General features: G+C 39.5%; 2 protein-coding genes across 3 annotated transcripts; both read left to right on the forward strand.

Moving 5' to 3' along the window:
- Window positions 1-11,555: 11,555 nt before the first annotated feature.
- EPCIP (exosomal polycystin 1 interacting protein) lies at window positions 11,556-12,233 on the forward strand. The gene has a single exon (XM_013955276.2). It carries the CDS (start codon window positions 11,556-11,558, stop codon window positions 12,231-12,233), a length of 678 nt encoding a protein of 225 aa, XP_013810730.1.
- Window positions 12,234-17,545: 5,312 nt separating this feature from the next.
- Window positions 17,546-45,574, forward strand: PAXBP1 (PAX3 and PAX7 binding protein 1). Of its 2 annotated transcripts, XM_067299200.1 has the most exons (18): window positions 17,546-18,057; window positions 19,256-19,384; window positions 21,205-21,381; window positions 22,782-23,003; window positions 23,690-23,793; window positions 24,351-24,571; window positions 25,529-25,718; window positions 30,628-30,751; window positions 33,080-33,179; window positions 33,640-33,755; window positions 36,146-36,345; window positions 38,284-38,428; window positions 38,587-38,708; window positions 39,488-39,564; window positions 39,841-39,907; window positions 41,469-41,615; window positions 42,034-42,188; window positions 44,078-45,574. In XM_067299200.1, the coding sequence occupies exons 1-18, from the start codon at window positions 17,577-17,579 to the stop codon at window positions 44,193-44,195; spliced, it is 2,895 nt and encodes a 964-aa protein (XP_067155301.1). In that variant the 5' UTR covers window positions 17,546-17,576; the 3' UTR covers window positions 44,196-45,574. The 2 variants fall into 2 exon arrangements, with proteins under 2 accessions (XP_067155301.1, XP_067155308.1); XM_067299207.1 differs by lacking the exons at window positions 39,841-39,907; window positions 42,034-42,188; window positions 44,078-45,574 and having other exon boundaries at window positions 41,469-41,556.
- The last annotated feature ends 6,348 nt before the right edge of the window (window positions 45,575-51,922 follow it).

The following is a 51,922-nucleotide window of genomic DNA, read 5'->3' on the forward strand; positions in this document are numbered from 1 at the left end:
TAACTTGAACTTTTGTCCAGGTCAGGTTACAAAGGGCACTTTGAAATAATAATAAAAAAAAGTTGTCGTCAAGCTCTCTTTCCAAGAGTTCATGCAATATAAGTACCTTTTCTCCTAGGAGTAGTTTATTTGACATAAAAAAACCAGAGAATTTTAAAAAGTGGTTTTAAAACTATTTGTAGTACCTCAATTTTCAAGTGCTCAGTTTGAGTCACCAATGATAACTCCAGTTTTCAGACAGTACTGATCACTCATCCTTGGCATATCCCAGGTGTCCCCTTCTGAGGACATAAGCAACCATACAAGATGAATAAGCAGGAATTTGATTGCTCATATGCTGCAGTTAAAAAATTGTTTTATGAAAATGTGATTCACTTGTGCATTCATGGTCATACAAACATATGCTTTATGCTTGTGCTTGCACTTTTTTGGTGATATTCAGATTTTAAATCAGCGGAAGCACAAAGCACCTAACATTATGGATTACCCATCTTTAGTGCATTCAGAATCAGTGCCAGGACTGAAGGAAACTGTGTTTGTCAAGACTTCTCTTTTACAAAAATAAACAAAATTAGCCCATTGGAAGGAAAAGGCTAGATCATTCAAGAAGTGATCCAGAAAGCTATTGAAAAGAACTAATATATGGTTTAGAGCAGAAGTAAGACCTTTTCATGATATAAAATATATGCGTGTACCCTATGGTTTCTCTTTAACACAAAGCCAGGGGGTTGGTTTTGTATTCCTTACACCTTTTTGGTACAGGGTGGGTCTCTCCTGAATATCAGGAGAAGACGTCAAGCCCCAAGTGCTTCCATTATTTGAAAGCTGTAGAAGGTACTGCAGAGAAATATCAAGTAGTAAACTGACTGGAATAGCTGTGTGCTCAGACAGCAACAGAAGAATTATAAACCTATATAAACTTATATTTCTATAGTACTTTCCCTCTGAGAAGCTCAAAGCATTTCATAAACACTGGGTGGAAAACTGAGGCTTGTTATCATAGCTTGTAATAGCAGGCAGGATGGAGACACACTGCCCTAACGGCACTGCTAGAAATAAAATTCTGATTTTCCCTTTCATTAGACCAGATTTATACCATTGATTTCAATCCAGGTACATGGGCATAATGGACAAATCCTGCCTATGGTGCTTCAGCAGGTGCTGTATGCCGGATCTGCCATTGCTTTGCAGTTTGTAAGAATGTGCAGAACAGGACTCTCCTCCTGAGTTTGTAAAACTTTATATCACTTTCTTCTCACTTTTCATTGATGTAAATGTTTGTCCTGGGGCAGCTCAAAGGTGAATACCGAGATTAGTGTGGGTCATCCTCCCTGGACAGCATGTACTGTGCACACCTCCAAGTTGGAATAGCTCCAGATCTGTTCTGGAGAAGCCAACCCTGCTACTTGTGTTAGTCCCATACCCTTTATTTGGACAGATGCAGACTGCATGTGTGCAAAGGGGCATGAAAGCCAAGGCCTTATGTGTGTACTCTTCCTACTCAGGGTTGGGCATAATCAGGCTGTGACTTGCTGAGGGTCACCTATGCCCGGGGAAAGAAGGGTGGTATCATCACCCCCACTTATTTGGGTGGACAAGACATCCTCCTTTCCCTTGAGTTCTTCCTATTGATCTGCCTCACTGCAGTTATATATCACAACCTCCCCCTTGCAATGTTTGCCTCCCCTCCAGTACGGACAGAAGCTCTGGGTGGCATGGACAGGCGTGACTCCCCCAAATGCACCCGGTCCTGAGGAGGACACGGGGCAAGTAGGCAAAGCCTGCTCTTTCACAGGAGTGCCCACTTGTGCCCTTCAAACCTGCCCTCTAACAGCAACGCTTTTTCTCTGCCATGTGAGCGCTTCATTCTGCAGAGATGTTTGAAGATGAACTGTCTGTGCTGGCGTCTCTGTACAAGTGAATACCAACATACCCTTACGTGAACATTTTCTAGGGGCCCTGTGTGGTTGCAAGTTCACTACAATAGAATTGCCTATTTTATCTAGAATTTTTATCATTGCTAGGAAGGAATTTGTTCTGGTATGCTTGACAGCACTGCCTCTACAAGATGGAGGCTGCTCAGCCTAAGGACAGCAGCCCAGGCTTTTGCAAATGTAGATACAATTTTCAAGTTATTAACAATGGGCCTGGATCGTGCTGTAGTCTGGAAGTCTGTAAAATGTCAGCTTTTACCATTAAATTACTGCAGCACAGGCTCTCAGCCCTGTGTGTTTTCCTACATTTATCTGCAGTGTAACTAAATAAATATAGTAATTGTTTAAACAAAGAGGCGGAAAAAAAAAATCTTGCTCTGCCATCAGACTCCCATGGAGTGAAAAGGTCAAACCCAGGATTTTGTTTCCCTCATGGCCTGAGCCTCCTCAGGGCTTTCTGATCAGTAGTGACTCAGGCTAGGCTTATTAAGAGCCTGACTCTCAGACACCTTTACATTTTTGCTAATGTGTCTCTGTAATGACACCTGCTTAGTTCAGTAGATTTTAAAAGCAGAAATGCCAACCTCACCCTCTCATGTGCATACATCTCTGCAATCCAGATAGATAGGTTATTTTTTTCCAATTACAATTTAACAACTGAACTCTCAATAAAAAGGGGTAAAACTTACTATTTCAAAGGGCAAATAAACTGCATTTCAAAAAATCCCAGTTGGTCACAATTTGAAGACAACACAGCCATCAAATGGAAGCCCTGTGCATTCCTTAAAAACAGTTTTTAGACAAATATATAACAGATTAGCTGAGTATTAAATATCAATGAACCTGTACAAGGATGAATGCAAGCCTGGAGTGCACTTTGCTTGCTACAGTAGTGTTAGGTGTCTGCAGTCCTCTTCCTCTGGGTTCCCTTTTGCGGTTTCAGCGTGGCAGGTGAATAAAGGCATTATTCTTGATGAGATGAGCTGCACATCCAGGGCAGTGATCCATCACTTGCGCCTCATGGGGCTTTTCAGAACACTAGTAGGCAGCATCTCCTGTTGCGGACGTGGCTGGTAATTCTCCAGCTGCTCTGCCAAAACCCTGGGAGAAAGCAAGGAGTCCTGTTGAACAGTCCTCTTGCCAGCCCAATCTGCAAATACTGATCTAGCTGGCACAGAGTAGCCATAGCACTGTCCCCACTGGCTGAAACGAGTTGTGCCTGCCAGGAGGTTGTACGGGCACTTTCTACAGAAGAGACAGAGGTGAAATAGAGAAATGGCAGCCATTGGCAACGTCCATAACAGAACTTTTAAAAGTTTGTACCAATAATTTTGAATCCCGATTCTGATGACTTATTATGGTCCCATCTCTGTGCTTGGGGTTCAGTGTTTATGGCAGGGAGGGACAGTTTTTTTGGAATAACAACAAAACAGAATGCCTAAAAAAAAAGAGCCAGCAAAATCAAAGCAAAATCACCCAGTGAAGGCAATCAGTCCATTGAAGCTGTTGTACCTGCCTCCGTGCTGCCACCTTCACTATGAAATGCAACATATTCTTTATGCATCCCTCGTGTACCTGTATGTATGCAGGAAAAGAAGGAGGCAGTCTTCATAGCCTTCCCCTTATAAATGCTTTTGCCTTTGTCCAGCTCTTCATGTTATTTTGATTTAAGTTGGGTGGTTTTGGTATTCAGCCTGTGTACATTACCCAAGCTGCACAAGATTATATGGATTTAAGCTCCTCTCTGCTTAATACAGCACTTTCACATAGGCACATGTTAACACAAATGATCAATGAGGGGTTTTAATTAGTTTTTTTTTCTGAATAGAGAATGGAAGAAAGCACCCTGTGAAGAAATTAATTGTGTAGGGTTGGGGCTTCCATTGAATAGGATTAACTTTCCTTGAGACAGTAGCATTCTCACATAACGGCCAAAGGCTTTTTATTGTTTTTTTGAAATTTTCTTAATATACAGCAGATCTGCAATTAGCAGAAAAATTGCTGGAATGATCAAAGCAATTCAGACACCTGAAATGACACCATTAATAACTAAGTGTTGAAAATCTCTTTTAGCTACTAAAACCTGGGAAGAAAAAGGACGAGGGTAGAAACTTGTGCTAGAAAACTTTTGGGATAATGTGTGATAAAACAAGGGTTCCAGTGCTGGAGAGAGGACACGCAACTAAAAACATGCATGGCTGAAGCAATCAAACCTGAATCATTTTCTACTGGTATCTATGACTAATGTGATTTTCATTTAAAAGCCCCCTCTGCCCAGGACAAAAGTGAATAAGCCATTCGCTGATTTTAGATCGGGGCAGCTTACTGCTACCTTAAGCAAATGGAATTCCCCTAAAATCATTATGATTTCTGTTTGCTGCTGGAGCAGCAAGTTCTGCAGTAGAAAATGCAGCTTCCCTGCTCCCGTCTGTAATGTAGAGCTCCCAGCTCAGCAGTAGGTGCGGGCTTCCCCCTCCAAGGACTGGCACTGCAGGCTGGGAGAGCTCCAAGGCAACTGCTGGGTTCTAGCTTTCCTCCAGTCTTTGCACTGAAAGGATAACCCATTACTGAACAATAAAGAGTGAACTGGATAGGAATTGCACAAATCGGGGATCAAAGCAGGTGCGGAATGGGTGGCTCTTCTAGAGAAGTATTCTTTCTTGCATCTCTTCTTTTACTTTCTGTCAAGAGCTGTTTTTAAAGTTAACAAACAAACAAACAAAAACCTGCCCCAGAACTGCAGTTTTGCATTTTTTTCCATATGTTCTACTCTGCTTTATTAGTCTCTTGACTTTTTGAGCAAGTCTTCCTGCTGCTTCCTTCTCTTTCATGTCTCCCTCCCAACTCTGGGCTGCAACCTCCTCTCCTCCACTCCAGCCCCTCATCACCATCTTCCCCCTTCCTCTCCCTACAGCTGCCTCCTTTGCCTGCTGCTACCTCCTTGTGCCATCGTCTAGGCTGCTGCAGTTGCCTCCTCATCCGCTTGCATCTTCCCCAGTTTAGCTAGACTCCAGCATGGAGTCCTCACTAATAAATCCAGCATGGCCTCCAGTGATATTATGCCATGGGTGTTTGGTTATAGGAAGTGGAATTTGAAAGGCATTTAATGCAATTTGTGGGATACCCCATATATCACAACTTCTGCTGATATTAGAAATTCCAGCCAAAGAAAATGAGTATTTCCATACACATTTCCAGGCTTCTAGAAATGTTGCCCCTTTAGAATGGTGGCAAGTGAAAAAGCCCATCAGCGTCAAGTCTGCTCAAAAGGTTTGGAGCCAAACTGCTTGCATTATCAAGGCAGGAGACAGAGGCTGGGTCTGTGCTCTGAGGCAGGGGCACCAAGCATTATGTCCCTGGCTATGCTCTGTGGTCAAGACCAGTTTACAAGTGGCCCTAGCCATGCCTAATGCACCTTCTTGGTCAGTGGCAACAGAAGCTGTCTTGGCTGCAAGCAGCTGAGTGCTTCTCAGAGTAAGGCAGAAGTGCACAGTATGATGGAGAATTTACTGTTTAAAGACTCTAAACCACAGTGGCTAATGCACAGAGTTTACAGCTCAGCCTGTAAAAAGGAAGTCAGCAGGCACTTGTTTTACCTCTCATTCCAGTGAGCAAATCCACAGCCATATTTCCTCTCCCATAGACCTTCTAGGCATTCTAAGAGAAAGATAGCATTTTCACAGACAAAATCAAATATCCAAGTTTTCTGAGTCCAGATGGAGCTGTCAGTAATTCTACTGACAGTAACATAGAAAAATCCAGACTAAATCATGTCACTCCAAAATCTGATGCATCCCTCGTGGAGGATGGCCTGGCCTACTTTAGGTACTCCTGGATATGATTTACTATGAAATTATGACCAAAGCCTTCTTGGTGATTACATCTTCAGACTGATTAAGAATCTCTTGATCTTGAGCATACCCTGCTTCTATCGATCCATTTCTTAGGAAGCACTTGAAGTAGCAAAGTTTCTGTCAGTACTCTTTTTTGTAACAGCTGAATCTTTCTTTTCTGTTTTCATGAGGCAGTATCTGTTCAATTCTTAGAAACGGAAATCCACACTTCAAAACCCTTCTGAGACTTTTTAAACCTGCTATTGGCAGGTAACCACAGGTAAACACTGTCAGTGGTTTGGAGAAGAACCTGATCAGTTATCAGTAACTCCCACAGGGGAGTGGTACTCTGCCACTGCCTAGTGAAGTTGGGTGAATGTTTAAGAGAAAAAGCGGGCATAAGAAAAGACCTCTGTGACCAAGCAGTCTAATTACAATTCAAGGCACTGACTCATTCTCATACACTGAGAGATTTTTAATTTTTCACTTCATTCCCAAACGCTAAATGCTTACCTCGTTGTGCTTCTGGATGGTAAGGCAGTGTGGGTGGTATGACTCAGCAGCTATTGATCTACTAGTTTTACTTGACTGTTGTTTTCCCCACTTCTAAATGTATTTTCCAAAAACAGACTGTGTAAAGATGGGAAGGAAATGAGACTTTATTTTATGCAATTTTCCTATTTAGCGGGTGGATTTGATGAAGGTTGCAGCTGTAACAAAAACTGACCAGTGACTGATAAAAGGAAACACTGCAACTACCCTGTGTATTTTTGAAGCACTGAAACTGTTAAATAACTGTGTGAGACTAACTTAGAAAAAGTACCAATGCAGCTGGGTGAAGAGCTTGTTATTATATCCGATCTATGCATCATTTGAAACATGCTTGTTCGAGGGGTTGTTAGTAATAATACCAAGATGGGTTCATCTGTTTGGACAAATTATTTCTTTGCTGCATTGGAGGAGCTGGAGGTCGTCTGCAGTCTGGTACAGCTCTAGGTTCTTTTATTCACAAGCTTAAATTAAACCTTTAGCACTAGCAAAGGCTATAGAACACACCCTGTTTGAGCTACAGAGCCATTCTGTGTTTTCATCAAAATGTATTTATCAATCAATTCACTGGAACGATTAATGAGCAAATTCAGTCATTTCTGGTATTCAAGTATGTTATCATTTTAAATACTTCAGCCGCTTTCAAAGACTGATGAACGTTGGGCATGAAGCTGGACAAGTACGACTGTCTAAAACTACTGAATTGAACAGTTTTTTGGAAGTAAAATCCAGACCATCTCCTTCTAAGCTCCACCTTCTGTAGACAAAGAAGTTATGCTTGGCACCAGACTAGGTGTGTAAAAGCAGGTAGGTTTTGTTTGTGGACCTGTGAAGGAAGAGCATTCAGATCATTTGCCAGGTTCAGATTTGAAATACCAAACATACTAGTTTCTTGGATTCATTAGTCTTCTAGTATAAACTGAAAAGCTGAAAAATGCTTATATGATTTTACTTTTCCAGGACTGCTATACCTGCTATGCTATGCAAGGAGATGTAAGCTTAGATCACCTCAGCCATTTTCCTTCATAATAATAAGGCTTGTTATCCTCCAGGTGCATAAATTCAGGCCCGAGACCTGTTTTTCAGACCATACTTCTCTGACCCTGTTTCTTTTCCCCACATCTCACCCTGGCAAACTCCTGTCCCTCATTTCCAATACCTCTGTTAGAAGTTCATGACTTTTGCTTGACATTCTCTCTTACCTTCTTTACTGAAGCTCCGACTCTTCTGATCCACTCTCTGCAGAAGGCAAGCTAGAGACTTCTCCTCCTGACTTTTAATAAAAAGAACATCTTGCTAAGTTGTGCCCTCCTCCCTCCAAACAGTATCTTGACAGCACTAATAATTCAAAAAGATACATCTCTGAGTAAGAGGCATTAAGGTAGCGTGGTTAAGTTTTATCTGTTTTAACTCACTTGCTACTTCCTTGCAAGACAGCCCTCCCCACAAAAAAATCAAAGCTAACCCTTTTCAAGCCTTAACCAGTGCAGCCAGAAAAATAATTTGAGTAAGAGCCATATAACATACATTTTTCTGAAGATGATTGTAGCTTAAGTAAGGGTGTATTGCAGATGATTTGACACTTCAAGGACAGCCTGCACCATGTATTTCAATACTTGCATATCACTCACCAAAACCACACAGAAACTAAATTGAGTACTGAATTGATAGGAATGTTTCTGGGTTGCAGGGAGCAGAAAAGGATAGCAAGTATTTCTGGAGATAAAATTTCCTGGAATGCCAACATTGAGAATTTTGTTTGGATTTTGGTGGACAGATCCCAACTGTTAAACTTGAAAGAGAATCTTCTTTTGTTAGCTGCAAGACAGCAGAGAACCGAAGGTTCGCCACTCTTCAGTTCCTGAAAAAAAATAGGGAGAGGAATCAATAGTTAGAACTAATGAGGATACATCAAAGTGCTTTATTCCTAATGTTTTATGACTATTAAGTTCTCACATTTTATGTGGAAAAAGCAACGTCACTCCTTTTGCTGTAGGTGGGAGTTTGAAATGCAGGAGAAGTGCTAAGTCTTCAATTAAAATCTCTTTTACTTATTTCAAACTCATACAGTTAACATTGTCTAGGATTTTTTCTTGCAAATATTATCTCCAAAACAGAAAAATCCAAATAATTCCATTGATTTGTGAAACAATGGTGATATTACAGATGTTCTGGTTATTTTATCACAACTGTTAGCAGAAGCTACAGAGCTGAGAAAATAAACACAATGTGAACATTAGTAATAGGATTTTCATTGTGATGCATGATTAGATGCTTAGATACTTGAGACCAAATTCATCTAACAGTAACGATACCAGAACAGTAACAGCTTGTATGAGTCTGACCTTTGATGTTAAATATTAGCTAACAGTTGGGCTGGTATTTCTGGTATGTTCCACAGTAAGTCTGTGGAACATGGATTAAATATTTGATTTTAACATGATAATGTCTGTATCCTCCATTTAAGAAAATGACTTATTTTTCTACCTTGCTAAATTCAGGGAGTATCTACAGAAATAAATCACAGAACTAAATCACATTACAGTCAATTTGCTTACCTTCACCCCATAAAAGTCTTATAGAAGAACAGCCATCATCTGTCAGACCAAAAATCCATCTAGCCAAGTATCCTGTCTCCAACTGCAGCCATAAGAAGTTGCCTACATAAGAGTTAGAACAGGACAAGAATATGCAATACTTACTCCTATAACTTTCTGAGCCTCCAGCTATTTTCAGTGCAGGGCCTTCTGTAGCCAGGTGTGATGTCTGTGTACATAATAACCTAGTGGATTTCTGTTCCATGAACTTATCCAGTCCTGCCTAGAAGCTATGCAAACTTGCAGCACCCCCAGCATCCTTTGCCAAGGATCCATCAAGAGGTCAGCTCTGATCCTACCGGTTTCATTTGGAGTATCTTGTTCTTGTACTTGCAGCAGTGAACAACCGACCTTTACCCATCATCTCCATTACTTGTGCTGTTATAGATCACCACTATATCCTGCCTCAGTCATCTTTTTTCCAGGCTATAGTCCTACCTTACTTAGTCCCACCTTACTTAAAGGGAACCTATTCTATACCTCGTCACTCTTGTTTCTCTCTGAACTTCAGGTCTATTGTATGCTTTCTGAGATGGTGGGACCTGAACTGCACACAGCAGGCAAGTGTGGGCAAATGAAGGATTTATGCAGTAGCACAATGACATTGTCTCTTTTCTCCATTCTTTTCTTATTAATTCTTAACAACTGAATTCCCTTTTTGACTGCTGTTGAACACTGAGCTGATGTTTTCATGAAACTGTCTATCATAAACTAAAGGTCTCACTCCTGAAAAGGACCAGTGGGTAATGCCCAACCCAGAGTCCACCATTTCATATGTGTGGATTTTTTTTCCCCCATGTGCATGGATGTTTCCCTTTTCTGCCCTTTCTCATGGGTGTCAAAGTTCTGGTCACTTACAAACCATCACAATTTCTACAGATGATTCACAGACAGGAGACCAAACTTCAAAGTAAAAAAGGGGACTGAAGGACCAAATTTTCTGTAAGTGACAAATGTGGAAAGTAGTACATGTACTACTCTGTCAAGATGCAATTTTTTATATAAATATATATATACGTAGGTATGTATTAGTTTAATGTTAGGCAAAGAACACTCTCACTTAAATTTTCAGCAGGTACTGATCTTAAAGCATTTAGATGTAAATCACTGACCTGGTAAACAACTATTCATCCTAGGCTCAAACTATCTCATTAGTATATGGTAGTGCTAATGACTATGAGAAACTAGTGTGCTCCTAAAGATTTTTTGCTAAATTGTCCATTAAATGACCAAACAGTTTATAGCAGAAGTTTCCACTGTCAAATGATGGAAGATTAAATAATAAGCTAAACCAGTTAATATTTATTATTATAAAGATTATTATTTTCCTGTTTATTCAGTGTGTTTCTACAAACCTATAGTTGGAATGCCATGTTTTTGAGGTGCTGGACATATATTCTGGACATGGAAAAATCTTTTCACATTCTAAGAGCTAAATTCTTCCCAGTGCATGGTTTATTGCTGCCTTCACTGACACCTGCTACCCCTGGGCAAAATTTGGCTCTAATGTCTCTTGGTGCTTCAAAATAATTACAATCATATCAGACAAATTTTCCAACATCTTATAACTGGTGTTGAGAAATGACACTGTTCATCTTTGCTTGTACTACCACTTAATAATATGCCAGGAGAACCCAAAGGCTTCTGGCAAGATCTAACTCTGCTCTGAAAACCAGAGGGTGGTAGCTGAGAGTCCAAGAGTCCCTGCCAAATCTGCTCCCTACCATTTGACCTAGGTGGAGCATGCATGGGATAGAAATTTGCTCCATTGTCAGAAGCCTGCATGGAGGTGCTACTCTGCTTTGCCAGGGTAATGGAAGCGCCAGAGCAAGCAACCAAAGCCAGCATCTATCCTGTGCTAGTTGCTGTGCAGGGACACAGTAAGAGATGGTCCTGGTGCCCCAAAGCCTACTGGCTAAGGTAGGGTCAGGTGCAGCTTCATATGGATGAAAAGCAGGTTGTAGAGGCAACAGGTTGTTACCATACCACATCGCTCAGGAAGATATGTGCTGTATCAGGTACTGTTTCTGCCCTTGGCCACCCCTTCTTTTCTCCCCCTTGCTCAGGATATCCCACACTCAGTTTAAAGTGAAGGTTATCACAGCCCTTACTTAGCCATACAGGTAAGTAACGAACACCTTCCAGCTTCTGTTGTTAGCCCTTCTCAGCCTGCCTCACTGGTCGGCGTGGAGAACAGTGTCATTTGTTACCCCTGTCTGCTGGGAAGCAGACAAAGATAAAACAGAAAGCAGAAAAAAGTAGGAGGAGTCCTGCCCGTACCTTCACACTGGGCAGGCTGCGGAGCTGCCTGGATAGAGAAGAGCCTTTCCAAGCTGTCCCATAAACAGAGGAAACAATTTAGAGCAAGTGGGGAGTAAAAGAAGAATCCCAAACGTGAGTCACAATTCATTTTCCTGGATCAGTGTAGCTGTGCTTCCCCTCTAATGCAGGGCAGTCTGCAAAGCTGCAATATGGTTCTAAATAGATGAGACAGAAAATGAGTGGGAAGAGTGAAGTTGTATTAACCATTGAGTGGTCTTTAGTATAATAAAGAAATTGTTTTTCCTTAGTAGGTAAAGACAAGCGATATAATTCACTGCGTAAAAGAAGAGAAGACTCCTGGCAGCTTGGCACCTGCACTAATGAAGCCAATACCCTTATATACTTTCTCTTTTTGGCTGGTTCTCTTTTTGGCTGGCTTCCTTGGCTTATGCATTACTAACAGGTTTGTGAGAAGTCAGAAGAACCATACGCTAATTTTCACCAGGGAAAGCACAATTCGCAACTGCAGCTGCTTGGCAGATATCCGTGATTGTGATTACAGCCTGGCAAACTTGATGTGCAATTGTAAAACGGTGTTACCTTCTACCATGGAGAAAACGAGCTACAACAGCGACCTGACCATTTGGTTCACAGACGCCTCTGGGCTGGAGATGCTCCTTAACTTTACAAGGGTGTGTGATTTGAAGCTCTCCTTCTGCGGCACCACTCCTCTCCCAACAGAATACTTGACCATCTGGGGACTGCGAAAGCTCCGGGTAAACAACAAGGTCAAGGGACAATTTCCAGAGCAGAGTGTAACCATCTATAGTAGCAGCAACAACGAGAAAGGGGACCCACTTGCAGTGCACAACCGAGACAGGCAAATGTTTGTATATATTTCTTTTCTGGATACCTCTCTTTTCAATGGATATTCTTTGCTGAAATCCTACAGTGTGGAAAATGTTTCTAGTATCACAGAGCACTTTCCTAGCCTGCTACACTCTGATGTTTTCTCAATGTCAGATAACGAGAGCTATGTTGTAACATTCATTTACTGAGCTGTTTAACACACTCAGCAGCTGGAGACATGGTACCTGCTAAGAGAAAGATGGGACTTCTGTAAATCTATTTGGTTTGGCCAGGAAAAGCCATTATGAGGTGGGCAGTTTTGACTATGATAGCACTCTACCAGGAGGTATTTAAAATGATGCAGATTCATCAAATCAATTCAGTATGCACTGTCTTAATGATCAAAGAAAACGTGAAACAACTGTTTTAGAAATTATCAGTATACATTCTGTTTATATATTGTATTCTAAGAATTGAAATCTGCTGCCAATTTGTTTTGAGGGTGTGTCTTACTCAGACAGAAAAAGACATAACCAAGCACCTCCAGCTGTAAAACAACCTGAGCCTCCTGTAGAATCAGTTGGGTTGGATGGGACCTTGGGAGGTCTCCAGCCCAACCTCCTGCCCAAAGCAGGGCCAGCTCTGGGATCAGACCAGGCTGCTCAGGGCTGGGTCCAGGTGGGTCTTGAAAACCTCCAAGGACGGAGCCTGCACAACTCCTCTGAGCAACCTGCTCCACTGCCTGTCTGTCCTCATGGGGAAATTTTTTTCATCATATTAAATTGGAATCTCCCTCTTGTTCAATTTGTGACCCATCTTGTTTTCCCAGCATGCACCTCCATAAAAAGGCTGTCTCTGTCTTCTCAGAAACCTCTTCCTATGTATGGGAAGGTTGCTTTTAGGCCCCCCTTCCCCCCCCCCCCCCTTCTCCAGGCTGAACAATCTCAGTTTCCTCACCCTTTTCTCAGTTATGTGCTCCAGCCCTGACTGCCCTGGGGGCCCTCCACTGGACTTGTTCCAGTTGGTCTGTATCTTTCTTGTACTGAGGGGCTCAAAACCGCATGCAGTACTCAAGGTGTAGACTACAGAGCCGAGGAAAGGGAAATAATCCCTTCCCTTGATCTCCTGGCTGTGTTCCTGTTAATATAGCCCAGGGTGCTGCTGGCCGTTTTTGCTGCCAGGGCACACTGCTGGCTACTGTTTAGCTTGCTGTCCTCCAGGCCCCCAGGGCCTTGTCTGCAGAGCTGCTCCCAGCCAGTATAAATGCACAGGATTATTCCTTCCTGGGGCAGGGCTTTGAATTTGTCACTGTTAAATTTCATGAGGTTCCTGTCAGCTCAGTCAGTAAATTTGCAAAATGTATAAGCTTGACAGGTGATGGGTGCCTTGTAAACAACAGGGAACATTCATGAATTTCTGAAGCTGTGGGGTCTAGGAAGGGGAGCACTGGCCCAAAGGTGTAATGGCTTCAATTCCCAGCCTTGCTGGTAGCCTAGGATAAACACTTCCCTTTCTGAGTCTCAGGAAAACATCTATAAAACAGGAACAATGTCAGTGACCACCTTTGTAATGCGCTTTGAGACCTTTCAATTAAAAGTGCTGTGTAATAATTTGGTATCAGTTATCACTGTAAGATAAATGTACTGGATCTTTTATTTTTTGTTTACATTGAGATAGCCTTTATTAGGCAGTATTTTCATATACAGTCCTTCAAAGCCCATGTTAGAAATATTTGCCTTGGAAAAAAAAAATAGGACATTATGTGATGCAGTTATGACTCCATATTAAGACTGTGTAAGATGATAAGGGAAATAAATTAATTTGGGCTTCACATAAGCTTTGGAGATAGAAAGACCTAACATTAATTGAAATAATAGTCTTGGCTGCATCAACACAGATGACTCAAAGACCTGGTAAGCTGATTCCATGTTACGTTTCTTCTTTCTCTTGGGCAGTTTTGGGGGTCTGGCATGTTTGCAAGTTACTCAGAGATGAACTGAGAGTGATGGGTTGCCCTTGCCCTTCGCTACTCAATCAGAGTTGGGAATGGTCCGCTTGGGCTGGATAACATAGCCTTGTATGCAAGCAGGGCAGGGTTATGCGCTCTGCATCCAACCACAGAGCATAACTAAAGGTGCATCTGTGAGAGGACCATGCCCCTGTGTTCCCTATCACACAATGGGTCCACCCCTGGCTGGGTGCTGTGGGTAGGAGGCCCTGCATTTTAATTATGTGACAGTGGATGCCCAGTCATGTGACAGGGTATTCTTACCCCACACACACCATGGGAAGGAACTGGGCAAGAAGCCACCTGACAGGGGAGATACCATGCTCATGAAGGTGTTTTTCCCAAGGGAAAAGCTTGTCTCTTGCACTTTGGGTATGCTGACTCTTGCCATTTCCCCAAATGCAGGAAATTTGCCTACTTTTTTGTGATAATGGCAAACTCTGTTCATGTTCTCCCCTATGAGAAAGGAAAAAACCTCCATCAGATGACTCTTATCTGATAAGGGAGGCCAGGCTGCTGGCAGACATGTAGCAAGCAATTTTCAGCCACATTGTAGGAGAAAATTGCCATCCTCTGAAAAACATAGGACAGGACAATTTGTATGGCCCAAAGTCTGCTCCTTGCCCATATTTGCAGGTTTCACACACTTCTGTGAGGTGTGATTAAGCCTGGGATACATGCAAATAGTAGAATAAAGGATTTGGGAGAGCAAATCTTAACAGTCTTGCATTGCCAATGAAGGATTTCAAGAACTCTTTTTCTCTCGACCTGGGATAAAACACAGGTACGGAGGGGAGCAGTTATTAAAATTCTGGGGAATCAATTAATTTGTTTCAACAACTTTAAACAAAGCCTTTTCCTAGAACTGTAATCAATGAGGGAGTCTTCTGCTAGGAAAGACAAATTAATTTTTCAGAATACTTAAGTACACTCATACCTTCAATACTGTGAGCTTTCCCACTGAAATCAACAATGCTACTATTGAAGTAATGGGGTCTATTTGCAATAGCAAATTAACAGATTTAAGCACATGGGTGTTTGAAGGCTGGAGACTGAACTCAATTTAACTCAACTGGAGAGCTATTAAATCAGGTTCTGAAAAGCCTTAGTTTCATCTGTCAGCACCCTGGTGACAAACTGTAAGCCTTCTCCAAAGTCTTAACGGATAAATCAATAATATTGCTAGTGATCTTGATAACTCTCATTATTATGTCACAAGTTACAAAATGGTTAGGTTTTTTCTTAGTCACATATCCAGAAGCTGCAGTCTAGCTGACAGAGATGGCAGGGTAGGAGTGCTTGGGAGGGGTGTCTAAGCAAGTTACATCCCTGGAATGTATTACAAGCAGAGGCAAATAATTCATATTGGCTGTCCGGGAAATCCCATCCTCCAACTGTCTGAGCAAGAGTACTAACACTGCCCTCTCCTCTCAAACTGGCTAGCGAGTAATCCTGCACAGGATACTTTTGTAAAAATGAAAAACAGAGCTGGCATACACAAATATATTAATTCATAGATGTTATCAACCCTCTCCTAAAAAACTAGTAAAATTAAACCTAAATCATTTTCAGTGAATTCACTAACTCTGAGAATCTGCTGCCCTCTAGTAAAAAAAGTGCTGAATAACACTGTTACTGCTTGAAATTCACACACACAGCAGTAACTAGGAACGGGATTCCAGCCTTGTTGGGAAGAAAATGCGAGGTTAATAAACCCATGGGCTTTCTAATGTTGTCAAAACTTTTTATGCTGTAATGTTTTGAATAGGGATCATGTAAAAGACATCTTATTCCTGTACCCAGCTAAGCACTGCAGCAATTTTCTGGCAACTGGGAAAAATCCTCCTCTGAATTCAATGAGGAGTAGCATCTGCAGCATCAGTATTGCACTAGCCTTTGCGATTCATCTGTCCTTCTCCAGCAGATACTGAGAACCAGATTCTCCCAGTTTCCAACTTTATATGGCTTTGTCACAAAAAGCTTTCAGAATTTCTTCAGAGCAATGCACATAAAGTGTATATCACATATGTTGTGAGCTTTATTAGTTCTGCTCATGAAGGTTTGTCTGCAGGTGAACTATATGCAGCAGTACATTTAACATCATACTGCAGAAATAATTACATGATTTTGTGAATGTTTTAAAGCCCAGTGTAAGATACTTTGACTAAGCAATGCTCCAAAATTTAGTATTAGCTGAAATATCAGCAACCTAAAGTGCTTGATAATATATTTACAGCAACTAATATTTGCATACAGAATGGTTTCAGTCTTTATATATCAAGCTCAACCTGTGTTTGCCACAGCCTTTAATCTTGATGCATGACTTTTGGATAAGCCAACCAATGGAATTTGAGCTGATTTTTTTCATATCAGAAAAAAAATGGACATGAAAACTGTAAATTTATACTTTTCCTTCCTGGTAATTCTGGCGTAACTTTGGGGACGTCGATACAGATTGAAAACAGCACAAAAGTAGTGCAGCAGCTTCCATAGCTTTGCACAGAGCCAGCTAAGCCTCCTGCACCTCTTTTTCTACAAAATCCAGCAGTGATTGGCAGAGTTGCAAGGAAGTCTAGCTTTCTTGATATTGGGGGAAGGCTGAAAAGAAGTTCCTCCACTTTCCAACACTTGTACTCAGAGGGACTGTCTTTAAAAACACCCCCTGACCTTTTGGCATCTGTCACTAAATTAATGATTTTTTCTCTTAGTGAAAGCAGGAGCCACTGAGGCCAGTTAGACTCACTTCTTCCTCACATGCCCCCAGTCAAGATAAAACCACTTCCCAAAGGCCCCTGCATGTCAAAGGGGCTATTATTTAGCACTGGTAAAGAGGACCACCGTGTTATTTTCCCCTCTGTAAGACAGAAGCCCAAATTTCCTCAGAGAGTACAGGTGCTTCCAGGCAGAGGCTCGGCAGAGCAGGTGAGAGACACGGGGGCACGCAGCCCCACTCAGACACCAGGTAAAGCCTGAGGAGAGCGTTTGGACGGCGGCGGCAATGACCGGGGCGAGGACGCTGCGCGGATGCTCGCAGTCCCTCTCCGTTAGCACCCAGCAAAAAAGCGCTGCGCTGCCTCGCCCCGACACTCTCGCCGTTATCAGGCTGCTGTGGAAAGGGCAGCCACGGGCACGGAGAGACGGAGGCACCCCCTCTCCGCGATGGCGCACTTTCAAAAGAGCCGCGCTCCGCCCCTCCCCCGCCGCGCGGCCCACGTGACCCGCGGCACCGCCCGGCGCCCCCGCAGCGACACAAGATGGCGGCAGCGGCCGACGGGAAGGGGGCGTGTCGGGCAGCGAGACGGGCCGCTCTGGCCGCGCCTCTCTATGCTCCCCGGCGGGCGCGCTCTGCCCGCCGCCCCGCCGCCGCTCTATGGTCGGCGGGCGGCTCGGCGCAGCGGGCGGGCCGAGGCGGGCGGCGGGCGGCAGGGGGCGCTGTGGCGGGCGGCGCGCCGGGGATCATGCTCGGGCGGCCGGGCCTGGGCCTCGGCGCGGGACGGCGGAGGGCGGCGGCGCGGCGCGGCGCGGGGGGTCGGAGCCTGGCGGCATGTTCCGCAAGGCGCGGCGGGTGAACGTGCGGAAGCGGAACGACTCGGAGGAGGAGGACGAGGAGCGCGACGAGGAGCCGCCTCAGGAGCCGGTGGCGGCGGGAGCCGCGGCGGGGGGGGACGGGCCTGGCGAGGCCGCCATGGCCCTGGCGGCGGCGGCGGCGGCGGCGGCGCCCGGGCTCCTGCCGCTGCCTAGCGGCTGCGTCCCCCTCGCCCTACCCGGCAGCCCCGCCGCCTTCGCCTGCGCGGCGAGCTACGGCGCGGCGCTGGGGCTGGGGCTGGGTTTGGCGGGCGGCGGCGCCGGCCTGGGGGCGCTCCCGCCGCCCGCCCTGCTGCCGCCGCCGCCGCAGCAGCAACAGCAGCAACAGCAGCAGGGCAACGGGCTGCCGGGGGCCGGGCGCGCCAAGGAGAAGAAGCGGGCGCGGGAGCACAGAGAGGCGCCGCGGGCCAGCCTGCTCAGCTTCCAGGACGAGGAGGAGGGTGAGCGGCGGCTGCCCGCCGGGCCGGCCCGGGCCCGCAGCTTATTGTTTTATTTCCCAGCGGTGTGTGTTATGCCCCCCCGGGCCCTTCCCCCGCTGGATCCTGCTTTGGCGGTGACACGGCTTTGCCCGTGCGCGCTGGCGGCGCCTGGCCGCGCTGGGCCTGCGCGACCCTGGGCCCAGCCTCTGCCCCCCTCCGTAACCTGCCCCTGCAGCCCTCAGGGGCTGCTGGTTTTCCCCCCAAATCGTTGCGGTGGCATTGCGTGGCGCTGGTTTCCTTCCCGTGCGGCCGGCGCTCGCAGGCCGTGTCAGGTGGCTCGTTGTCCTAGCGGGCTCCTCGTGAAATCACTGGTGTTTGGGTGCGGGGTTAGGCCACGAGGATTGAGCTCCCTGAATAGCAAAAGTGGCCGAACGCTTTTCAGGCCCCAGCGTTCAGAAAAATAGCACGGCTGTGTGATAGCCCTGTTGTGATGCTCTTTGCCTGCAGGGGAGTTAGTAAGCATTTTGAATTTTGTTCTTTTTAAATAAAAAGGACTACCCTTGTAATCAGTGGAACTTGGATTCTAAGGCTTGTAGCTTAAAATCTTGAGAGAAATATTGTAATTACAGTATTTACTTGGAAAAAGAAACTTGGATTTCCTACATCAGACTTTGACTTTTTGATGCAGTTTAGTTCTTTGACTTATTGAATACCTTTTGGTAGGCTGTAGTTCTGCAGGCATTTAAACTGGTAGTACAATCAAAAAAATGTGTTTCTGAACTGCTAGCCATTAGTTGTACTGACACGTGTATATGTGTGATTGTAAAGGAACGTTAACCTAAAACATTTGGGCTTCTTGCTGGTTTTTTTCAAATTTGGGGTCACAGTGGAGGATCAGCTGTTACAGAGAGGTTTCCTATGGTCAGATAAAAGCAGGCCATGAGTGCACACTTTTGTGTAACTTCAGCCTTGCTTTGTGTGGCTGTGCTGTGAGTGAGATGCACTTGAAAAATAACATAACAAAAAGCAAGGTAGGCATGAATGTCCAAAGAAACAGTATTGGACTGTTTTTGCCACAGTAATGCAAGCGTAAAGTTACATCAAACTATGTTTTTAGTGGTACTTATTAAGTTGTTCTAGGCACAAAATTAAGAGATTCAGTAGGTAGGTATACTACTTTGCAGGTCTAATGTAATATCTTTCAACTTCTCTTTTAAAGAAACTGAAGAAGTTTTTAAAGTGAAGAAGTCAAGTTACAGCAAAAAGATTGTAAAACAACTGAAGAAAGAGTACAAAGAAGATCTTGAAAAATCAAAAGTTAGAACAGAGGTCAATTCTCCAACAGATGGTAACTGCAATACTAACAGTAACTTTTATTAATGGCAAAGATTAAGTATTGTAAATACAAATGACTTGTTTTCAGGATGAATTGTCAGTCTTTTTTACAGGATGAAGCGTTCAGAACGGAGAGCATAGAGCATGCATTAAATATGTTTGTTTGAACCTCGCAAATGTTGGTTTGAAGCTGGTAGCATTCTTTGAATCTTTCTGATGTGGAAATGAATGTAGAAAGATGAAACTTTTCACAAAGCTTACATACACAGTTGTCAGCAGACCTCAGTAGTTTTTGTTTTTCAACTCTGTTTATTTTTGTCAGATGAGTTCCTCTTAATAATTAGTTTAGAACTGCAGCTCGTGCTTATCTGATAGAACGTGTCCTTGTAATGCAGCTTCTCAAAAGGGAAAATTATGGGGTGAGCAGTGTGGTGTTCTTTGTTATTAAGTGAATTATTCAATGGCTACGTGTTTCAGGAATGGGACCTTAAAGTAGGGAATAGTTGATGATTGAGATGACAGGATAGAAGTGTTGGAACAGAAGGATCTTTTAACAATGTGCGGTACTCCATATCTTGGAATAAAGCCTGGGATTTCAGCTTCATTGTTCTTCTGCTGTTGGTTTTTGGAAAGCCCGTTGCCAAAGTGTAAAGGTTGCTTTTCCTCTTCCAGTTGGTTCATGTACAGAGTGATAACCTGCTACCCCATGAGCACAAGTGCAAGGCTTATGATCTAAAAGTTGCAGGGATACCTGAAGTGCATGAGAGTTGAACATGGTCCCATGTAGAAATTTGCCTTTTTTAATCACAAAACTCTAATTCTAATAACAAATAATTTGTTATTAGAATGTTTAACTTGCCTGTACAGTGGTACTGGGTGTCAGCAGAAACAGAAAGGATGATTTCTGTGGCTAACACTCAGATGATCTGTGCAAAGCTGGATCTTCATTCTTGCTTTTGCCACAAGACTCTGTATTATGCTGGGTGAGTCAAGTAAGATGTGCTTATTTTCTGTTTATCTGTTTTATGGTATCTGTAGTTGGCTTGGATACAGTGCAGAGACCTCATGGCTGCTACTGAATCAGTCGTCTGGATTCTCTAAACAAATGTTACAAAATGCTAAACTCAAATTTGGATAACACAGCTTGGATTGGGTAGCCATATTTACTATGCATTTTTTTTACATAGTGTTTGTACCTGCTGCCTGTATTTGAATATTAACCACCTAACGTAGGGTAATGTTGCACTCCCTGCCCAGGAAAACAAAAGGTCCTTTTGAAGTGAATCTGGTTTTGTGCAAAGATTTGGTGCAACACAGGCAAGATACACACTGAACAATGGGATTAGGGAAAAATTAAGTACTAAACAGTAGTTTATACTGGGCCACGTATATGATGGCAACCTACTGCTGTTATCAACCATTCCATTAAAGCAAATAGTGGAAGTCTTGAGTTGAAGAGTTTTAATCATATGGCTGAAACATCTCTAACGAATATCTTATATTCATTTGCACTGTTGCTTTCTAATTACTTGCATAAGAGTCTGTGTGAAGGTTGTACACATTATCTTAATTTTTGGGTTCCCTCACTTTTTTAATATTTGGCTATACATAGAATGCTTAATGGTTTGGGGATGTCTGCTTTGCCAGACTTCATTTCGAGAGGATCTCAGTGACTAATAAAATACACTTTTTGTGTTGTGGTTACATCCCTAAATAATGAAATTAATATTTAACATTTTCATTTAATTTTTACTTTGAGTTGTTAGATCTTAAAAATGTTTTTGAATGATCTTTACAAAAGAGAGTAAAAGGTGGGCTTTGTTGTCTTAACAGTCGAGCCATCTCTAGAAAAAACAGGACTGACCAAGGATATAAGTCAAGAAGATGGGACTGCAAACAGTGAACAAGGTGAAGAAGAAATGGAAGTTGAAAGCGAGAAGGAAGAAGAAAAACCAAAAGCTGGTGGGGCATTTTCAAGTGCTCTGTCGTCGCTGAATGTTCTCCGCCCAGGTGGGTTTTTGTAATATGTCTGTTATATTGAGAAATGCTTTAGCCAGCAGTTACAGCAGACTGGTATATTTGAGGGATTAAGAAATATTTTTTAGCAATGTAGCCAGCATCTGAGAATTCAGGAAACCCCTGTTTTCCAAGGCTGCTCAATTTTGCAAACCTTATGGGAGAAACTGCTGCAGTACAGAATGCTTAATCTTCATGTCAAAACCGAGAACTTATCTCTCAACGTGATAATAAACTAATAGGATTTAGATTCAGGATAGGTTTCTCAATGTGAATTTTAACTGCTTTCAGTTAAAACTTTGTCTTCAATTTGAATGTCTCAGTTACAGGTACCTCAAATCTTTTTTACTTCGTTCTGTCTAATGAGGTTCTTGTCAGGCCCTGAGGCCAAAGAAATCACTTTGAGAAAATGTTTTTTTAGGTAGTTTAACTACTTGTTAGCTAACTTATGTGGTAGCCTGCTCCCCAATACAAACTTCCTCTGCATGTCCTCAGTCCATAGACTTGACTGTATTTCACAGAGTGTAATAACACAAGGAAAAAGAATTTCTCTAGTTGACTCTCAAATCTTTTTCCCATTAAGGGGTAATTGCAAAGAAGTGCAGCATATATATTATTTTGTCTCTAAAGATACTCCTGGTTTGAGTAGACTCTGTCATTTCAGGTATAAAGAGAATCTGAACTTTAATCTTTTGTGTGTACCTAATCAAAGTAGTGGTAGAATTCTTGATGTTTCAAAAAAATTATTTTGGGGGGCCATTCTGTATATGATAAATGCAAGTTGCATTAATTTTCTTACTAGCTATTTTGGTAGTTTTTTAGGTCTGCTTTTCTTATTTCTTCTCAACTGTACAGTCTTCTTATATTATCTCTGTCCTATTTGGTGTCCCGTTGATCTCTAAGCTATTGTCATCTATTGAAATGGCTGGGTTTTTAAATGCCTCCCCCAACTCCCCTTCCCCCTACCTGCAAATAAGAGTTAGGAGCAGGATCGGATCAAGGAGTGGCATAGCCAAGAACCTTATTGCCTTCCTCCCCTTGCAGTAGTCAGCCCCTGTAAAAGGCTTCCTCTTCTCTAGGAGTATTTCCCGTAGGGACATTAGGCTCCTGTGGCATGTGAGCTGATGGAAGCAGAGCAAACTGTTTTGGGAGGAAACCCAACTTTGAGACTTACAGGCCTGAAATGTTGCATCTGTAGCTTATAATTTGCTTGCAAATGTCGCTCTCGCTCTGTCGCGCGCTCTCGCTCGCTCTGTCGCGCGCTCTCGCTCTGTCTCTCTGGCGCGCTCTCGCTCTGTCACATTCTTTGCTGTTTGCAAAGAAGAGTTGGTAGGGTGGCAGAGAGAAGTAATAAGGAGTCATGGTTTTTTAACGGTACAAACATCTGTCTCTAGGAGAAATTCCAGATGCTGCTTTTATTCATGCCGCTAGGAAAAAGCGTCAAATGGCTCGTGAACTTGGAGACTTTACACCTGTTGACAGTGAACCAGGTAAAAGCCGCCTTGTTCGAGAAGACGAAAATGATGCCAGTGATGATGAAGATGATGATGAGAAGAGGAGGATAGTTTTTACAGTGAAGGAGAAATCCCAAAGGCAAAAGATTGCTGAGGAAATAGGTAATATCTTCTCAGAAGGACAGTTGCATAGCTGATAAATATTCACACTGTTTTCATTGCAGTTGCTCCCTTTCAGTGTTCTTAAACAACGCATTTTTCAAACACCAAAATACCTATCAGGATCATAATCTATGTAGCATACAATACTTACTAGATGTGAATCTGGAAATATATTCCTTTTTTTTTTTTATTTTCCGCATAAAGAAATCTGCTTATAAAATTTGCATGCACAAACCAAGTTCCCATGCTAGAAACACACAGGTCTACCAAGTCTTATGCAAGCTTGCACGTAGAAGCAATTATTATGTGATTAGTATTGGTCCTGTGTTGGGTTTTTTTTCTGCTTTTTTTTTAGGAAGTGTATATAGTTATCAGAAGAGCATTTGTTCTTCAATGTAGCATTCTGCTTGCTGGCAAGCAGGTAAAATAATCTTCGACAAAAGTATTTTTAAAATGTAGGTTTATAGTATTAGAGAGCTTTACCAACAGTTGATTGCAAATATATCCATTGGATTTTTGAAATGAAACGTCCATGATAATACTTCAGACTAGCACCCTTAGCTCCTTATGAAGAGGGAGGGAGAATGCACTGAACTCCATGTTCCCAGTGGAGCATGTCTTTCAGCATGGCCCTTACTATGAATATATTCTCCTTTTTGTTACCTGTTTGTTTTACTCGGGTTCAGGTATTGAGGGAAGTGACGATGAAGCCCTGGTGACAGGGGAGCAGGATGAAGAACTCAGTAGATGGGAGCAAGAACAGATACGGAAAGGAATCAACATACCTCAGGCATGTACTTAGTCGTGAACCTTTTCTGTTTTGTTTTTGCATATATTGGCTAAATTCATTACAAACTTGGGTAGTTTACAGAAGGCAGTTTGATCTGAGAAGATTAGTGTGGAATTTCTGATGTTCTTTAAAATGAAGTGAGAATTTACATTTTAAGTGTCCAGTGGTATTTGTTTTTTTAGTCCCTCTCTGTTCTAAATTAGGTATTCATCATTTTTTGTGCTGTTAACCAGCATTTATTTGCAGCCTAGAATAGAGCTAGAATAATGCCACTTTGAAAAGACCTTTGTTCCTATTTATCAGTGGGTTTGTAGAGTCTGTGCTGTAACAATGTGTACTACTTTGCTGTTGCTGTCTTATGTTGCAGCATAAACTTAGAGCTGGAATTTGTAGCAGGTTCTGCCATATGTCTGTACAGTTCATTTAAGTCCTGGTGATAATTACATTAATATGTATCTGCCTACATTTTTCATTTTGCAAGGTTTGAGATGTGAAACAACAAGTTTTTCGTTTCTTTAAAGTCTAATACAGTATGATCACATGCCATCTTTCTGTAGGTTCAACCAAGTCAGCCTGCTGAAGTGAATAATTTGTACTACCAGAACACTTACCAGACACTGTCTTATGGTTCATCATATGGCATTCCATACACTTACGCTGCATATGGATCATCGGAAACCAAGTCTCAAAAAACAGATAATACAGTTCCTTTCAAAACTCCCAGTAATGAGATGACTCCTGTTACTATTGATTTGGTAAAGAAACAGCTTAAAGACAGGTAGGACAGACCATCTTTCTAGACTTAAAGACCTGTTCCCTAGCTTTCTGTTCCTCAGGCACCTTTTAGTCTCGGTGAGCAAATGCAGAGTTTCATCGCTGGAAAAGTACCGACTGGCACATCCATTAACAAAAACCAAAAAACAAACAAAAAAACCCCCAAAGTGAAGATGACATTGACACTTTGTTCGAAAATCTCCTCGGATTGCTTCTCTGGAAGTGAAGCTTTAAATATGTGGCCATTGATCTTGTTGAAGACAGGTCTGAGTTGCATCTTCTGGACACTGCACAATCTTATAGTCAAGAATTGAAAGGCCAGTGAGGTCTTTAGCTTGTCAAGTAACATCCTTTTAAACTGTAAATCAGATTTTTCCCCTGAATAGGTAGAGAATTTAGATTTTAGTCTGAACAGGTTTTTTTTGGTTTAAACATTGTAATCTGCTTGTCAGGTACGGAAAAGGTCCTACTGAATGAACAACCCAGCTGCAGGGAGAAATCGTTTGTAATGAACAGCTTGCCCTTTACTTGTCCTCAAAATTGGTTTGTATGCCCCTTGTAGTATTACAGACTTTGTTAGTCAGTCAGGTTACTAGAGGAAGAAGATGGCTTTTTGTGAATTATATTTCGTATACTTTTTTGATAGGTGAACCATAAAACCTTCCTCCCTGCTTTTCCTTTAGGGTCAGTCTTGTGGTGTTCTAAGGGCTTTCAATTCCTGTGGAAGTTTGTAGGAGTTGACTAAGCTGAGTACATTGCACTGCCTAGCTAATTAATTTAAGCCATTAGCCTTGCTATTTAGGTAGAGAGGGCAGAAAGTGGCAAATTAAAGTTAGAGAATGTGTCTTTAAAATATTTCCCATATATAGACCTGGAACTTGCAATGTGTGTTTAATATCTCAACAGTCTGAAATACATAGACTTTTGGATGTAAATTTGATATTTATTCATTGCCCCTCAGGTTGGACTCTATGAAAGAATTGCACAAAGCTAATCGGCAGCAATATGAGAAACATCAGCAAAGCCGAGAGGACTCTACCAAGGCAATTGAAAGATTAGAAGGGTCTTCTGGGGGTATTGGTGAACAGTATAAGTTTTTGCAAGAAATGCGAGGGTATGTCCAAGACTTGCTTGAGTGTTTCAGTGAAAAGGTAAGGATGCAAAAACATTCATCTTTTTTCAATTAAAAAAAAAAAATAGGGAATCGTAGTACATGCCAAACAACACAGCTCCCTTTTGAAAAAAGTCCCCTGAGAACATTTTCTTCTAAAGGTTTGGTTATTCAAGTGTTGAAAAGATAACTTTTCATCATGCTAAGTTGGCTATCAGAAAAGCTCTCTTTTACAGTAGGACAGATCGCTGGTGTATTTCCTGTTGGAACATAATGCTGACTCTAGATAATCTAAAAATGTTTTTAGGCTATCTATCTTTAGCATTATGGTAGATGATACGGCACTTGAACTTTACTCAGATTCTGCCCTTTGCATACGTTGGGTATCAGGCCAACAAATAGTTGGCCAAAAAAATGGGCTGAATTACAACACTGCTAGTTTCTGGAATGCTTTATAAACACAGTAACAAAAATTCATATTTTGTGTGTTACTGTAAACTTCCTCCTGCCAAACAATTTCACATTTGGTAGTACTCTGGTATTTGGAGGAGAAAAGTTCTAAAACTACTGTCACTGGCTGAAGCCACCCAAACTTAAAAGTATACACCTTCCATGCAGTACAATCCTCCTGTATATTTCTAACTTGAAAACTTAGTCTCTCTTCCTTATGCTATTCATTATGATTTAATTACTTAGTTTGATGTAAATAGTTAAATTAAATGGGTTGTTTCTCAATGAACTATTTAAATCTGGTAAATATATTAATTGATTACAGAAATCTTAAAATTCAGTTAGCAGTACAGACTATTCCTTCGTTGTCTTCTGACTTATTTCATACAGTAGTATGGTATCTTCTGATTACATTAGCTGCCAGAATTACGTGAGTTCAGTAGTTAAAATTACTGTTCTCCTTCACTTATCTTGGTAGGTGAGGAAGAAGAAAATAGAAGCATTCTGGTTGCTAATCAGTTATACAGTAGTTGTCCAATATTAATGGTCTTGGGAAATGCTCATCTTCAAACCTGTACACTAGAGAATCACCATCAGCCATGAACAAACCCATGGAAGTGTGGACCAGTTAATTCACTCAGCTCATTGATTAGTTATAATAAATGCTGTTCACTGAAGAAGCAGTATTCCTGAGCCTGTATTGGTGCTAGCTAATCATGGATAATAAAGGTGACTTCTTTGCTGCTCCATCAGTGCTGGTTGCCCAGATGCCTAAGTTCTTATTTAGAGATAACTATTCATATTTTTGCTTCTTAGATGAATTTGTATTTCAGAAGACAAGTGAAATATCTGTATCTCGATTCAGTGTTTGTTTTTTAAAAGCACCTTTTGTTAGATTTCTGTTGTAGTAAGCGTAGGCTATGCATGGATGTTGTCTGTATGACTGTCCACATTGTCTTGATAAAAATATCTTGTTTAAACCAATTGTGTTAGCACCATTTTGGGTGTAAACCAAGCCCTTTAGTCTCCTAAATTTTGTATAAACCAGGGAAGTTTACTGCTAATAATGTGACAATTCCAGTTCAGTTCATAGAAAACCTATCTAGCTATACTAGGAAATCAGTTCTAGCCATGATGCAACAGATTAGCTGCTGATAATTTAACAAACAGGCTTGTTAAGTTGCTTTCTTACAATGTGCCTTTGCTTTCCTGATGACTGTTCTTCTGTTACATTTGTACCCTCCAAAAATACCCCAAATGCCAGTTCCATGAACTTTTTTTCAGATGTGCTTTTTATCAGTCTAGTGCTTCTTAAGGGCGTTCAGAGTTTTACTGGTTTCGGTCGGATGTTGCTGAAGTACCTGTACGCACAGTGAGTTGCAGAATCAGGCTGTGACGTGGTCAGTTCAACTGGAGCAGTACACTAACTATAAAATTCTATGTATTCCTCAGTTCTTTGGCCACATAATCTGTTTTGGAATTCAGTGCTTTCAGCATGACGAAAGTACTATGAAATTCAAAAACAGTAGCCCACAGGACACAGCAAGGTGTTTGGGTTTTGGGTGTTTTTTTTTTGGCTTGGTTTTTTTTTTTTTTTTTAAGGGAGGGAGGGGGAACAAAAGTATTAAAAATTTATTATTATTTAAATAAAGTAATAAAATACAGCAGGAAAATAATCTTCCTATAGAGGTAAATTACCTTCAACTTCTTTGTAGAACCTGTGGTACTGGCTACTTTGCTATTTAAAGCAAGTGTCTGTGTGTGGTGTGTGTGTGTATATGTAACCACACATAAACACTTGCTTTAAATATTTTTATATATTTATATAAAATATATATGTGTGTGTGTATACACATATATAATGTATGTGTGTGTATATATATGTACGTATGCATAAAAAACCCACGTTTTTATATACATAAAAAATTAGGACCTTCCCCCATATGATACTTTGATGCTTTTTCTTTGTTTTATTAGGCCTGGTCATGACTGTGTTGTTAGTCAAATTCACATTGATAGTGGCCTGATAGTGTTTTGTTGAACAAGCACTAATGTGATCATAATACACTTGTCATATTCAGAAAGAGTCCATTCTCCTAGAGTTTCTATGTACGTCCATTGACTGAGTTTTGGAAAACAAAAAGTATTATTGTAAAGTGGAATTTCTTCCCCCACCACCTTATTTCTACACCTCTTCAATATGTTTAACCCTTCATGTCCCCCCCCCCGCAACAAAACAGTTTTGTTTGTATTCTGTTTTGAAGAGATTCTGAACATTAGACATGTATTGCGCTTTGCTGAGGTGCAATGGAGAGTATGAGGCAACTATTATGCAAATTTTAAAGACAGGCCATAGAAATGTCAAATCCTGTATATTTTTTTCCCATAAATGATAAAATCAGTGGAATGGAGGATGCTTGCAAGACCAGTAGTTCCTTCACAAATAAATATTGTCAAAATTATGCTTTCTGAGAAGGCTAGGAAGTGGTAATAGTGTCTTTACATTTTGAATCTAAGAATATGCAAGAGATAGGGAAGGACTAAATTTTTCTTAGCTTACCTTTGGCAACATGGTTAGGTGAACTGTTACTCTACCTGTGAAAGCAGTCTTTCAAAACACACTGTGGGGAATTGTAGGTTAAAGCACTTTGCGGTCTAAATGTTCTGAAACCTTTGCATTTTTTCTCCTACACTGTTTACATTGTAAGTAAAATTAAAAAATCACTGAATTTAAAGTATCGACTGAACAAAACAGTGAATGAATGAATGTTGTAATTTTATAGTAGGTAGTGAAATTATCAGTCACTCATCAACCACAGTATTGACTGTAAAAGAATAACAACTAAGTTTCTTAGGTTGTAAATGGAAAATATTTTGAGTAGATCCACATATTTGAATGCATAGCTGACTATTAATGCTGAGGCAATTATAGAAGGAAACTCAGGATGGTTACAGAAAAAAAATCTAGGGATTATTTCAAAAACTGATTTAACTTTTCAATTTTAGAATTCCCTTTAGATGCATACAAGAAGAAACTATTTCTGTGACAAACTACAGTAAAACTAAGATGTTGTTTGATTAAATCTGTTTTCAAAATTGTCTTAAATTCTGAATTTAGACTTCCAACCCTGGGATCTTCCTTCTCCCTCTTGTCTTCCTCTACCCCCTATTCTTCCCCCCCCCCCCCCCGCCCCAAATGTTCTGTGTATTTGGAGTTGGTACAGAGTTGCCTTTTTTTTTTTTTCCCCTTGTAGTCCACCTTATACCCCAAAGAGCTAATAATTCTTTGCTTTTAATATCTCCTCTGAGTGTATCATTCTTGGATAGCTGAAATGGCCCTGCAGGTATAATCTCATAATTTTAAATTTTGCTGAAGGGGGATTTTTAATACCTGCTGCTGTAATGTTCTAAATTAGATCAGGAAACAATTTATGATTTTATTTTTTTGTTTAAAAATACCCATAATCTTGGATGGTAGGCAGCAATGAAATATTTGAGGTAAAAAAAATGGAAGACTATGGACTAAACATATGTCTTGGAGGTAAGGATGACACAGCATAAGTGTTCGTACCAAAAAGAACTGAGTTATAGGACTTGACCTTTCCAAATTAAGAGTTTGTGAAAAGTTCTGTGTCACTTTTGAATATGTGTGATGATCTAATTAAAACTGGTCCCAAGAAATGGATCTACAAAAGTGAGCAGTGCGTCTGCTATCTAATGTCCGGAAATTCCTAGTTGCTATAATTGATATTTTTGTTACAGTTACTCCTGAAATTTCATCCACTTTTTTTTTTTAAAAAGAATAGCAGATCTGATTTAGCTTAACTCTGTATCTTTCAAAGATTTTACTTAATGCATAACTCACAGGAATTGTACAATTTTGATTTTGATGATAGGCTTGAGTAAAACTTTATTGAAATGAAGTGCCTGTTGGCATAACGTGTTTATGCACTTGTTTTATTCAATTTCAGTAATGTTTCAACATGTGCTAATAAGTGTTGTAGCAAAACAATACCTGCTAGCTTCAGAAGGTTAGATTTATGCCTTGTTTTTTCACTATATACAGTCAGGTTGTTTTCTCATTAAACTAATAGAACATTACTATAGTCTGGTTTAAAAATAGAGTGGAAATAATGAGGTCTGTGAATTGTAAGTATTAGCCTGGCACAATATTTAAGTACACTCAGAACTTCACAAAGAGTACTTGAAATTACATTTTACACTCTCGGAAACGATTGTCTTACTGTGCAGACTCATTCAGTCGACAGAAATTACTTTCAGAACGTTACTGCTACAGCTGAAAGCTGCCAACATTGTTAAATGCATGCTTTTTCTTCAAGTTGAAATATTTACTGGTCCAAATGATACAAATGAGTAAAAGAAAACAGTTTGTGCTGCTAGAAGTACAGTGACAGCGTTATGCTTCGGAATAGTATGGCACCCCAGAAAACTAAGCACCTGAAGAATTCGATATTACGTAGTGTGTTGTATTTTTACAGGTGCCTCTGATTAACGAACTTGAATCCGCAATGCACCAGCTGTACAAACAGCGAGCTTCCCGCCTTGTCCAAAGACGACAAGATGATATTAAAGATGAATCTTCGGAGTTTTCAAGCCATTCAAGTCAGTCCATCTTGAAGGTTTTTATTATTCATTAAACAACCTTGTTTACTTAGTATGGCTTAATTTAAATGTAAATGTTAAAGTATGACTGTCTTAAAGCTTGTCCTTACTCTTGAGATGGATAGAAGCAAGTTTAAATTTAAAGTTCTCTAATCTGTTTTGTTTTAAACTCAAAGCTACTCTAATCCTGACTTCATCTCTCCTTTCTGCCGATCTTAACTGTATTTTCTCTTTCCTAGCACTCAAAATGTATGAGTAGTGGTAGTAGTAGTAGCAGCATGTGACTCCAGATTTTCTGCTTATGTCAGGACCTTTATTTTGACCTAGTTGAATTTGCAAATTTGCTTTAGCATCTACAACTAATTCTATACAAAGCCATGAAGAATTGTGCTAGAGAGTTGTTTTTTATATTATTCTGTAGGCAGCATAAGTATTTCATTTCAGACACCTAGCTAGTAAGGATCTGGAAGAGACTGTCGCCATTGTTAAAAATCAGACTAATAGAAAGTGATCCTCTGTGTGAAATATATCTTAAAATTAGCCAGTTAAAACACCCTTTTATATTTTTTTGTGAGCGTGGGGATAGGGGATTCTTGTTGAGGAGTTTTCTTGTGACAATCGCTCTTCGGTATGTAAAATTCTACAAAAATATAAATAGGAACTTGGATGAAAATATACATTCCTTTGAGGGGGAACGTATAGTTCAGCATTAAATGATGGGTAAAATGTTCCATTCATACTAGTCTCCTTTCAGTTTTGGAGAGCCTCCCGTTTTTAAAACTGGATTTCTTCCTGTGCTATTGCTGTGCTCTTGCTGACCTGAAATTCAATAATAAAAGCTGTTTCCTAATCTGTCACGATGTGTGCAGCGACAAAGTTCTGTAAATGCCATTACAAATAATTTATTGAGCTTGTGTTAAAGCTTTAGGGCATCAGAGCTGGTCATTCCTTTACAAGAGTGGTCAGCATAAATGCTCCTTTTAGGACTTATTTGGAGCCCCAGGCATCACGTGTAGCCCTTACAGTTTTCCATGAAAATGCTGTTGTGAGGACCAGAAGCCTAGTGTACTATAAGCAGTTTCTTAAAAGAAGATTAAATGGACTGTGTTGGACTGGGGTGTGATTGTGGGATAGGAATAATTGTCATTGTCAAGGTAGGGTTTTAAAGGGTGTTCTTATCTGTATATCTGGGAGTCCTGAGGATGGACTCTCTCTTGAAATAGTTCAGTTCTGTCTTTTACGTTATCACAGAAACGAGGAATAGATGCCAGGCTGGATTTGATGTTTGTTGCGGACATAGGCAATCTGCTTTTCATACAATGTGTCAGAACATCACTAAAGGGCTAGAAGTGGGTTTAAATTTGTCTGCCAATGTTTGCTTTATTTCTTTGTAAAGACATGTAGCTCAGCTTTGAATAACATTTAAAAAAATTGGATAAATGATGGCTTCATCCATATGTTAAAGTTCTTAGTATTTCTTTTATGGAATTATAGTACTGATCATCATTAATATTTTTAATGATGGATTTGTAAATCAATTTAGTTAGAACATGTAAATCTACTCCTGTAATTTGGGTAGACTTTTGTTTAAATTTTGTTTATATTTTAATGGGTGGACTTGAGTGCTGGCTAATACTCATTCCACTTTTAAGAATTGACCTAAAAAGGATAAACTGGAAACTTTTTTAGGCCTGCCTACCGGTTGCTAATCAGTTTCACTGATTAGCTGTATTGTTTTCTGTAATCAGAATGTACAGGTCTGTTATTGAATTGCTGTTTAAAAAGGGGAGGGGAGAGGATTTATTTTCTAGTAGATTTGATGCATTTGAAATTTTGGGTAATCTAAAGAATACAAACTTTATCTCAGTGAGAGATGCCGTATGAATAGAACTCTGAAATATCGTATATTTTAGCTCTGTTCACTCTTCTCTGCCTTCTTTTTTGTTCACTTTACTTTCAAAAGATGTATATGCTGAACACATTTATGTAAGCAGCATTTTTTTCTTGGACCATTCAGTTTAGGCAGTTTCTATTAAAATTGTTGACTTTATATAGTTGAGCATTGTTGTGAAAGGGACAAGAGTGAAGTATGGTGAAAACAGTCTTCTGTTTGACTTAAAGTGGAGATTTTTCCAAACTCCATTACTTCCTCTTTTAACCTCTAGACTTGTGAATTCAGACTTCAGGGTGCATCTTTTTGAAAACCTCGAGTTTCTACTTCAAATTACAACTTAGTTTTGAGTAGGTAAAAGGCTCTTATGAAACTGCCTACAACACATCATATAATTGTAGATAAGCATTTTAATTTTCATCAATATAATTTTACAGATAAAGCACTGATGGCACCAAATCTTGATTCTTTTGGACGAGACAGAGCGCTCTATCAAGAACAAGTGAAGCGGCGGACTGCGGAAAGAGAGGCTAGAAGGTAGAGTGCTGAGATTTCTTGTCCGTTAGGACTCTTTGCCAGCTTGCAGAATACAGTTATCAGTGATGCAGGAGTCTTGTGTGACACACTAATGCAGACAGCAAGATCTGCTCCTTTCCTGGAGAGCTTACAAACTAGACAGAAGCAATAGGGGAGGAAGAAAATACTTGAGCTGCAATGCTGGGCAGGGGTATCCCTAAATAACCCTACTATCATGTAAATGTATGAAACAAGTGGCCATTTTAAATAATGCTGATTTAAATCACTGAAAGAGAATATAATAAACCCATTCAGCATCTACATGATCTCTGCTGGTTTCTCTTCCCTCCCCTGTTGAGACAGCAAAATAGTGAAAGTTTGTTTTCACTCCTTATATTAGAAGTTAGGACAAGCTTAGGCAAGTCTGTTTATTGTACAGGAAAAAATGTAATAGCTGTTTCCTGCTGCTGCTCCTTTTCAGAGCCCGTCGTAGACAAGCAAGAGAGCAAACTGGGAAGATGGCTGATCACCTTGAAGGTCTCTCCAGCGATGATGAGGAAACTTCAACAGATATTACAAACTTCAATATGGAGCGAGGTTAGAAAAACTACTGAGGCTTATATAATAAAATATAGAAAATTCAGCTAAAAAAAATCAGCTCAGAAGCAGCCCTACATATATATTTCACCATATCTTGGTGAAAGTTTAGGAATTGTTCCTTGCTGGATCATCAATGTGACCAAGACATTTTTTCATACCAGCCTGTTGTGCAGTTTGCAGCTAACTAAATATCCTATCTGTAGTGAGATGCTTTCTATTTCATTCAAACCTGCTTTTGTATCTTCAGTGGATACTAAGTCTTCTCTCCAGTTTGGAACATGATTTATCATTCTCCAAAAATCTGCTGAGAATTGATTATATGCCAACACATTATTTTGCTTTACATGTAGAATTTTGAAGACTTTGGGAAACTTTTGTTGCTTGTGAGGAATTACATTCTGGAGTTTTGCATAAGTGTCTAGAAATGCAATGACAACATTTTTATAGATCCTTGTTACAGCCTGACAAACTCTGCAGAATTTAAAGAACGATGTTGACTATAAAACATTGCAGAAAGATCTCGTAGTGCTGACAGATTTTAAATTCATCTGCAGTTTTATGACTAGTTTGTTCAAAGTAACTCTTACTGTAATTATGCAATAAATGGGGTTGTAAGTTAAGCTAATGCTTCTTGAGCATTGGGGGAATTGCAAGAATCTTGAGATTTTGGGGAAGTGCGGATAGTTTGATGGAGCAGTCAGCTTTAACAGTGGCAGATAAAAGGGAAACAATACTAGAGGTTACTGTGAGAGCAGTAATGGTAATCCTGTTACCTTCTCATCTTGAACCTGAGTACAATTATTACCATCTCTCGTTAAAGAGAATTTAATCAGATTAGAAGAAATGCAGACAAGGGGAGCAGTGAGAACTACATATGTAGGCTAGTTTGTATGAGGAGAGATGAAACAGTTCTGGACTCTTCAACTAGAAAAAGAATGGCAGAAGGTAAATGGGGATTTACGGTACTAGAATAAAAAATAAAATTTGGAGATTTGAGAACACCTTTTTTACTTTACAGTGTGAGAGCTTAAGGGAAGTGATCAGATAGGTTTAAAGTAAACAAGTCATTCTTCACAGAGACAAAAATGCCGAACTCATGCTGTAGCTGGTTGTGGAGACACAAAGTATGAACAGATTAAGAGAAGCATTTAAATGAATTGTCAAGCAGCTGGATCCTTCAAAAGGGCAAATGTTCTGCATACCTTTGGTTGATCCGCCAAAATTGTGGATGCAAGTAGAGAACTCTCTTGATAAATAAAGTATCTGTTCAGAGTTGTTAGGTGCTATAATTAACTTCACGAAGTTAAATGATACAGATTAAAAATTCAGTGTGGCTGAACTGCTTTTTGTAACTCTGCACTTTTTTGTGTATGAAAGCTTTCTGCAAGAGTTTTGTCAGTTTTTGAATAAGTATTATATTTCTAAAGCTTTTATTTATCATTCATAGCTCTTATGTTAGTCCATAATCTGCAGTGAGCTATGTGGGACAGAAGGATGCACCTTGGGCCTGCTAATTTTTTTGTAGACTGAGCATCTTTTCTAGATCTCAGTGTGAAAAGTGTGTTTGTATGACAGCGTTCCCTCAGCCCTCTCTATGCCTCTTGTGTGTACTAATGTTAGTCGTGCAGGTAACTGCTGTAACTTAACATTTAAAACTGTGTGGCCACAGCAAAAATGACTGGCTAAAATAAAACTAACCCTGGGGAGTAGAAGAGGCAAGAGGAAAACAATACACAAAGAAATGAGAAAATATAATACATGGGGGAAAAAAAAATTGGACCATGTAGAAAACTGGTAGTGTAAGTATGATAAAACATAACAAATGTGCTAAGGGAGTGTAATGGTTGCTCAGTGCTAATGGACATGTCACATGTTCAGCAGCTTAGTGTGGTGTCTGCCAGGACTGCTCTGTCTCGAGTGCTTGATTCAGTCAGCTTGTCTCAGAGATGCTCTGCTGCACTTGGATGAACAAAGTTGTAGAATAATTTGGGTTGGAAGGAACCTGGAAATCACTTGTTCCAAACTCCCACCCAAAGCACAAGACCAGCTTTGAAGTTAGATCCACATTGTTCTCTTGCCTATATGAATACAACCCAATTCATCATCAGTCCAGCAGCTGGTAGACTGGAAATGATTGTATGAGGTGTTTAAAGCAAGACCTGCGACAAAACTGTACACCAGGTAGTACCTATGTGCTCACATTTTTATTTTCTTGTATATTTGAGGCAGAAGTAATAAAATCTTTAGAATAGAACCTGATTTTTTATTTTTATTTTTATGTTGGCAGCAGTTAAGTTTATGCCGTTCAGCTTCAAAGTCTATCTTGAAAGAGGTATTACAGGGAAAAGGTGATTAACTTGTTACCATGACTTTCTTTTCCTCATCAGATCGTATATTAAAAGAATCCAGCAGAGTTTTTGAAGATGTTTTGGAAAGCTTTTATTCAATTGATTGTATTAAGTCACAGTTTGAAGCTTGGCGTTCAAAGTACTATGCTTCTTACAAGGATGCTTATATTGGCCTCTGTTTACCAAAGCTGTTTAACCCTTTAATCAGACTTCAGCTGCTTATCTGGACTCCTTTGGAGGTAAGGTCCTGTGCAAGCAACTTGCACGTAAGCTTTTGTATAGTGGTTCTTTCACACTTCTGCAGAACAAAGTGAATTGCACCTTTGACGAGTCCTTCTCCTAAATGCATGTTCTAAGCATGAGGTTTGAAACAGGTGCCTGTCTTAGGGTGATGTGTTTTTCTGATGAGTTTCTGGGCTGTTGTTCCCCATAATTTTTTTTTTCCCCTGATTCCCAGCAGACCAGAATTAAATTCAGCACATGAGGGTACCTTCTCAGGGAGTATTGTAGACCAAAAAGCCAAGCAGCTTCTTCATTAATACATTTAGGTTTTAAAATACTTAAGTGAAAACAGTGATTCTGGAGATGTTTCTTCAGATGAAGTGGAACTAAGAAGCTGGTTATTTTGTTGACTTATGACCTATGTCCCTACATTATACACCCTTCCTTCTCTCACCTACCCATTTGTACTCTGTAGAACTTTGCCTGGCAATTTTTAAGTCCTCCCTGTAGTACTTGTTGCCCAGTTAGTAAGTAGGGAGCATGGGAGAAGCAGCACAGCACTGCTGCAACCCAGTATCCCTGGCACATGCACATTGTCCAGCCTGCATATGTGTGCTGACGTGAGCAGCCTCAGGACAAACAGTTCAGGTAACTTGACTCCCACTTTGTTCTTCCTAGCAGTGAAAGCCATCATAGGGTATTTTTGCTGCAGTCAGTAGCTTATTTTCACAGTACTTGTAGAAATTTACTTTTTTTCTGCTGTGTTGGTTTTTACTGGGGGATGGGAGAAGGTGGGTCAAGGCACAGTGCATAAGCCCTGTTTTGTTAGGCAACTAGACTAATAAGGCAGATTCTTTCCCCCCTTTCAAAGCTTAGCTTATCTACAGTAACTTCTGCATATATCTCAGCCTGTCTCAAATGACTGATTCTCTCCTTTCTCCAGAGGTGTATTTTCTTAACCACTAAGAGAATATTTGTAGAAGGTGATCTTCTACCTCCTCTGCTCTGACTGCAGAGGAGGGGAAGTAAGAGTCTTCAGAGGGCATTCAGGATATTTATTTTGCCTAAATGAGGGGGAATCTCTGAAAGGTGGCCTCATTAAACTTAAACCTGCTTTTGTGAATACTCCCTTCTCCCCATTTTACTTTTATGTGAGTTTTCAGGCTGGCAAAACAAGCTTAAGTTAGTTGGAGACAAGGTATAGAATTCTTAAATCTAACAGTTTTCACTGTTGTTTCTCCATTGTGTGCTACTGTCTCTATTAAGCATCTTGTTAAGTTAGAAAAATTACATGGCATTCATAAAAAGACCTTTTAATCAAGAAAGCATAGTTTTAGAATGCTTAATGCAAATAGACTGTATTTCTCACTTTTCCGCTAATCTGTGGGCTCTTAATTGGCTCAGGTATAATTAGAAGTTAAAATCTGCAGGGCAAGGGCTGTCCAAAAAAGGCAGTCCTATTTCTGCTATTTCCCTTGCATTAGATCTAGTGGTTGTGTGGTTGCAGAATGAATTGGTTTATTTGGCTGATCTATGGAAAATTAACCTTGCAACCCATCCTCTCCCAGGTTTTGGTTGGGAAAAATTGTTTCTTCATTCACTTCTCAGGAATCAGGCTTGCCTGTGTTTCTGAAGGAAATAGCACTGCTTCAGGTGGGGGAGCCAAGGCAGGAGGTGAAATAACTTGCCCGTCCTTATACCAGATTCCTTTGGTCTAGGTGTAGGTGAATACCTGACACCTATAGAAAAAGGACTGGATTTTCAAATTGTTATTGTGCTCAAATACTGTATACCTTGCTTACTTAGAACACTTTGTAGACAACTTTAAAGCAGTTCTGTCCTGGTTAGTTGGTATATCATGGTTTTGGAGTTCTAGCAGGTTTGAGGCTTTGTTGTTGTTGTTGACTTCAAATCTCTGTTTTGAAATCTGACCTCTTTCCAATTCATTTTATTAGGGCAAGTGTCGAGATTTTGAGACTATGTTGTGGTTTGAATCGCTGCTGTTTTATGGCTGTGAAGAACAGGAGCAAGAAAAAGATGATGCTGATATTTCACTATTACCTACCATTGTGGAGAGAGTTGTTCTCCCTAAATTAACAGGTATAGGGGTTTTTTCTTAAGTGCTTGTTTATGCTGTTAGATTTTACTGGTTTGTAAATTTTTGTCATGTGTGTCTGACTGCCTTACTACCTGTTTCTGAGTACTTGCAATTGAGGTTGAGTAATCCTTTGGTTGAGTAATCCTTTGATCTCTTACAGTGATTTCTGAAAATATATGGGATCCTTTTTCTACAACACAAACATCTAGGATGGTAGCAATTGTACAGAAACTAGTAGATGGATACCCTTCAGTGGTGAATGCAGAAAACAAAAATACACAAGTAAGTTGTTTTTATTTTCTTAAATATCTTGGATAAGTTAAGGAATTTGAATATATCTTGTAAGACACTATATTGGAAAACACAGCATGTTTAGTGAGGAACAAAAAGAATTTTGCCATTATTTGATGTTCTGCTGGCTAGTTGTAGAGAGTCAGGTAATGGCAGTAAATTAGGAGGAGGAACATGGTCAGTGAAGTTTGCCCCAAATTTATGGTAGAGATGAAAAGAGATATGAATAGTACTAAGGTGTAGCCTGTGATTTGCTTTAAAGGTCAGCTAAAATAGTTAGAATTTTTCTTTTTTGGATCTTTGTAACCTTTCCAAATCTGTTGTCATAATTTGCTTGCTTTTTTATGAACACAAGAACTTACTGTCATAAGTTCAAGTGCCATGCCTAATGCAATGTATAGAAATGCGTTGCCTGTAGAATAGTAGGAGATAGGCCAAAGTGCATGTGTGGGGGAGAAGTTAGCTGAAGATTAAAATGACATAAGCCTGGATTTCACAATAGTTAATTGTATAGCAAAGCTTACCATAAGGTAATTACATTGCCTTCAATTTTTATTAAAAGTATGAAATTTCAGCTCTAACTTTTAATTATTATAGGCTTCTGTAATACTTTCTTTATATGTGTGCTTAAGTATGTATACCTTTTACTGTCAGTCACAACAGTAATGTACTTTGTACAAATGTACTTTGTTGCTTTTAAAATCAAAATTTCAGTGGTTAACTACTAAGCAGTGCTTTGGACACTTCTTAAAAAAAATCATCTGTTTCAGATGCTTCTAAAGGCATTGTTGCTAAGAATGAGGAGAACACTTGATGATGATGTATTCATGCCATTATATCCAAAAAAGTAAGTTTGCTTTTAAATATGATCTTAGACCTCTTTATTTGCAAGTCAGTGCCTTTTTTCCATAGGTGCTAGGTTTTTTTCCCATACCTCTGTATGGTTCACTGGCTGGATGCAGGAGCTATATCATTACCATGCTGTGAGGATTAAGCAAGGACAGGCTGGGCAGAAGAAGGGAATACTTATAGAAAAGAACTGTGTGTGTGGGAAGGAGGAAGTTGGCAAACTTCAGACAGAAGTGGTCTTGGTTGCTCATTAAAGAAATCTCTTACTTTCCAGCATCTTAGAAAACAAGAACTCTGGTCCATATTTGTTTTTCCAACGTCAATTTTGGTCTTCTGTTAAGGTAAGTCAGTAAATAAATCTGGTAAATTTTTGGCCTAGACAGCGTAGCAACAAAGTATCATTCATATTTTTGGAAAATGGTAGATGAAGTTTTGTTTTAACTTCTGTTGAAAGAACTGTAGAGTAGGATTCTCAGCATAAGAACGCAGGATTCTTAGCCTTTGATAATGAACTGTGCCCTCCTTAAAAGCTTGCCAGATGAAAGCACATCCTTTTAAATTGTGCACTGTGGCTTTACTCAGCATACTCGACAACCCAGTTTTTTTTTTCTTAAAGGATGTCATTGTGCTTGTCAGAATAAAATATGTAGTGCTTTTCTTTCACTTGTGTGGGAATGAGCGAGCTTGGTTTATTTTTTTAATAGTGTGAGAAACTTCATGAAAATAACCTGGATAAAAAGACAGTTTTATATCCTCTTTTGTAAAGGTAGTTACTATTTGTAAAGTGTAAGAACAGTTGTAATTCTAGTTTCTTTGAAACGAGAAAGGGTGTGGAAGAAAAAGCCTGTGTATGCGGAATGTGTACTGTAGAGTTTTCAAAGGTATGCAAGAAGCTATAGCTCTTGTAGTTTCTTTCAAATGAAAGATTAGAAAAGTGAGTGTATGAGACCAATGGGGATTGTGCTGCTGACCTCCATGATCCTGCAAACAGAAAACTCTCTGGAATTTTCTATACAAGGTTACAGCAGTGAGAGACTGTATTCTAAATAGGTTTGCGATCACTTCACTTCCTTGAAGTATTTGGCACTGATTTTTTTTTTTCACTCAAAAATAAAAATGAACTTTTCTTAGAGCAAAAAATGCACAAAGCTCATTTATTAAAATGCTGATTTTAAGACAAACTGATTGCTTGTTTACAGCTTGTATTTCTTTTAAGAGTGAAGTTGCCTGCTTCTGGCCCTGTCTGTTGGAGCCTTATTTTGGAGAAGCATTAAAATTCAGCTCTCTTGTGCTAGCAAGTCACCTATAGCATCACAGAAGAGCAGAAATAGAAGCTGGGGAGGCAAGCACTCGTGTATTGTTTCCTCATGACCTGCCTTAACAGTAGACTGCTGGCAGCTCTCATTTGTACAAGGCCGGCAGCAGGTCTCTGCAGGCCGTGTGCCAGTGGGGGATAAGAGCTGTGCAGCCTGCTAAGCCAGCACTCCCCTCGCTGACAGCTAGTGTCTTTTGTGTCAGCGGCTTTTGGATGTAAGGGTACACTGACAGTGTAGCTGGGAATTTGATTGACAAGGGGCTGTGAATTTACCCCCAGATGCCATATGCTAGGCCCTGCTTGACCTGATATTGACTCTTAAGCTTTGTGAACAAGCTGGCTTAAAACTTTTAATTTTTTCACTGACTCCTTTTGTAAAACATGAGCAAAATGGAGATTTTTTTTCTTGTTGTATGAGAACTTGTAACACTCTATACTGGTACTTTTCAGGTTCTGAATAGATTTGAAGCTATCAAAAGGCATGTTTCCCTTGCTGACCTTGGCCATACTGATGCATTTGGAGAGGCTCTAGAGTATTGTTTGTCAGTACATTTTAAATACTTATTTTCCCTGTATTGTATTTTCAGTTATTAGGAAACTTTCTCCAGTGGTGCGGAATCCTTTCGAACAAAACTCTCCAGGAACTGTCAATAGATGGTCTGCTAAATAGATATATTCTTATGGCTTTTCAAAATTCGGAGTATGGAGATGACAGCATTAAGAAAGCTCAAAGCGTAAGTAAAAATGAACAAAATATTTAAAATACTTTCTAATTCAAAAATTCCAGTTGATGGAGAAGTGTAGTTTAAAACTTGATACTCTTGAAACTCAGCCAGTCCTGACTTTGATATTGCAATGTCAGTGGAAAAATACAGGTTTTTGTTGTTTTTTTTTAAATTTTTTTAAAGACACCAACTAAAGAATGAACCTTTCCTGGTTGCTACCTGTAGATAATGTAGGTGTAGTGTATGTTTTAGTGTTTTACCACTTGAATTTTGGACTGTTGTCTTTTTGTTGCAAGTTTCCCATGGTTTCACTTAATTGGGCCTTGTCACTGCAGTCTTACCTGGCAGATTTCCCAAATCATGTTGGATAGTTTTTAAAACGTTGGTTAACTTTGTTTTTTAACTTACTTTCTTGTGTTATGTCTAGGTAATTGCTTGCTTTCCTAAACAGTGGTTCACTAATCTAAAAGGAGACAAGACTATTTCTCAGCTGGAAAACTTCTGTAGATACCTTGTTCATCTGGCTGACACAATTTATAGAAACAGCATTGGTTGCTCTGATGTAGAGAAAAGAAATGCAAGGTAATTTATATTAACGCAGTTGCGTTTCTTGTGCTTTGTGTTATTTGGCTGATGCATACAAACATCAGTAAATATCTCCATACTGCTGCAAATCTTCTAAAATTTTCTTTGACTTCAAACTTAACATTCTTATGGTATAATAGATGGGGCTTTTTAAGGCGGTAGAGAACAGCAGCTGCTAGAAATTAGCAGATATTCAAAATACATTTTGCACTACTCCTTGATTCTGGAAACTTTTGTAGTTACTGTTTTTGGACTACTTCACCCTCTGAGCCTGTTGTTGATTCCTGCATAACGGCTTCTGAATTACAAATCATGCTTTTGAAATAATACTGTAGGAAAGTCCTGTTTTTACTTATGCAGCCTTTTTTTCCCCGTGATCTAAGAGTCTTTTTACTTCTGAAATGTAGAGACAGGAATTTCCCTTGAAGCATAGTGGACAGAAATCTTGGTTAAGGATTTTTTTTCTGGTATAGTGAATAACTTCCTTAGGTTAGAGCCTCAAAAATCCCTTTTTTTGCAGTTACTATGTCGGTTATTGGACATTTATCTGTTTGTTTCTAGAGTCACTTTTCAGTTTAGCATATGACTCATCCAGTTTTCAGAGAAGCAGAGCTTTGTGCCACGCTAGGTCGTGCTGAAACTACTTTTTATCCACTCCCAAGTTATGGCTTGGAAGTATGTGTCTGGAGTATAACAATAATGTCACATACCAGTTTAATGTCATGTACCAATTTAAATTTCCCCATATGATCCAAACGCAAAATAGACCCTTTACTCCTTTCTTTCTGAAACCAAAATGCCTAGTCTAGCATGGTATAGGAATTGAACTGAAGGACGTGAGAGAGAATCCAGGAGAGATTAAACTTTCTCTCTTTTGATAGCCAGTTTCTAAATATGAAAGAACTTTCTTTACCACTTGAACTTGTCTTCCAAAGCTTGGTAAAACTTTGTATTGGAAGATTAATAGCCAATTAATACATTTCTTTCCATGGTGAGTTTTAGTTTAATTAAATTTCTATGTTCTGACTTCCTGCTATTTCCATGCATTTCATAAATCTTTTCTCATTGCCCCTATTAAGCAGATGAAGTAAGTCTGCAACAGAAGTATAGCATTTTATACCTGAAAGATGTCATGTCTATTCATGTGAAAACCAGTACAGTTCTGTTTTAACAAATACATTAATTTCTACTGAGAAGACATGTTAGTTTTCCAAACTTTGGGTGCTTTTTTACAGATCAGCTAGTTTCATTTAAGATGAATTTTGGACCTCTAGTATTGTCTGAGAGACTTGCATTTCATCTCTGCCCTCCCTCCAAGATACTAAAAATGTTCTTAACAGCCTAGGAAGTAGAGACAACTCCCCACCCCCCGTCCCCAAGCAGTTTGTTCACTCTAAGCTACCTAGACTGACCTGAATCAAAATGCAGTTTATTTGTGGCAAGCTTACCTTTTTAAGGCATGCATGAAAATACTTGTGTGCTTGACTTTTTTTTTTTTTGGGGGGGGGGGGGGGGAGGCGCTCAAAAATTATTTGTTAAGAGCTGTGACTTATTTTATAGTCCTTAACTAATCCAAGACTTTTTCTTTAGACTGTACTACTTTCAGTATAAAACAAATGTATGATTTAATTCCTACTCCCTCTTTCTCTCCAGGGTTGCTACCCCAAAACAAAATTTTCAATTTCAGTACGTAAAGTTGATAACCAGCTTACTTTATCTGACTAAGCAAGCAGGGTGGAAGGTGATGTGAAATTATCTGAAACTGATTTGCTGTACACATTCATACTCATGATTTGGGGGAAGGAAGGAGATTGTCTGTTAAAATACTGATACGTGTACAGTATTGTTTAGTTTCTGTATTGACTTTTCCCTTTCCTCTTATTTAGGGAGAACATAAAGCAGATAATAAAGCTTCTAGCAAGTATCCGAGCACTGGATCATGCTGTGACAGTTGCGAATGATCACAATGTAAAAGAGCTAAAGATTTTAATAGAAGGGAAATAGAACTTTTCTGACAACTCATTTTGAGCTTTAAAACCATTCCTGATGTGTAATTTATGTACATATGTAAAGTTTCTTAAACTGTAAAGTATTGATCCTTGTTTTAATACAAAGTGCATTCTTATATACAGCATCCTTAAAAAAAATTTTTTTTGATTTCTTTGAAATTAAAAATGGAAACCCAAGATTATCATCTTTCCCGAAATCAGATTTTCCTCAAAGCTTCTCAGAATCTTGTTTACAAAAATACTTTGTACCCATGACTACGAGTCATATACTCTGTTAATTGTTCCATGGTTAACTGGAATGTGTATAATATATTATGTGTAATACAATGAATGCATATATTTATACCACCGTGTTACTTTCACACTGGATATAGAGATCTTTTACTGTTGACATAAGCTTTTCATTTGCTAAGAATTCCTCATTTTGACAATAAAATGATCATCATATTGGTCAAAAGGGCTGGCAAAACATGCAGATATGTGAAAATCATTTGACCTAAATAGTAGACTTTCAAATGGAACCAGACCTTTAAAAAGTGTCCGTGCTGGACTCAAATTGGAATAGCTAAACTTTGATTTGCATTTGGAATATGGAACTCTTAAGACTGTTCTTAGGAACAAAACAGAAAAGAAAACCCGAATCAGTACTTAATGATTTCTTTAATGCAGGCAGACAATAAGAACTTGTGATAATTGCACAAGTATATATGACAGCACTTACTAATCCCAAACTATCTTTCATTTTGGAGGAATAATACTTCACCTGTGGACTCTGGACCTTAATTTCTTGCACAAGTTGGTTAAACTTACTCTTTTGTCCCTTTTTTTTTTTTAATAACTTCATACATGGAACCTGTTCTTCTGATTGATATAGCTAAAGATGTCAAGCCAAATGAAGGTGAAGAAAATTTTCTCCCCCATGATTTGAAGCATTTATACTGTAGTAAATACTTCAGATGTTATACTTCCTGCTAAGTACATCTAAGAATACAGTCTTACAAAATGTTTAATTTACAGCTAAATTAAAAAGAAAACCCTTTAAATATATGCTGATTTACATTGAAACACTAGTGACTTGATTTTGGGGTTCAAAGAATAGTAACACCCGTAATAGCCTTGGATTAAGATCTATTTCCAGGTGTGCCCTACTTTTTTGGGAACTGTAGCAATAAATTGGCATACTGAATAATGTAAGAATCATTGTATTTTATGCTCATGTCATGTGGTATAAATGAGTATATGAAAAATGTACAATTTGTAACATGCACACTTCATTTGAACACTGAACAATTGTTTTTCTGATCTGTTGGGATTGATGGAATATTCAGAATATCTGCTTTTAAAAATTGTTTCAATAAACTTGTCTGTCAAGGAGCTGTTGCAGTATGACCTGGTAAGCTTCATTCCTTTAAGAAGGTGGTAAAGGCAAAAGATATGTATGCTGGCTGACTATTTTAATACATTTGGAAGAAAAAATAGTCCTTAGAAGGTAGATTTTTGGAGTGAACAAAAGTAATATTGTCTTTACTTTTGGAAAAAAAACAATAAGATTAGACTCTGGAATTTTCATATACCTACTGAAAGAGTAGTTAAGATGTTTCAAGAGCTTCTCGTGCTGGTAGTTGTATGAATTTTTTTCATTATTGACTGATGACCTTTTCTGTGCTTAAAGTCTTTTTGTTTTTAGTATTTTGCTAGGCTGAAGAGGACACAAACAGTCCATGCTACCAGCATTTCTAAAAGAATATTTAACTAGGGTGATTTAATCATCAGAGATTCAAACTCTTAAATTTGTATGCTTGGGGGAGGGAGAAGGCTTTGTGTGTGAGGGGTGTTGTTTCCTTTTTTTTTTTTTTTTTTATCAACAAAAGTTTGCAAAATGAAGAACAAAGGATTTTGTTATCAGGAGGTTCAAATCCATACTGTGCAGAGACTTTTCTGAATCTTTAGGCATGCCTGCATTCCAGTCACAGGATCTCCAAGGGGGGAGGATGCACAACTGAGCTGCATTTTGGACAGTCTAGTTTGGCTCCTCTGTAGTCTAGCCACTACAGTATGAAGCTCAGTGAAGGTTAACTTGTTGTCTTTAGGATAAATTCTTTAATTCAGGTCTTTATAACAAAACTACTGCCAGAATTCAAAATAGCTGTTACCCTTACCTCTGTGACTATATATGTATACCTGCCTCTGTGGACAGAATAAAATACAGTTGAGCTGTTCTACAATCTGTGCCACTATGAGGTTGGTTATCCAACTGGACATTTAGTATTACTGTTTGCAAATGAATGTAAAAGTTAACCTTACTGCAGCTGTGAAAGTGTACTTTATTTCTATTTGGATATTTTATACAACAGAATGCCTTCAACTAAAACTATTGAAACAGTTTAAAAAATCAAACAGCCTGTCTTCCCTTTTGACTATATTAACATATATGTGCATTTTGACTCCACTGAGTACTGTTGAACTCTTTCAGAACTGAGTAATTCTTAAATGCCAAAGCTTATCACTGTGGATTTTTTTTTTCCATGTCCAGAATTATGACTGCCATTTAATACTTAAATGGCCAGTTGGCAGATCCACACTTTCCCCACTAGAGGGTAAAAAAAGTATTTGACCTAGAGGTGTCAGAATTTGGATTTTCATTTACAAAATTTTAAAAACTGTGCAGGGAATAAAGTTATGTTGGTTGACAGGCAGCTAGAAAACACTGGAAGAGGGCTGTAGTCTACTATGCCCTTTTAGTGCCAGGTGCATCTGTAGAAACAGGTGGCTGGTTGCTGCAGCCTAACAATAACCAATCTGCTCTGCAAGCACTCTTCCGCCTTGCTCTGCTGTCCACCCACACCCCCCTGTGGTGTGCTGGGTAGCTCGATTTGTTTCGCAAATCAAGTTTATTCATGCTCTTTATTTCCTGTCTCAGAAGAGTACTTTGTAATGAATCGTTCCCTCACATTCGCCTTCTGGCTATAACTCAAGCAGGAGAAAAGCTGCAGGAGAAAAGCTGCAGGTTCAAGCCAATGATCATCATCTCAAAATTTCCTTTTCTTCTAATAGCATAAATGTGCCATTCAGAACTTAAAATGCAGGTTTGTAACTCTGTAGTATTAGTAGATATGCACAACTAATGGAACTCAGTCTTGCAAAGACAGCTTTGTTAACTGCCGTTATTAAAAATATGGGCATTTTTTTCCAATTCAGATCATGGCTAGGATTGTAAGGGAGGGATGAAGAGAATCTTCCTTCTAACTTGATTATAAATTATAGCTGCAGAGAATTCCCCCCCCCCCCCAAGTAGGTCGTAGTCATTTTCATAATTAAGTGTTGTGGAACAGCAGCTATTTCTATTACCCTTGGCATCATTGTAGTAGAGGGAGGGCAGACTATGTGACTATGGGGTCTATGCCCTTTCGTGCTTAGGAAGACTCTCCTTCCTCCCCCTTTAGAACAGTATGTTGTATTTGGAGAACAACATGCAGAAACTTCCAAAGTATACTTATGGTTCACAAGTAATCTGACTTCCCATTCTGGGCAATGTGGCACCTTTTCTCTGTATAAATGGTCAGAATTGTATAGGCGCTTAAAGACTTTATGTAAATAATGTTGTCAAATTATATTTACAAATTCCACTTTCACTTCTCCTACCACTTCTTTATTTATTGACCCAAATTAATTCTTAGTAGCAAAGAAGTCATACTTTATGTAATGATCTTTAAGCAAAGTTACACAACTGTTTCTGGTTTGAGGTATAATCCAAGGACAACTGCTTTAAAATTACTTCTCCCACACAGCTGACCATGTATATCTTACTGTTCAATATCAGAATTAACAAATAATTATGACATGTTATACAAGGATGTACTAGATGATGTAAACCCATGTGAGAACTACTAACATATTAGGGGACATGACAATCTTATTTCCCCTCAGAACTCTGTGAGGACTCTTGAGAAAGTCTAGCATCCTCTTCAGTAGTAATTACCATTGTCTAGAACAGGAGACATGTTAAACAAGAAAACATTGCAGGTAAAATGTTGTCATTCTGAAATTTTGATGAACAGGACAATACATTACAGAATGATTACAGTTACTCAGAATTCCCGTGGTGTGCCCTAAAGGAAAGGAAAAACCTTGTCCTTTGCTATAAGGGAAAACAAAATGAAAGCTGAAGTTTGAAATGGAGAAGTCTGTGGAAAAAATGTGCAGATACACAGATGCATGTTATTCCTCTTTCTCCTCCTTTGAGACACATCTCTTTTTCTGTACAAGTTTGCTAATCTCTGGTTCTGCTTTCAGTTCTCCCCAAGTTATTCTACAAAAACTTTTTAGAAAGAATCCTATATATATATATATATATATATACTGAGGGGAGGGGAGATTTGTACTTGAAGCTTTGATGTGGTGTACGGCTTTGGTATAATAACTTTGTGAAGTTTGTTGCAACATGCTGAACTCTGTGCCCTTATTAGTGGTGCTGCTTAAAAGTAGTATCCAGTCATCCTAAGTTTATTAGTTGACCCTGTGAAAATAAAATATCCTAGGATCAGTGTTCTAAAAGGATGTGAAATGAACAATATAGTTGATCTGACCATTGGCCTTTACATGTAAAGTCACAAGCAAACCATTCCTGTAAGAGCCACTATTAAGTGGGATGTAGAGAAATGAGAACTCTGAGGCTTTAGAAAATCTTTGTTGTATGAAGTGAAATGGTTGTGGTTTCTGAGAAACTCATACTCAGACAAATGGAACAAAGTGAATGGAGTGCTTTGCTAAGAGTTGAGCATTTCTGCCCTGGGTTTGGTACTCCAAATATAAAATTTTTGATAGCTGTACAATTGTTAGTTGAATTTGTCTGAAATAACATAGGGGGACTTTTTGTGTAAGAGTACTTAATTTCTTTGTGTAACTAAAATTCTTGCCCTAAATATCCAAAAAGTAAGTGAATGGATGTAAGATAACTGCATGGAGACGCACTGAATAATACAAAGGACTACAATTTAAGGCTCTGCTCCCAACAATCACTTAAACATATGTTTTTGTTCAATATGTGAATGGTCCCATTGACTCTACTTGCATTACTTTTGTGCATAATGTACATATCTAAATGTTTTATAGGTAAGAGCACAGAATTAAAGCAGAGATATATCTCCCAAGATTTGGTATGGTATTTTCCATACATACTTAGGCCTAAAATTTCATAGCCTAAATCTCATACAAGTTCTTGAGGGTTTTCTATTTACTGTCTTCAGCCTTTTGTGATACCTAGCTAACAGAAAACATTAAGCACAAAACTCTAAGTGCAATGTAGGTTGTTCAACTACAGGGCTCACGTATCCTGGGGACATGTAGCTTAAAACCACACTTAACTTGCCTATTACCATTCTCCCAAAAGCTCCAATCAGGATAAGCCATTCATTGAACTAAAGATACTAAAACTATAATATACACACATGGTTACTTCCTCAAGGAGCTAACGGTTCAGAGAACCCGCATCTGTGAACACATGATGGATATAGCAAACTTAGCTTTAAAGATTTAATGAGCAGCAGGAGTTTGCAGGAATGAGGCCTGTGATAAGTGTGAGGAAGGATATGCAAATTAAATGTAATTTGGAAGCTTTAATGCATTTGCTGTTGAAGTGCCAATTTAACTATGCACAGCACCACAGATGACCCTGAGAAAAAGGTGTTTTGAACGCTTTGTGTCATGGCCAAAATTGTCAACAGCGTCGCTGCCAGCTGTGTGTTTGCCAGAGCGTTGGAGTGCTGGGCTGCTGCTGCTGCCAAGGGGAGAGGTGGAGTACGTGAAATGGCAGCTACTGCTGGGGCTGAGGCTGTCTCTCCCCATGTGTCGCAGTGGCTGTGCACTACTCCCAAATTTGCAGCAGGAGCTGCAAGCCTGGCTTCTTAGAAACCTTCCTCTTCCCCTTTCTCTCCCCTTTTAAGCATCCTCATTCTGCCTTTACGTCTGTCTTCCTTGTGACAAAAGCAGTACGATCCTGGGCTTCCTCATCTTTCTTGATACCAAAGGTAAATTTTGCCTATGTTGCTGAGAAGCCTCGAGCCAATTCTGCTTTTAGACACCAAAGAAGTCTTAAATAGGCTATGCCCTGAAGCTCACTGAAGTCAACCAAGATGTTTCCGTTAGAAACACAGTGGACCTGAGTTAGTCTTTTGGGGGCCATTCTGGAGGTGAGGGCCTTGTAACCGATGGCAATAGCCAAACTTTCATCCTGCTTTAGTGTCTAACTTTGCATAGCATTAACAACCCTAATAGATGACTGAGGCAAGGCTTAGAAATGGTGAAGTTCACCAAAAATGTCATGCCACATTCCCATCTTAATCATGCTTAAAGAATGTAAAATCTGCAACCAAGTCCCCAAACAAAAAAGCATCCAAGGAAAATACTCATCTGCAAGCTGCTCTAAATTATTATAATTTTTTACAGCTTTTAACTGATGTTTTTGTAGATAATCCTAAATCCTAATCAGAAAAAATTTTATATTACCATGAAGCAAAATATATATGGCCATAAGAAAAAAAAAACAGTCCATTTGAATTTCTTTTAGCTATTGAAAAAGAAGTAAATATATCTAATGCATGAATTGTTTTAGCTAACCAATATATATTATTTTACACATCAGTGTATGTTGTAAAACTACATTTAATTTGCCGTCATGGTTAATGATCTTTATGAATGGATAAAACCAGGGCAAACTTTCTTTGCTTCTACAGCAGCCATTTTGTTGTTCTCTTTTATTTTTACACTCTCAATAGTAAAAGAGTTTCATGAGTTTATGTTTTTTATACTATGCTAGAGATAGTTTTAATGTCTATTACATGTGACAGTCTACTACAAGCAACTGAGATGTCTTCTGCACAAGCTGTAATAAGCTATTAGCAATTATGCACTCTACTAATTTCAAAAATCATGAAACTTATTTTAAAATATTTTTTAAAATACTGTACTTTGACTTATCTATAGAATATTTCTACTGGGGTTGTCATGATGTGCATAGGAAGGTGGTCAACTAAAAATACATGAACAGTACTTACACTCTATCCTACATCACAAATATTTTCTTTGCTTTGTGTTCTGAGCCACTAGATAGTATACTCTACTCAAGTGGAACTTAGCCCATAATAAGCATATGGGATAAGAGCATATTTAAATATCAAAAGGCCATGTATAAAAGCTACTATTTCTTTAGAAAAGACCAGAGCATTTTTGGACATAGATTTCAAACATTTTTTTGTGTTTTAATATAAAATTCATTAAAAAAAAGGTCTTTTAGTTTCAAATGAGTCTAAACGTTGTAATGAGAATTGATCTTGGACAAAAAGGTAGTGTGAAAAAATGCTACAATCTGAAATGAGAGGTGGCCCAGCTTTGGTCACTACGAAGTCCTCCTTGTTAATGTGTATAAGTATCTGAAGGGAGGGTGTCAAGAGGATGGGGCCAGACTTTTCAGTGGTGCCCAGCAATAGGATGAGAGGCAAAGGGCACAAACTGAAACACAGACAGTTCCATCTGAACATGAGGAAAAACTTCTTCACTGTGAGGGTAACAGAGCACTGGAAGAGGTTGCCCAGAGAGGTTGTGGAGTCTCCTTCTCTGGAGATATTCAAAACCCGCCTGGACACAATCCTTGGAAATGTGCTCTAGGTGGCCCTGCTTGAGCAGGGGGGTTGGACTAGATGATCTCCAGAGGTCCCTTCCAACCTC

Source organism: Apteryx mantelli, chromosome 1 (genome assembly GCF_036417845.1).
Source record: "Apteryx mantelli isolate bAptMan1 chromosome 1, bAptMan1.hap1, whole genome shotgun sequence".
NCBI lineage: Eukaryota > Metazoa > Chordata > Aves > Apterygiformes > Apterygidae > Apteryx > Apteryx mantelli.

What these genes read in the sequence shown, in the direction of transcription:
- EPCIP (XM_013955276.2), top strand. Translation starts at nt 11,556, where the DNA reads ATGAAGCCAATACCCTTATATACTTTCTCTTTTTGGCTGGTTCTCTTT.
- PAXBP1 (XM_067299200.1), top strand. Translation starts at nt 17,577, where the DNA reads ATGTTCCGCAAGGCGCGGCGGGTGAACGTGCGGAAGCGGAACGACTCG. An exon ending in GCTGAATGTTCTCCGCCCAG is followed by an intron (nt 21,382 to 22,781) that starts GTGGGTTTTTGT and finishes ATCTGTCTCTAG; the next exon opens with GAGAAATTCCAGATGCTGCT. An exon ending in AAGGAATCAACATACCTCAG is followed by an intron (nt 23,794 to 24,350) that starts GCATGTACTTAG and finishes ATCTTTCTGTAG; the next exon opens with GTTCAACCAAGTCAGCCTGC.